We start from the raw sequence: 72,089 nt of genomic DNA, 5'->3' as shown, positions 1-72,089 counted from the left end.
CCCAAGGACAAAAGAACGGAAAAACCAGACCCTTATTAACCTTCCCTCCCATCCCCAGTGTTGTAACTATTAATGAATTTCAGGTCCTCCTGACCAGTATAACCTGTCTCCTGTCCTACCCCATAGAGAAAAGGCATTTACCTTACTCTTCCCCCCACCTGGTATACAAGCCTCATCCAATCAGAAAATGACCAGCAAGACCCCTATCCCACTCCTTGTACCTGTCTATAAAAGTGGACTAAGGACTCCTGTTCAGTGTTGGTTCTCCCTTGAGCTGGCCTGCTGTTCTAACACCATCTCCCAGTCTAATAAAATGCATTTCCCTCTCATTCTGTCTCACGTCTGGAAATTCTTTTCCAACCCATGCACAGACCATGACAGACAGGAGACTGTTAGATCTCACCAAAGAAAGATGCCCCATGTCCAAGGGCAAAGGAGAAGCCTCAGCAAGATGGCAGGAGGCAAAATCATGTTTAGAATCAAACCCCATACCTGCCAGAGATGCTTGGAGGGCTCAAACAAAGCTTGTGTGCACCAGGACCCAGAGACCCCACAGAGACTAGGCCAGGACTATGTTTGTCTCCCGTGGAGGTACTGGTCAGCAGCACCCTGCCACAGGGGCAGGGGCTCTGGGTACAGACCTGGGAATGGCATAAGCCCTCTTGAAGGAGGTCACCATTAATCCCACCACAGAGCTGACAGAACTTACACAGGACTGGAGAAACAGACTCGTGGAGGGTACAAACAAAACCTTGTGTGCACCAGGGCTCAGAAGAAAGGAGCAGTGATCCCACCAGAGATTGACCCAGACTTGCCCAGGAGTGGGTGTCCCGGAGTCTCTGGCAGAGGCATGGATTGGCAGTGGCTGGCTGCAGGTTCAGGGGCACTGAGTGCAGCAGTGTGTGCACAGGGACTTTTCCAAGGAGGTCACCATTATCTTCATTACCTCCACCATAGCTTAGCCTCAGGTCAAACAACAAGGAGGGAACACAGCCCCATTCAACTACAGAAAACTGGATTAAAGATTTACTGATCATGGCCTCACCCATCAGAAAAAGACCCAGTTCTGCCTCAGTCAGTCTGTCCTTTCCAGAAGCTTCCATAAGCCTCTTATCCTTATCCATCAGAGGGCAGACAGAATGAAACCACAATCACAGAAAACTAACCAAACTGATCACATAGACAACAGGTCTAACTCAATGAAACTATGAGCCATACCATGTAGGGCCACCCAAGATGGACGGGTTACAGTGGAGAGTTCTGACAAAACGCGGTCCACTGGAGAAGGGTATGGGAAACCACTTTACTATTCTTGCCTTGAAAATGCCATGAACAGTATGAAAAGGCAAAAAAACAAGACACTGAAAGAGGAACTCCCCAGGTCGGTAGGTACCCAATATGCTACTGGAGATCAGTGGAGAAATAACTCTAGAAAGAATGAAGGGATGGAGCCAAAGCAAAAACAACACCCAATTGTGGATATGACTGGTGACAGAAGCAAGGTCTGATGCTGTAAACAGCAATATTGCATAGGAACCTGGAATGTCACGTCCAGGAATCAAGGCAAATTGGAAGTGGTCAAACAAGAGACGGCAAGAGTGAACGTCAACATTCTAGGAATCGGTGAACTAAAATGGACTGGAATGGGTGAATTTAATTCAGATGACCCTTATATCTACCATTGTGGGAAAGAATCCCATAGAAGAAATGGAGTCGCCATCATAGTCAACAAAAGAGTCTGAAATGCAGTACTTGGATGCAATCTCAAAAACGACAGAATGATCTCTGTTCGTTTCCAAGGCAAACCATTCAGTATCATGGTAATCCAAGTCTATGCCCCAACCAGTAACACTGAAGAAGCTGAAGTTGAACGATTCTATGAAGACCTACAAGACCTTTTAGAACTAACACCCAAAAAAGATGTCCTTTTCATTATAGGGGACTGGAATGCAAAAGTAGGAAGTCAAGAAACACCTGGAGTAACAGGCAAATTTGGCCTTGGAATGCGGAATGAAGCAGGGCAAATGCTAATATAGTTATGCCAAGAGAACACACTGGTCACAGCAAACACCCTCATCCAACAGCTCAAGAGCAGACTCTACACATGGACATCACTAGACAGTCAATACCAAAATCAGATTGATTATATTCTTTGCAGCCAAAGATGGAGAAGCTCTATACAGTCAACAAAAAAAGACCGGGAGCTGACTGTGGCTCAGATCATGACCTCCTTATTGCCAAATTCAGACTTAAATTGAAGAAAGTAGGGAAAACCACTAGACCATTCAGGTACGATCTAAATCAAATCCCTTAGGATTAAACAATGGAAGTGACAAATAGATTCAAGGGATTAGATCTGATAGACAGTTGTGCCTGGAGAAATATGGAAAGAGGTTGGGGACACTGTATGGGAGGCAGTGATCAAGACCATCCCCCAAAAAAAGAAAAGCAGAAAGGCCAAATGGTTCTCTGAGGAGGCCTTGCAAATGGCTGAGAAAAGAAGAGAATCTAAAGGCAGAGGAGAAAAGGAAAAATATACACATTTGAATGCAGGGTTCCAAAGAATAGCAAGGAGAGATAAGAAAGTCTTCCTCAGTGATCAATGCAAAGAAATAGAGGAAAACAATAGAATAGGAAAAGCTAGAGATCTCTTCAAGAAAGTTAGAGATACCAAGGGAACATTTCATGCAAAGGTGGGCTCAATAAAAGACAGAAATGGTATAGACCTAATAGAAGCAGAAGATATTAACAAGAGGTGGCAAGAATGCACAGAACTGTCCAAAAAAAGATCTTCATGACCCAGATAATCACGATGGTGTGATCACTCACCTAGAGCCAGACATCCTGGAATGTGAAGTCAAGTGGGCCTTATAAAGCATCACTACAAACAAAGCTAGTGGAGGTGATGGAATTCCAGTTGAGCTATTTCAAATCCTGAAAGATGATGTTGTGAAAGTGCTGCACTCAATATGCCAGCAAATTTGGAAAACTCAGCAGTGGCCAAGAACTGGAAAAGGTCAGTTTTCATTCCAAACCCAAAGAAAGGAAATGCCAAAAAATGCTCAAACTACCGCACAACTGCGGCACAACTCATCTCACAGGCTAGTAAAGAAACGTTCAAAATTCTCCAAGCCAGACTTCAGCAATACATGAACCACGAACTTCCATATGTTCAAGCTGGATTTAGAAAAGGCAGAGGAACCAGAGATCAAATTGCCAACATCCACTGGATCATCAAAAAAGCAAGCGAGTTCCAGAAAAACATCTATTTCTGCTTTATTGACTATGCCAAAGCCTTTGACTGTGTGGATAACAACAAACTGTGGAAAATTCTGAAAGAGAAGGGAATACCAGATCATCTGACCTGCCTACAGAGAAATCTGTATGCAGTTCAGGAAGCAACAGTTAGAACTGGACATGGAACAACAGACTGGTTCCAAATAGGAAAAGGAGTACGTCAAGATTGTATATTGTCACCCTGCTTATTTAACTTGTTGCAGAGTACATCATGAGAAACGCTGGGCTGGAAGAAGCACAAGCTGGGATCAAGATTGCTGGGAGACATATTAATAACCTCATATGCAGATGACACCACCCTTATGGCAGAAAGTGAGGAAGAACTCAAAAGCCTCTTGATGAAAGTGAAAGAGGAGAGTGAAAAAGTTGTCTTAAAGCTCAACATTCAGAAGATGAAGATTATGGCATCTAGTCCCATCCCTTCATGGGAAATGATGGGGAAACAGTGGAAACAGTGTCAGACTTTATTTTGTGGGTCTCCAAAATCACTGCAGATGGTGATTGCAGCCATGAAATTAGAAGACGCTTACTCCTTGGAAGGAAAGTTATGACCAACCTAGATAGCATATTCAAAAGGAGATATTTAAAAAAAATAAAAATAAAAAGGAGATATTACTTTGCCAACAAAGGTCCATCTAGTCAAAGCTACAGTTTTTCCAGTAGTCATGTATGGATATGACAGTTGGACTGTGAATAAAGCTGAGTGCTGAAGAATTGATGCTTTTGAACTGTGGTGTTGGAGAAGACTGTTGAGAGTCCCTTGGACTGCAAAGAGATCCAACTAGTCCATCCTAAAGGAGATCAGTCCTGGCTGTTCATTTGAAAGACTGATATTGAATGGCTCCCAGACAGCCATTTGGCTTTTATGCATTTCTTTTCCATCGGGATGGTCTTGATCCCTGTCTCTTGTACAATGTCACGAACCTCATTCAATAGTTCATCAGGCACTCTATCTATCAGATCTAGGCCTTAAATCTATTTCTCACTTCCACTGTATAATCATAAGGGATTTGATTTAGGTCATACCTGAATGGTCTAGCGGTTTTCCCTACTTTCTTCAATTTAAGTCTGAATTTGGTTATAAGGAGTTCATGATCTGAGCCACAGTCAGCTCCTGGTCTTCTTTTTGTTGACTGTATAGAGCTTCTCCATCTTTGGCTGCAAAGAATATAATCAATCGTATTTCGGTGTTGACCATCTGGTGATGTCCATGTGTAGAGTCTTCTCTTGTGTTGTTGGAAGAGGGTGTTTGCTATGGCCAGTGCATTTTCTTGGCAAAACTCTTTGCCCTGCTTCATTCTGTATTCCAAGGCCAAATTTACCTATTACTCCAGGTGTTTCTTCACTTCCTACTTTCGCATTCCAGCTCCTTATAATGAAAAAGGCATCTTTTTTGGGTGTTAGTTCTAAAAGGTCTTGTAGGTCTTCATAGAACCGTTCAACTTCAGCTTCTTCAGCGTTATTGGTTGGGGCATAGACTTGGATTACCATGATATTGAATGGTTTGCCTTGAAGACGAACAGAGATCATTCTGTCGTTTTTGAGATTGCATCCAAGTGCTGCATTTCAGACTCTTTTGTTGACTATGATGGCTACTCCATTTCTTCTGAGGGATTCCTGCCCACAGTAGTTGATATAATGGCCCTCTGAGTTAAATTCATCCATTTCAGTCCATTTTAGTTCACTGATTCCTAGAATGTCTACGTTCACTCTTGCCATCTCTTGTTTGACCACTTCCAATTTGCCTTGATTCATGGACGTGACATTCCAGGTTCCTATGCAATATTGCTGTTTACAGCATCAGACCTTGCTTCTATCACCAGTCACATCCACAACTGGGTATTGTTTTTGCTTTGGCTCCATCCCTTCATTCTTTCTAGAGTTATTTCTCCACTGATCTCCAGTAGCATACTGGGCACCTACTGACTTGGGGAGTTCCTCTTTCAGTATCCTATTATTTTGCCTTTTCATACTGTTCATGGGGATCTCAAGGCAAGAATACTGAAGTGGTTTGCCATTCCCTTCTCCAGAGGACCACATTGTGACAGACCTCTCCACCATGACCTGCCTGTCTTCTCGCGGGCATGGCTTAGTTTCATTGAGTTAGACAAGACTGTGGTCCTAGAGTGATTAGATTGACTAGTTTTCTGTGAGTATGGTTTCAGTGTGTCTGCCCTCTGATGCCCTCTTGCAACACCTACCATCTTACTTGGGTTTCTCTTACCAAGCTGGTTTTAGAAAAGGCAGAGGAACCAGAGATCAAATTGCCAACATCCGCTGGATCATGGAAAAAGCAAGAGAGTTCCAGAAAAACATCTATTTCTGCTTTATTGACTATGCCAAAGCCTTTGACTGTGTGGATCAAAATAAACTGTGGAAAATTCTGAAAGAGATGGGAATACCAGACCACCTGACCTGCCTCTTGAGAAATCTGTATGCAGGTCGGGAAGCAACAGTTAGAACTGGACATGGAACAACAGACTGATTCCAAATAGGAAAAGGAGTACGTCAAGGCTGTATATTGTCACCCTGCTTATTTAACTTCTATGCAGAGTACATCATGAGAAATGCTGGGCTGGAAGAAGCACAAGCTGGAATCAAGATTGCCAGGAGAAATATCAATCACCTCAGATATGCAGATGACACCACCCTTAAGGCAGAAAGTGAAGAGGAACTCAAAAGCCTCTTGATGAAAGTGAAAGAGGAGAGTGAAAAAGTTGGCTTAAAGCTCAACATTCAGAAAACTAAGATCATGGCATCTGGTCCCATCACTTCCTGGGAAATAGATGGGGAAACAGTGGAAACAGTGTCAGATTTTATTTTTGGGGGCTCCAAAATCACTGCAGATGGTGATTGCAGCCATGAAATTAAAAGACTCTTACTGCTTGGAAGGAAAGTTATGACCAACCTAGAAAGCATATTGAAAAGCAGAGACATTACTTTGCCAACACTGGTCCATCTAGTCAAGGCTGTGGTTTTTCCAGTAATCATGTATGAATGTGAGAGTTAGACTGTGAATAAGGCTGAGCACCGAAGAATTGATGCTTTTGAACTGTGGTGTTGGAGAAGACTCTTGAGAGTCCCTTGGATTGCAAGGAGATCCAACCAGTCCATTCTAAAGGAGATCAGTCCTGGGATATCTTTGGAAGGAATGATGCTAAAGCTGAAACTCCAGTACTTTGGCCACCTGATGCGAAGAGTTGAGTCATTGGAAAAGACTCTGATGCTGGGAGGGATTGGGGGCAGGAGGAGAAGGGGACGACAGAGGAAGAGATGGCTGGATGGCATCACTGACTCGATGGACGTGAATCTGAGTGAACTCCAGAAGTTGGTGATGGACAGGGAGGCCTGGCGTGCTGTGATTCATGGGGTCACAATGAGTCGGAGACGACTGAGTGACTGCACTGAACTGAACTACCATATTTTAAGTAGAAATCAGGGATACTGCTAGGTTGAAATCAGGAAGGCATTCTACAATCCCTTCCACAAAGGATCATCCAGCCCAAAATGTCAACTCTGAGTTCCTTGGAAGGACTGATGTTGAATTGAAGCTCCAATACTTTGGCCACCTGATGTGAACAGCTGACTCACTGGAAAAGACCCTGATGCTGGGAAAGACTGAGGGCAGAAGGAGAAGGGGACGACAGAGGATGAGGTGGTTGGATGGCATCACCGACTCAATGGACATGTGTTTGGGTGGACTTCAGGAGTTGGTAATGGACAGGGAGGCCTGGCGTGCTGCAGTTCAAGGGGTCACCAAGAATTATTGACTGAACTGAACTGAAAGGATTTCTTTACCATCTGAGACACCAGTGAAATCCCATGGACAGAGGAGCCAAGTCCAGGGGGTCGCTAAGGGCTGTACATGACTGAGCTCAAATGAACCTTGGAGTTAAGGGCCTAGAAGCACACACTGGATACTTCCCACTGCTCCTAGAGTGACAATAAAGAAACTCACCATATCTCTCCAGGCTACCTGTTAGGGCAGTATGTCACCTGTTGGAAACAGAAATATCCCCAGGCTAAATCAAGTCAAAATGGAAGCTTATGATGAGATTGCAAAGGTACTATGGAAAGTGTAATGGGGAAGGGCAAAACCTGACTCCAGGTTGGCTCTACCTCTTACACTTTAACCTTTGTCTTTCCTTGCTTTTGTTATTATAATCACTAAACAGATGCTATCCATAGCTGGAAGCATGCATAATAGCCTGCCTCAGGGAACCTGCCTTTCTCCCTGAATGTTAAAGTGCCTTTGTCCAACTCACAGGGAGACTTTATGACCCTGCCCACCTGTGAATGGCTGCAGAAAAGAAGAAATTAACACACCCCCTCCTCAATAGTGGCCAAGCCAAGAGGTATTTTGTAAGACTTAAGGCCTCCTGATACAAAGAGCCAACTTACTGAAAAAGACCCTGATGCTGGGAAAGATTGAGGGCAGGAGGAGAAGGAGTGACAGAGGATGAGATAGTTGGATGGCATCAGCAACTCAATGGACATGAGTTTTAGTGAAGGACAGGGAAGCCTGACATAGTTCAGTCCATGGGGGAGCAAAGAGTCAGACACAACTGACCAACTGAACAACAATGGCCTTTTTACTTTACTTCCTCACCTCCTCCCCCACTCAATAAATGAAGCTAGCATCCAGACCCTGATAGGATGGTACTTGGTACTCTAGGGTACTAGCCCTCCATCTTCTCCAAGCCCCAGCTTTTCAGATGAAAGTTGCTATTCCTTGCTTCAACACCTCTTCTCTTGATTATTGGCCTGTTGTGAGGCAAGCAGGAGAAGGGAATGGCAACCCACTGCAGTATTCTTGCCTGGAGAATCCCGTGGTCAGAGGAGCCTGGTGGGCTGCTGTCCATAGCGTCACACAGAGTCGAACATGACTGAAGCGACTGAGCATGCATGCATGCATTGGAGAAGGAATGGCAACCCACTCCAGTGTTCTTGCCTGGAGAATCCAAGGGAGAGAGAAGCCTATTGGCCATCTCTACATCCCAGTTTTCTCTCCCAACAAATGACTTTCTTTATAACTATCTTGTGTTTGGTCCAATATACTAGTCTCAGCTCCACTTTGACTCTAACACTCCCCAAGGCCTCTCAGCTTGACTGCCCTTAGTTAATTGGCTTCATCTGACAACAACCCAGTGATTCCCAGAGGGATTAGATTCGTGTAGCCTGGGCCAGTATTCAAGCTGACTTTGGCTACAGCCAGACAACTGCAATTGACTGAGAGAACAGGATTGAGAACTGGCTAAATGAGATCAAGCCTGAGATCCATGAGGAATAAAAAATAATTATTGCTCTTTTAAGCTATTACGTTTGGGTAACTTATTACACAGCAATAACTGGAACATATTTTGGTATCGGAAGAAAGTTGCTGCTATAACAAAAACCTAAACATCATTACAATTCTGCTCCCAACATCTAAAGACCAAACACAGATTTCTTATTATAAATCACAGTATCACAATCGTCGTTGGGTTTGATCAGCAGGCAGAAGCTGGAGGGGCCACAAAGAGCATGTCAGTGATCATCTAAAGTGGCTTTAGAGAGGAAAATGCTAGTGGGAGCTAGAGAAAAGGGGACCCTTACAGGGGTGGAAAGTTTGGAGACACTACTGTCTGTTGTAATTTAGAAAAGTAGGAAACATATTTCATAAACACGATTGTTACCAAGTCCAAGTTTGCTCTGCTCGCCGCAAGACAGGTCAATAACGGAGAGGCGAGGTGGTGAGGCAAGGAACATGACCGTTTGGAAAGCCCAGCAGACTGCGAAAATGGCAGACTAGTGTCTCCAAAAAAAATAAAAAATTTTATTGGGTCTGGATGCTGGTTTATTTTATACAATCTGAGGGGGAGAGGTGGTGAGAAAATAAGGTAAAAAGGTCATTGATCTTGGAAAGTATCTCCTTAATTGGCCAGCATCAGGGAAGGGATGTGTTCATTTCTTTTCTACAGCCATTCACAGGTGCAAAGGTTCCCTGTGGCAGGCCATTTTGTATGCTCACAGCTATAGACAGAGATTATAATAATAAAAGCAAAGGTTAAAGTTAAAAAAACAGATCCAACATGGAGTCAGAATTTGCTATTCCCTCTTACATGATGATCTGACCAACCTGCCTATTGTTATTGTTCAGTTGCTAAGTCATGTCTGACTCTGTGTGACCCCAATACAAAGAAGAGAGAGCAGCTAAAAAAGGAACATTTTTGGCTTTCAGTTAAAATGTAGAGGGCATGTAAAAGAGCCAGAGTTTTCTGGGTTTGAAAATAAAAGTACTTCTCAGTCCTAGCTTCTCCATAGGGCAAAATATTCTCAAATTAAAATGGCTTTCCAGCAAAGGATGAGCATAGTGTCTTTCATTAAGAGCTCAGAAATGTCTAAGAATGCACCTAGTTAACTGTTCCAAACAGATAAAATGCTTCTAAAGAGCCCTTATGCTGTATCTCTCTATCTCTCTTCATAAACAGTAAGAAAAAAAGATTGCTTTATTTTGCTATTACTTAGAAAAATCTCTTAGAAAAAACATGTCTAAGATTCTTAAGGGCAGCCTGAAAAGGCATTCATGGTAGGAAAGAACTTACAGGGGCCGAAGAGTTCTGTGGTCATGGCTTTTTTCCCCATGTAAGGAACTCTGGGAAATCATTTAAAAATCCTATGTTTTAGAATCAGTTTGAAGGGGAAAAAAAGGAGATAACATAACAATATATGTAACAATATATCTTTGAGTTCTGTAGGAATTAAGGTAGCCGCTCAGGTGGAGGATGGTAACCAGATGCTAAGATCCCAGACTGGTCAGAACCTAAGGAATATTGACTTTCCCTGACTCTTGTGACTTCAATCAACCAAAACTTGAGCTCTGTCAACCTCTGCCCCAATTCTCTGCTCAAGCCCCTTCAAGAATATGCATGTACTCTAAGCTTAAAACTTCCCCAGTTTTGCTTTGGGGAAGATCCCTGGTGTTCTCCTTGCTGCTGCAAGTAATAAATCTTTCTTTCTTCCGCTCTTTGATTTGGGCATGTCATTGGGCTTCCACACTCATATGAAGTAAACCCAGATTTCAGATAACAGGCAGAGCTGCAAAGAAACATTGAATAGCAATGGCACCCCACTCCAGTACTCTTGCCTGAAAAATCCCATGGATGGAGGAGCCTGGTACGCTGCAGTCCATGGGGTTGCTAAGAGTCGGACACAACTGAGTGAATTCACTTTCACTTTTCACTTTCATGCATTGGAGAAGGAAGTGGCAACCCACTCCAGTGTTCTTGCCTGGAGAATCCCAGGGACGGCAGAGCCTGGTGGGCTGCTGTCTATGGGGTCACACAGAGTCGGACACGACTGAAGTGACTTAGCAGCAGCAGCAGACCCTGATCAAGGAAGGAACCCACAATACATTTACTGCAGTGTTCAGATGCCTAGCCCACAGTTGGATATTGGATATGGAAGACAGGTGGATTATCTTTTTAATCCACAGATACTCAGATCGAGAAGACTCATTCTTTAAGAAGACTCATTCTTAAATAGCTCTAACTAAGAAAGCACAGTCAATGCATCTCAGTCATACCTGGAACTAAGGCCAAAGATAAAATCCTGGACTTCAAGCCTGAACCTGAATAGCATGAAATATTTGTGAGAATCTCGGGATGGAATGACCACATGGTCAGAAGCAGATTGTGGCAGTTTTAAATATGACTTTCAAACCTTTGACATTCCTGGAATTCCCTCCTCCTCCTCAGTTTTGGCTTGATCAATTGAAAATAGCAGAAGTGGCCCTGGGTCAGTTTTCAGCCCAGATCTTAAGAAATGAACAGCTTCTACTTGTTTCTGTTTCCTTTTAGATCTCACACATTAGATTTTGAGGAAGCCCCAGGCCAAAGGGAGAAGTCAAGTGTATCTTCCAGCAGGTAACCCATGTAAGATCTCAGTCAGCATCAAGGGCTAGACAGGAGAGTAAGAAGGCTTGAAGATGATTCCAGCCCAGCTGATATCCAATCATAACAAGATGACAGAAAATGAGAGAGACACAAGTAGCTAAGCCCAGTTAGGACCCCAAAATACATGAGGTACAAACTGAATGAGTGTTTTTAAGCCACTAAGCTTGGAGTGATTTGTTACACAGCAAAGATATCAAACAAGTCAATCCTAAAGGAAATCAACCCTAAATATCCATTGGAAGGACTGATGCTGAAGCTGAAGCTCTAATACTTTGGCCACCTGATGCAAATAGGTGATTCACTGGAAAAGACCCTGATGCTGGGAAAGATCGAGGGAAGGAGGAAAAGGGGGCAACAGAGGATGAGATGGTTGGATGGCATCACTGCCTCAATGGACATGAGTTTGAGTACACTCCAGGAGATAGTGAAGGACAGGGGAGTCTGGTGTGCTGCAGTTCACGGAGTCACAAAGAGTCAGACACAACTTAGCAAGTTAACAACAGTAACAATCTATAACCAGAACAAATAATTTCAGTAGTTTATATAATATCAAATTGCTTGAATGTGTGACAATGAGCATAAATAACTTTAAAAATAATAAGAAGTCACTAAAAACTAAATTAAAATTTACTAAAATGATACAACACTTTGGAATCAGAAAGAATTAGGTTCAAATCTTGGTTGGCAGGCTTCCCTGGTGGCTTGTTGGTAAAGAATTTGCCAGCCAATGCAGGAGACACAGGCTTGATCCCCGATCCGAGATCCCACATGCCGTGGAGCAACTAAGCCCATGCGCCTCAATTACTGAGCCTATGCTCAGAGCCCAGGAGCTGCAACTGATGAGCCCAGCTGCTTCAACTAGGGCAGCCTGTGTGCCTTACAGCCACACGCCGCAGAGCCCATGCTCCACAACGAGAGACTAGGGCAAGAGGTAGATGGGCCCCCCAGGGTAAAGTGATTAGAGATTCATTCCCTGTGGATGAAACTCCAAGGGGAGAACAGCAGGACAATTAACGAGAGGAGGCTGGGCCATGCCCGGACCACATATTTTTCATTCCTGAAGTCAGGAACACCTCACTGACCACACGTGTGCAGAAAAGCACCCTGGATGCCAAAAGGGAGCTATTATGTTCTACCTAGACTCCTTTTCAGTAAAATCCATCTTGGCTAAGAGATGCATGCACACACATCGGAGGATCCTGAGATACACCAAATACGGACTGTGAACTAGGCAAATCAAAATGATTGGCCAAAGGAAAACCGGAAGAAATACCCCATAAAAGTAATTGAGACTGCCATGAGGGTGTGACTCAGTGACTCCCTCTTTCTCTCCCTGAGTCTGCCCATGTGTCTATCTACACTTACTGTACCTTTTTCCTCTTAATAAATACTTACTTCACTACTTTTCGTCTTTGTGGAAATTCTTTTCTGCAAAGGCGAGGGCCAGGGCCCTTCTCACTGACCACTGGTCTAGTGGCTAGGATCTGGTGCTTTCACCACCGTGACCCAGCCCAATCTCTGGCTGGGAACCCGAGCCCCGCTCCCAGCTGTTGCAGGCTGGAGCCATCTGCGATCAAAACCACCACAATGAGAAGCACCCACAACACAGCAAGTAGAGAACAGTTCACACAGCAACTAAGACCCAGCACAGCCAAAAATAAATCAGTAAATAAAATTACTTCAAAAAAAATCTTAGTTGACATCCTGTTAGATGTATAACATTAGATAAGTTACTTAGCCTCTATGATTTCCAGTTTCTTTCTCATTAAAATAGTTTAAAACAAGAACACCTATTGTCTAAGGTTGTTGTGAAGTTTAAAATCAGAGAATAAAGGTAAATCCCTTAGCCCAGTATCTGGTACATAGTTGCTCAATACACAGCTATTTACAGTAGGCAGGTAGCTAGGTATGAACAGAGAAATGGGGGCAGAGGCCAGGCTGCAGGAAAGCACATATCTTGTAAGTGGGAGGGGGAGGTCCTTAAGCAAACAAAGGAAAGCAGAAACTTTTAAACTGACAGGAAACCATACATTTTGTGTGATAAGGCAAGAGAAGGGGATGACAGAGGATGAGATGGTTGGATGGCATCACTGACTCAATGGATATGAGTTTGAGCAAACTCTGGGAGATAGTGAAGGACAGGGAAGCCTGGAGTGCTGCAGTCCATGGGGTTGCAGAGATGATGGACAGGACTGGGGGACTGAACAACAACAACAAAGGGTGTTAAGAGTAGCAGAGAGAGAAAGGTAGGGGAAGGTGGGGATGTCCTGCATCCAAACGCAACCTTTTGCTCACTGTGCCCTTACTACCATAAGATTATCCTTACAGGCTAACAATGAAAACAGTAACAGACTTTATTTTCTCGGGCTCCAAAATCACTGCAGATGGTGACTGCAGCCATGAAATTAAAAGACGCTTACTCCTTGGAAGAAAAGCTATGACCAACCTAGATAGCATATTATAAAGAAGAGACATTATTTTGCCAACAAAGGTCCATCTAGTCAAAGGTATGGTGTTTCCAGTAGTCATGTATGGATGTGAGAGGTGGACTATAAAGAAAGCTGAGCCCCGAAGAATTGATGCTTTTGAATTGTGGTGTTGGAGAAGACTCTTAAGAGTCCCTTGGACTGCAAAGGAGATCAAACCAGTCAATCCTAAAGGAAATCAGTCCTGAGTATTCATTGGAAGGACTGATGCTGAAGCTGAAACTCCAATACTTTGGCCACCTGATGCAAATAACTGACTCATTAGAAAAGACCCAGATGCTGGGAAAGATTGAAGGTGGGAGGAGAAGCGGACAACAGAGGATGAGATAGTTGGATGACATCACTGACTCGACTGACATGAGTTTGTGCAAGCTCTGGGAGATGGTGAAGGACGGGGAGGCCTGGCGTGCAGCAGACCATGGGGTTGCAGAGAGTAGAACACGACTGGGAAACTAAACAACAACAAGCCTTACAGGTAAGAAATGCCCATCATGCACCAAGGCCACGGCACGTCTGATTTAAGCTAAATAAGGACAAAAGTCCCTCTTCCCCTTAGACAAATGGAGCTGGGATGAAAATCAAGGATGATGACCCTCAAACTCCTCCTTCCCCAGGAATATTCTGCCTCTTCATTTGTATGCCCCTCATAACCAGTTTGCAAAAGAAACAGGATGGCAGCTCCTCACATGCCTGCCCACTCTACCTCTGAGAGTGTTTTCTTTGCTTAAATAAGCTCTCACTTTACTTTCTCTTTTTTTTTTTTCCACTTTACTTTCTTAACCTCTCTGCACCGTCTCTGAATTCCTCTCCACAAAGAAAGAATCTTACATTCACTGGGAATATCACCATTGTTACCAACACGATGGATAGATAGGCCTCTGGTAATTGTCAACTACAAACTGGCACTTGCCAAGAGCATTGCCAATGGCTGGACAACAAGGGATTTGCCATTTGCCTCTGTGGAGACTGAACCCTGTGCTTCTGCAGCTGTTGACCTTCAGCACCCCTGAGGGAGTTCAGGGTGGAGTGAGACACTCTGTGACCCAGGGAATATGGTGGGACAGGTCTTAGATAGCTGGATATTTTTAGGGAAAAGATTTTATGATCCCAATCCCTGCATCTCCTCATATCTAGAAAAGCACTAAGGGATGAAGGGATTCTTCATGGTGACATCAGATCCTCATGACTAGGAGAAAACCTCTTGTAACATAGATGCTTGATTGCATTGACATTCCCCTTCACCAAAACCTTATATATTGACTTCCCCCCACTACCTTTTCAGAGCAGTCCCTCAGAACTTTCTCAGGTGCTGCCTCCTGGGCTGCAGCCCTCATTTTGCCCCAAATAAAACTTAACAATTCTCAAGTTGTGCATCTTTTTTAGTTGACATAATGAACAGACTTTCTCTCATATAAGAGCTCTAAGAATTCTTTCAAGTGGGCTGGCCAAGTGCCAATTTGCCTTGTGCAACACTGGTTGGAAGACTCTGGAAATACACAGTCCAAACAGGGCTTAGGCATTTGTTTGAGTCCAGGTGGAACTCATTCCTGAACAGTTACTACTGGAAATAGACATACTTTCTGTACTTGAGCATTGGTGGGTATGAAAGTAAACAGGTGAAAAGCGAGCAAGGTAAAGGAGACAGACTTCCATACCACAGACAAGATCAACACTGTACAAATGGGGTCAGTTTCTGAAGAGCAGATGGAGGATCTAGTGTGATTTTACATTAGCTACTCAGTTCAGCTGTTACTGAGTCCAACCTCACTCTGCTTGCTTCACGACAGGCCAATAAATCAGAAACGAGGTGCTGAGGAGATGAATCCAGCTAACCAAGAAGATGGTAGACTAATGTCTCAAAGTAACCATCTTATGGGGTCTGGATGCCAGGTTCTTTTATTGATCAGAGATGCAGGGAGGTAAGGAAATAAAGTGAAAACCCATTAATCTTGCAAATATCTCAGAATGGCAGGCCTCAGGCAGCGTATAGTGCTAGTCACTCAGTTGTACTCGACTCTCTGAGACCCCATGGACTGCAGCATGCCAGGCTCCTCTGTCCATGCAATTTTCCAGAAAAGAATACTGGAGTGGGTTGCCACTCCCTTCTCCAGGAGATCTTGCTGACCCAGGGATCAAAACCAGGTCTCCCACATTGCAGGCAGATTCTTTACCATCTGAGCCACCAGGGGAGCTTCAGGCAGGGGGTGTGTTAATTTCTCCTTTCCTGCTGTATACAGTGGACAGAGTTCTGAACAAAGGCACTTTAGCTTAACAGTCAGGCCAAAGGCCTGGATCCTCTGAGGTGTACCATTATGTATGATTAAATTAGAAAAGCAAGTCAAAGAAACAGTTCCAGCAGGGAGTCATAATTGGCTCTTTCCTGAAACAAGCTAGTAGAACTTCAATTAAATATTGAATTTTCACAAAGTCCTAAAGTTTATGTCACAGAACATCCAAAGCAAGAGGCAGTGGGGCTCATAACATAAGGAAGCTTACGATCCAGTTAGATGTTAATTTAGTCAATCTTAACATTTCTTCTCTCATTTCACTTCCAGAATGTGTTCCCTTGCTGTTTCCTTTGTCTCAAGTCCCACCTAAGCTGTTACCTTTACCTCTGCCCAAGTAGAGTTTATAAAATATGATTCTAATCCTGACACTCCCAAGCTTTTAAATCTCTGGTGGGTGCCCATTTTTTGAACAAAGTCCAAACTCTTTAACATGGTCGGAAAAAAACTTTACAGTCTGGTCTTCAAACCCTCCAATGGTATCACATTGCTTTGAGTATGTGTTTGTGTGTTCAGTTGCTAAGTAGAGTCAGACTCTTTTTGGCCCCACGGACTGTAGCCTGCCAGGCTCCTCTGTCCATAGGATTTCCAAGGCAAGAATACTGGAGTGAGTTGTCATGCCCCTCTTCAGGTGAACTTTCCAACCCAGATATCAAACTCACATCTTCTGTGTCTCCTGTACTGCGGGTGGATTCTTTACTGCTGAGCCACTGGGGAAGCCCTTGCTTCTACAATGGAATCCAAATTCTTTCCTGCATCCTGCTAAGCTGCTAAGTCACTTCAGTCGGGTCCAACTCTCTGCGACCCCAGAGACGGCAGCCCACCAGGCTTCCCTGTCCCTGCGATTCTCCAGGCAAGAACACTGGAGTGGGTTGCCATTTCCTTCTCCAATGCATGAAAGTGAAAAGTGAAAGTGAAGTCACTCAGTCGTGTCCGACTTTTAGTGACCCCATGGACTGCAGCCCACCAGGCTCCTCCGCCCATGGGATTTTCCAGGCAAGAGTACTAGAGTGGATTGCCATTGCTTTCTCCATCCCTGCATCCTACCAGGTCCCAAATGAACTGGATCCTCTCTGACCTCACCTTTCCCCATTCTTTCTCCCCTCCCTCATTCAATTCTAGACATACTGACCATCTTCTTTCCCTAACATGCCTCAGAGCCTTTGCACTGGCTCTCATCTCTGCTTAGAGAACTTTTTCTTGAGTTCTTGCATAGCTGATTCCTTCTTAAACCTTCCGAACCATGCAATCTGTTATACACACATCAAAGAGTCAGCTGACTTTCTTAACTGTGTTGCACAGGAGACATTTCTGACTCTACTCCAGAGAAGACAATTCTGACTCCATGCTGGAAACTGTTTCTTGAACTTGCTTTTTATCGCTTTTGTTACTATAATCCTACATAATGGCTTGCCTCAAAGGACCTTGCCTCTTTGCCTGACTGTAAACTGAAGTGCTTTGTGCACGTCATAGAGAGACAATCTGACCCTACCCACCTGTGTGCAGCTACAACAAAAAGAAGAGATTAACACATCCCTTCCAATAGCTAGACTTCCCTGGTGGCTCAGACGGTAAGTCTGCCTACAACGTGGGAGACCTGGGTTTGATCCCTAGGTCATGAAGATCCTCTGGAGAAGGAAATGGCAACCCACTCCAGTATTCTTACCTGGAAAATCCCATGGACAGAGAAGCCTGGTAGACTACAGTCCATGGGGTTGCAAAGACTGAGCGACTAAACTTTCTTAAACTTTTTCAAATAGCTAACCCTTCTTAGAGATGTTTTGCAAGACTAAAGACCCTTTTTACTTTACTTCTTCACTGTCTCTCCCTCTCTATTCTGCCTTGTCACTTTGGTTCCGCATTGCTTTTCTCTCTCAGACTCTGTAACAGAAACTAGCATCCAGACCCCAACAAGATGGTTACTCTGAGATATTAGTCTGCCATCTTCTTGGTCAGCAGGCTTTCTGAATAAAGTCATATTCTTTGTCTCAATAGATCACCTCTCAGATTCACTGGCTTGTGGTGCAGCGAGCAGAGGGAAATTGGACTCAGTAACAACAGCACTTACTATAAGCTGTAATTATCTCACTTCTTTATCTGCAGGCCCCATTAATGCAGGAATCCTATCAGCCAGGGTCACTGCATTATCCTCAACTCAGGGAATAGTGCTTAGCATAGAGTATGTGCTCAAAAATTTTGCTGGGCATGAATGAATTTACATTTTCCAGACTTGGAATTCAGACAGCTTAGGAGATTCACTTAAGCAGCAGTGAGCCAGGTCTGATTTTGAAATCCAGGATCTAGACTAGTGCTGCTCAAAGCAGCAGGTCAACAAACAACTTGTTACTGGTATAAGCCTAAGGCAGTGACAGATTGTGCGCAAATGGGGAACAATACAATGCTACCTTCATCAAGCATGTGCGTGATTGTTTAGTCGCTCAGTCATGTCTGACTTTTTGCAACTCCATGCACTGTAGCCTGCCAGGCTCCTCTGTCCATGGGATTCTTCAGGCAAGAATACCGGAGCGGTTTGCCATTTCCTCCTCCAGAGGATCTTCTCGACCTAGGGATGGAACCCACATCTCCTGCGTCTCCTGCATTGCAGGCAGATTCTCTGCCATGGAGTCATCAGGGAAGCATGTCGAGCATGTCTTGCTATGAAAAAAATATCCACTGAACCAGAAACAGTGTGCCTAGCAGTGTAGCTGATGTATATTCTGCAGTAAGCTCCTATCACATTGGGAGTTCATCACAGACAGGTGGGACTGGCACCCACTTGTGCCCCACACTTAGATCAGCATTAGTCTTGTGACCGCCATTAGTCTGAACTCCTTACTCCTCATGTCTTAGCCAATAACTTCCTATTAAGCACCTGGTTTATTCCTTGCTCCCGCTTCCTCTCATCTGTGGGCTTGTGCATAGGAAGTGCCTGATCATTTGCATTGCTGATGAAAAGAATATTGAGAAGTTTTTTTCTTTCTTTCTTTTTTAAATCCTGCTTTTCAAAGATAGCAAATAAACCTTTTTTTTTTATTTTAATAATTCCCCAGTTTGGGAATTTTCACAAGGCTCCAGTCTTCAGAAAGCTATTCTTGCTGGCTAGCTGGCTAAGTTCTCAGTCAGAGCTCTGATTTCTGAAGCAGAACTGTGCAAACTATTCTTATTATACACACTGGCCTCACAGCCTAAGGCAGTGACAGCTTTAAAAATTTTGTGATGCTGGGGCGTGTCCTCAAGTGCTCTTAATCTCTCATTATACTGGTGCAGAGCTCCCTAACCAGAGCCTGCCCCTCCTCTAGATCACCATGGACTTTCTACCCATGCTTTCTCTTCTAAAACACACACACACAGACACACACACACACACTCCATGCCAAGGTAGCTTGCCAGTAAGAAAGATTTGCTCATTCAAATATTCAGTGAGAGCTTCCTCTGTGTGAGGAACCATCTTGAGTTAAGGATTAAAAGATACAGTTCTTGCCCTCTGGGATCTTTCTGAGCTGAGTGAGGAAGTCAGATGAAATATGATGCAATGCTATGAACAAAAGTCCTAAAGTTTTCTAAGATAGCCAAACAGGCACCCTAGTCTAGTCTGCTTGTGTTCACCAGTAAGAGCAATGTCACTGCTAAGCCACTTCAGTCGTTTCCAACTCTTGGCCACCCTACAGACTATAGCTTACCAGGCTCCCCTATCCATGAGATTCTCCAGGCTTGAATACCAGAGTGGGTTGCCATGCCCTCCTCCAGGGGATCTTCCTGACCCAGGGATCAAACCCGAGTCTCTTATGTCTTTTGCTTTAGTGGGCAGATTCTTTACCACTAGACCACCTGGGAAGCCAGAAGAGACATTTAAACAAAGACTTAACTATCAGCATGAATGCTCTGTCCTTCTAATTGTCACCAACAAAGCTCTCATGTGTCAAACACTTTAGATGTAAGAAGTCACTTCATTTTCACAAAGGCTGAAGAACCATTTATTTTGGGGCTTTCCTTCCAGCTTGCAGGATCTTAGTTCCCTGACCAGGGATTGAACCTGCACCTTTGACAGTAAAAGGGCAGCAGAGTCCTAACCCAGAGATTTGAGAGTCATTTTTATTCTCATTTTACAGATAAGGAAACCAAGACATAGAGAGGAAAAATTGCCACTCCAAAGTTTCACAACCAATTAGAGATCAGGACCTAGCCCTGTTGGATTGTGATACCTAGATTTTAACCATTGGACTCTGCTCTAATTTTGAAAAAGCTTTGATGAATACCTCTGCGTAGGTGTCCCAGGCCTGGAAGACACCCATCTGTAATTAGAGTTGGCCCTGATTAAACATGGTGTTAGGAAATACATGATGGCTCCCAGGCCATATGCTCTTCTCCCTCATAAAGTACAATGATTCACTCCTACTAAATTGCCTTTGTTGCCAATAATTCTTGGTTGCTGGAAGTTTCTAGAAGAATGAGAGTTCCTAGGTTGCATCTGAAGGACTTAAACCCAAACTCATCTAGTCTAATTATTTGTGAGCCAACTTTCTGGATCAGACTCCATGCTAGGCTTGTGGATACTAAGCAGAATAAGCTACAACCCAAGCCCTTGAAGAGTTCATCAGGTATTAAATAGACAGGAGAGTAAATGGATCACTATATTATTATGCAATGAGTAGTGAAGACTGAAGCCTGTACAGGGACTGCAAGTAGCAAAGAGGAAGTCTTTCCAAAGGAGGGGATTTCTGGGTTGGGTTTTAAAGTATAAATAGGTAGTCAACAGGAACTCAAGAAGAGAGGCTATACATGCAGAGCGTGGGGCAGCAGCATGTCCTTGGTTTGCTACAAGCAGTTTTGTCTTATCAGAGTATATAGTGAGGGTTGCCCAGATGAAAGAGATACAGCTAAAGAGGTTCCCAGTATCACGATGTGTCTTATGTCCTAGAATGGGATTTTATCCAGAGGAATGCACCGTGGGACAGGCAGGGTTCTAAGCCCCGAAAATAAAACTGTCTGGTGTGCTTTGAAGAAAACTCATTCTGGCAGAGGGTTGCGCAGATGAAAGAGATACACCTAAAGAGGTTCCCAGCATCACGATGTGTCTTATGTCCTAGAATGGGATTTTATCCAGAGGAATGCACCATGGGACAGGCAGGGTTCTAAGCCCCCAAAATAAAACTGTCTGGTGTGCTTCGGAGAAAACTCATTCTGGCATCTCTAAGGAGGGTAGATGGGATAAAGCCAGCCAAGAGGCAGGAAGGACCTTTAAGGGTATAAATGTGAGATGAAGAGGCTGGTGCTCAGGTGAGAGCAGTGAGGTTAGACAGCAAGGAACAGATACGAGGACAACAGCAGAAGGATGGGGTGACTGGCTGACGCGGACTTGCAGGGGAGAGAGGAGTCCAGGATGACTCCCAACTCTCTGTGTTGGGCGAGTGGGTGGAAGCTGGCACCACCGACTGAGGCAGGGCCTTTAGGAAAGGGAGCAGGCAAGAAAGGAGGTCGTAGGAGGATGAAGAGCTCCTATCTGAACTTGTTGAGGTTAATGAGCCAGAGGGTGGGGATCAGCAGGCTGAGCGGAGCTCCAGAGAAAGGCACTTCCCTGTTCCCACAAGGAAATACCCAGGAGGACCTGTCCCTGGGCAGGGCAGGAGTATGTGACACCCTAGCTGGGGAAGCCTCTAAAATGCAACCAATCAACTACTGAAACAAGTTGACACCTATGACAAAGCCTGCATTACATCTCCCATCTGAGAAGAGGATGATCCTGGAGGATCAATAAGGCCAAGGCAGAACTCCTAATTTTTCATCCAATTACTCCTCATGACCCCTTTCTTTGCAAGTGACACTACCATACACTGCAGAGCTCAAGCCCAAACCCTAAAACTTACCCTTCAAGCCTCCCTTTTCCTTCTCCCCATCCACTTCATCTAATTTATCCTCAACTACCACTCTGTCTCAAACAGCCCATCATTCTCGATCCCTCACGCTGCATTAGCATCTTCATAGCGTCTACACTATCTAAAGTGAAAGTCACTCAGTCACGTCCAGCTCTACACAGTCCACGGATTTCTCCAGGCCAGAATCCTGGAGTGGGTAGCCATCTCTTTCTCCAAGGTATCTTCCCAAACCAGGGGTCAAATCCAGGTCTCCCACATTCCAGGCGGATTCTTTACCATCTGAGCCACCAGAGAAGCCCAAGAGTACTGGAGTGGGTTGGCTTATCCCTTCTTCAGCAGATTTTCCTGACCCAGGGATCAAACCAGAGTCTCCTACATTGCAGGTGGATTCTTTACAAGCTGAGTTAGCAGGGAAGATCCATACTATTTAAATATACTTTCAAAGTTATATTCTCGAACTTACTGCTATATAGCAGCCTCCTTGTTTACTGTCTATGTCCCCCAGTAGAGCATAAGCTCCAGGACAGTGGGGGCTTTGTCCTGATCTTCACTGTATCCCTCACCGCTAGAACTGTGCCTGGCATATTGTAGGAGCTCCATAAGCAATGGTTAAATGAAGTTCTTGATTGGAGCACTTCTCTCCCTCGTTGCTGCCGCCACACTGATTCAAGCTCATCTGCCCCCACAGCTCCCAGAGCGCTCTGGGAGCTCCCCACTCCACTACAGACTTGGTAACTGATTCCATGTAGGGCCAGGGGATGTAGTGGAGAAACTTGAGGTGATCAGTCTTTACAAGTCATGGCACGTCTCCAATCCACCCATTTTTCACAAAGCAGCCAGAGTAGCCTTCTATAATCATAGGTCATGTCACTCCCCTGCTTAAAATCCTCCAGTGGTCCTCAAGGCCCAGCAGACCCACGTCTCCAACTCCACTTCTGATCACTTTACTTTTTGCTCTCTACTCCCCACATTCTGCTTCTGTCTCTCCAACCAAAACTACCTTCAGTAGCATCCACAACTCTGTCCTCCCGAGCAATTTACAGGAATTTCAGCTCATATGCCATCTCCTCAGAGAAGCCTTCTCTGACCATCCAAAGTATTCTCCTGCAACCCCAGGCACCCTCCAGCACATCATCCTGGTTATTTCCTTCACATCACTTATCACAGCATATTCCTGTTTACTGATTTAACTTATTGTTTCTCTCTCTCTTACCACCCCCTCAGCCAGCATGTACTGCAGTATTCAGAACATAGTCAAAACTCAACTAATATTTGTTGGACAGAACTGTTTCCACTATCATGATGGTGATTATGGTGATGCCGATGACGCTCACACAAATGACGCTCCGCATGGTGAGACGCTGGTTTGATTCTGTAGATTCAAGGACTGACTGGAGCTTGCTCTTAACCATCTAATTAGAGACAGAATCCATTGTTACAAGCTTGGACTAGGCTTTGAAGCTAGAATGTGTGTGCATTTGTGTGTGTGTGTGTGTTTTCTTCATACCAGGAGACCCCATAATCATCACTAGTACCACCTACCACCTGTCTCCATGGAGACACACTCATTAAAGCAGGATGAGGGTGTGTCAGGTCTCCTCTATCACGCTGCATCATGGGGTGGATTGTTTTCGGGAGACAATACATATTGAGACAGGAAGTGCTCAGGTCAAGAACTTCTCTTGGGGGCTTCCCTGGTGGTCCAGTGGTTAAGAATCCGCCTTGTAATGTAGCAGACACCGGTTCAATCCCTGGTCTGGGAATATCCTACGTGCTGCAGGGCAACTGAGCCCTTGTCCCACAGTTACTGAGCCCAGGCTCTGGAGCCCAGGAGCCACAACTACTGAAACCCATGAGCGCTACAGCGTGTGCTCTGCAACAGGAGAAGCCACCACAAGGAGAAGCCTGTGAAACACAGGTAGAGAGTAGCCCCTGCTCGCCACAACTACAGAGAGCCCGCGCACAGCAACAAAGACCCAGCACAGCCAAATTAAATAAACAAATATTAAAAAAAAAAAAAGAACTTCTCTTGGACCCTTTAGATTTTCCTCACAGCTCCTGCACTTACTCTGCCAGGATGGGTGCTGAGGACATGCTAGGGAAAAGAGAAAATGCAGGGAACCCAACAGCCGGAGGGGGGGATTGGGGCCGACAGCCGAAGCGGCTGCAGAAGACTCTGGCCAGAAATTGAAGCGACATGACCCGTCAGTTTCATTAACACTGGAGAAAACCTAAAAGAAAAACGTAGTGGAACTCATCTCCTATAACTCCTAAAAAAAGGGCATATGTTAATGAACTTTAATTCAGAGATGGAAGAAATCTCAAACAATTGTTTCATTTTACTGATGAGTAACTTGAACCCAGAGAGGAGAAAGGACTTTCCCAGGGTCATACAGAAATTCCAAGGCTGATCTAAGACTAGAATTCTACTCGTATTTGAAAGTCAGTGTTTTTCTCACACGTGACATCACAAATATAAGTCTAATGTTAAAGCTAAATTAAACTAAGCCATCCATGTATGGCCACAGAAACTAGCAAAAGCCTGTATCCAAATTCCTATGACTCTTATTTCCAGCTCGCTTTCCTTCTGGTCCATCGGCAGCCTATCACAAGGCAAAGACTTCCAAGCTGATGCCGCCAAATAAGGCACAAACCAAGGAAAGATGTCTGTTGGTAGACAACAGAGTATGCACACTAGACTTAAGCAGACAGTGAATCATATTAGATAGTGAACACTCCTTGGAACCATGTCAAACCAGAAATCACAGCTCTCACTAAAAAAAAAAAAAAAAGGGAAAACAGGACTACTCAAGCATAAGAGAATTCTGTATAGAATGGGGTAACCTCAGGGGTGTGTGTATGTGATAGGGGGTGGGGGAGGTTAAAGTCTACTACTCAAGGTTCTAAGTTACCAGGTTACATATCTGAGAGCTCAGAAAATGTATCTACTAAAAATACACATAAAAATAAATTTCTAAATAATAAACGTGGAAACAGGGATCAAAATAACAAAAAATAAGGAAGTGCAAAGCACCAATCAGACCTGGAATCCAATTCTAAGTAATCGCCTTGGACAAAGAGTCTAGATATTTAACCTTTCTCCTTTATCTTTACAATAAGCATAATGATGGCAATAAAAACACAGTCATCCTTTGCTGATCACTTCCTATTGGACAGATAATGAGGAAAGCATTTTAATGCGTTCTTCCATCTCAGTCCTCATTATTCCCAATGAGAATCGAAGAGATGAAGTAATTTGCCCAAATTTATAATCAATTTGTAGAACCAAGAAGTGAACAAGTTTGAACGTGGCACCCCACTCCAGTACTCTTGCCTGGAAAATCCCATGGACGGAGGAGCCTGGTGGGCTGCCGTCCATGGGGTCGCTAAGAGTCGGACACGGCTGAGCGACTTCAATTTCACTTTTCACTTTCATGCACTGGAGAAGGAAATGGCAACCCACTTCAGTGTTCTTGCCTGGAGAATCCCAGGGACGGGGGAGCCTGGTGGGCTGCCGTCTATGGGGTCGCACAGGGTCGGACACAACTGAAGTGACTTAGCAGCTTAGCAGCAGCATTCCCAATGAGAATCGAAGAGATGAAGTAATTTGCCCAAATTTATAATCAATTTGTAGAACCAAGAAGTGAACAAGTTTGAATTTTTAATCATTGTATTTCAAAGGGTGATAAGGATTAAACTTAAGTTAAAATTTAAGTAAGAAAAGAAACTTGTAAAGTGCTAGCTCTTCGTATGTGCTCCCTAAATGATGGTTTGTGTCCCTCCAGGTCTTATTCACAATCCTTGTCATAATCTCCACAAAGAAGGTGCAGTAAGGCTCAGTCCTCCATTGCCAACTCTCAAACCAGTTACTGCCACAGTCACTAAATTCCTGATCAGCTAATTGGGGGAGGGGAGGCCAGGAGAAGACCTTCCCCCCCAAGCTGTCCCCCCCCATTCCAGAGGACTCAGAACCTAGAAGGCACAGGGGAAGGAGTGCAAACAAGGGCCCTTTTTTCTCTGGGAGTTAGTCTTCCCTTTGGAAGAAGGGAGCTGAGGGGACATGGAAGCACAGCAAAGGGCGCCTTCTCCGCAAGTGACAACTTCTCAGATCCCGTCTCTTCTTCAAAATGAGTGATAAATAATTGCACACACTTCACAAAGATACTGAATTAAAATAATTCCCCAAAAGTGCTTAGCAGAGTGCGCATGACTGTTGGTAGAATGGTTACTGATGTAAATGGGACTTATTAATGTTAAGGCCATTACTATTACTATCATCATCATCCCAACTCCAGCATTCGAAGTGTCTATTAAGCCAGCGGATTTCTTCGTGAATGACTTTAATTTACAAATGTATTCACCGGCATTTTTAAAGAGCGACTCCAGAGCCCTGTACTTATAGCGTTTTCTCTGGCACACTGACCGCATTTTCTGCCTCCAGGGGAAATCTGCAACTTGCAGGACTGCCATGACAGCACGAGCAAAGAGTTCCTTCTCCTCCTCTATCCACTGCGGGGCGAGGCTGGCGAGTCGGACTTCCGAAGCCCGCCCACATCAGTCTCCATTGGTTGCCTCGTCGCTGGCGTGATTAAAGCCCCGCCCCCTTCCCTCTGGGACCACTCTGAGGCCACCTCCGGAAGCGCAGGGGCCTCGGAAGAGGGCCCGCGATGCATCCTGGGTTCTGTAGTACATCTGCAGGACTGTAGCCTGAGAGTGGGCCCTCGCCACACGGGAAACTACAATCCCCAGCAGCCGGGCGAAGAGCAGAGAGAGGTGGGGGCTCGCATCACGTGGGAGTTGGGCCTGGGCGGGCTGGTTCTCGGTGCGGCGGCGGCGGCGGCGGCGGCGGCGGCGGCTCAGAGGACCGGGGCCTTTTGTTTGGAGCGGCGGCAGGGCCCCGGATCGGCGAGGCCGGCGGCCTGCCCCTGCTTGCTCGGTCCCGGCCGCCCCTCGCGGGGGTGGGGGGCCGCCCCTTGGGCCGGGCCTAGCTTTAGGCGCCGCCGCCCCGCCCTTGGCCCGCCCAGCCCGGCCCGAGGGGAGGAACCGGCCCGGCCTCCCCGCGCGGCCCAGAGCCATCTCTGGAGTCGCAGCTACTGCCCTCCGCGCGCCGGACCAGAGGCTACCCCTCGCCCCTCAGGCAGACGCCATGAAGATCAAGGATGCCAAGAAACCCTGTAAGATGGGGTTTGGGTTCGTCGGGTTGGGAGAGCACGTCAGGCCGCGTCTGGAAAGCCCTTGGCCGGGCGGCCTGCTTCGAAACGGGTTGCTCCCGCCGGCACCGCGCGCGGGATGGGGGCGGAGGGATGTTTTCAGCACCCGGTTCCAGGCTCTCTTCCCATCCCCCTAAGCTCAGCTGGCTAGAGCTTGCCGCCCCCCTGGCCTTTTCTCGCACTTCCTCCTGAGATCTGGGAGGTGCAAGCGGGAATTCTTGTTTCGGGGTTTGGCAGGCAAGATTAGAGCTACCAGTCGGCGCTCCCAGCTTCCTCTGAAGTAAAGCTGCAAACTGGTGGTCACGGCTGTCAAATTGCGCGGGGACAATTATAACTTTTTTTTTTTTTAATCTCTGAGTTTTTTTGCTTGTGTCCTTTGAAATCCACGGTTCCCGGGAGTTGTCACTGTTGTTATAATTAGAGCTTTTAAACACACGTGCGTGTAACCTACCGGTGGGTGATTACCGTAGTGTGCTTTTATTTAGAATGACAAATAGTTCATGGTTGTTAAAAGAGCAAAACTACCAGTATTCCCGCCACTCAGAGCAGACCTCTAAGAATGTTTTGGTGACTACTCAGAGATTTTTTAAGACTATAGAGCATGTACTTAAAATTTTTTTCCCCCATATTTAAAGAGTAGGTCGCTTTTATTTGCTTCGTTTTATTTTTAGACTATTTAAAACTTCTATAAATGCCTTATTTAATCACTCAGCGATTGTCATACTTGAAATCCATTCTTCAGGGCCACTAAGAATACGAGATGCATGCTTCTGTCTTAGAATTGTATTGGAATTTTGCCATTTTACAGTGTCGTGTGATTCTCCTAACAGTTCTAGGAAATCTCTTGCTGTAAAAACGGAGCACGATCTTGCCTTTTACCGCCCCTCCGGTTTTTGAAAACCTCCGTGGAGAGTCAACATTCCAAAGCACTCTGAAATCTGCTTATTGTCATTTAAATGTGAGATAATTTAGTTTTAATTTAATGCTGAGGAAATTGAACTTACAGGGCAACGGAGTAACTTTTCCGAGGCTACATCGACCTACTATATGATAAATGAGGTTGGATGCCCTCGGGCTCCTGACTCATAGTCCTGCGGTTTTTTTTTTTTTTTTTTTTCTTTTTTTGCACCTGTAGGGCATAGTCTGCATACTTAAGGAAGCACAAACCTTTCTGATCTGGTAGTTTCTGCCAACTAAAACACGTTTGTTTTTTTTTAAATGTTTATTTGGCTGTTCTGGGTCTTTAATTGCAGCTGGGTCTCAAGTTTCCCAACCAGGGGTTGAACCTGGCCTGCTGCATTGTGTGAGTGCAGAGTCTTAGCCACTGAGCCGCCAGGGAAGTCCCCTAAAACAGTTTTTAAACAATGATTTTTTTAAAAGAATGGTAGATAAAGAGTTCTCCTTCATCAGTGTATAAAATAGTGATGTGAAGGCTTTAATGACAGTAATATAGAAACACTTCTAATTTAACATTTGCTAAATCAAATGAATCTTAAACAGATACTGTAAAGTAGAACAGTTGGACATCTTCCTTCAACACATAGGTTTTCTCAGCTTGTTTTAGAATTTCCATTTAGGAAAGTGGGTTTAACCATGACAAGCATATATTCTGACCCTGTGGTATTTTATTTTTGCCACAACAACGGTTTGATTACTTAGATTGGGCAAACTTGTAATCAGGTGTGGATACCATCTCTGTCAAAGGTGTTTCATATTTAGCAAAGATGATAATTTAGGGTTTATAAAATAAACAAGTTGAGGACTAATACCTATTTTTATGTGTTTTTTTTTAAATTTTATTTTTTAACTTTTTGTAGTGGGGTATAACCCACTGACAAAGTTGTGGTAGTTTCTGGTGTACAGCAGAGCAGCTCAGCCATTCTGCCCCAAACCCACCTCCCATCTAGGCTTCCGCATAACATTGAGCAGAATTCCATGCCCTATACAGTAGATCCTTGTTGGTTATCCATTTTAAATATAGCAGTGTGTATGTGTCCATCCCAAACTCCCTAGGAATCCCTCTCCCTCTTCCCTGGCAACCATAAGTCACCTAGTTTTTTAGAAGTAATTTACTTCTTACTACGTTGTGGTACATTGTGAGACCACTAATTATGCTGAAAAAGTCAGTTAATATGATTTAGAAGCCTGAAATAACATTTCCAGTTTCTAATATGCGGAAGATGACTTTACTGTCTGCTCAGTTCTTTACAATAAAAATAAAGAACATCTTGTGTTTGTGCGGTGGCAAAGAAAGTATTTCAACTATGAACTGTTGTGGATAAATACATACATACATATATATATATCTGGAAAGTATCATTTCTTTTCTTTGTTTTTTGGCCCAAGCTGCGCAGCATGTGGGGTTTTAGTTCCCAGACCAGAGATGGAACCCTTGCCCCCTGCATTGGGAGCTCCGAGTCTTAGGCACTGGACTGCCAGGGAAATCCCTGGACAGTATTTCTGATGTTTCAAACCACTCAGGTTAGCTAAAGAAATATTTATTTTGTTTTGTTTTTGAGTTCTTGTGTAGGGCTTCTTTCTTTGATTATAACTTTAGTGAGCACCTGGTATGTAAGGCACTGTGTCCATGCGCTGCGTTTATTCCTTAGAGGGGCACTAATAACGCATAGTGTGTGTCTCATACCAGTTAAGCAAGTGACTTTGGTGTAGCACACTTTCTTAACAGTTAGATAAGTGTTAGAAAACGTTGGGGTTTTTTTGATACATCACTAATAATATACCAGCTTATAAACCACATGCATGTATTTAAGCAGAAAAGAAGAAAAGGAATTCATCCTCTAGATTGTATAACTAAAGGATGAGCATTTGAAATTGTGTATTAATTTAACTCCAGGGGAAGGATGAAGTGAAACATTAATGAAAATCTTTTGCTAAAACCAAAACGTTGGCAATATTTGCTTTACCTTTACTTGTGCTCTTTACTTAAATCATAGGTAATAAACATCTCAGCAGTGGTGGTCCTCTGTGTCTCAGCTCACATGACTTTTCTAAGTTAGGGGTCAGCCTTTGTTTTGGTTACCTGTGTGGCATGCACCATGATTAACAAGGTGATAATAAAAGTTTCATATATAAAGGAATTCCCAAGCTGTCCAGTGGTTAAGATTCTGGGCTTTCACTGTGGTGGGCCCAGGTTCTGTCCTGGTTGGGGAACTTAAGAGCCCACCTGCTGCAGGACAACTAAGCCCACAGCCCGCAGTGAAGACCCAGTACAGTACGTCCTCCCTGCGTGCCCCCCCCCTGTTTATATACATATTATAATGTGGTGCAGTGTAGGTTTGTATGCATGCTTTGCTGATCCAAGCAGTCAGATACCTGAAGGTTCTGTCAAGACCAGAGGGAAGTATGTAGCATATGTGTACTGTTTGCTTCTGTGTAATTTGGCCTATTTATAAACTGAGTCACTACTTAGGAAGAATTACTTCAAATAGATGGTAAGGTGCAGTTGAAGGTGATAGTTTCTGATATCTCTTGAGATTTAAGTAATTTATCAAAACGGGGGATATCTTTTGAAGATTATCTGAGGAATTATAATACTGAAGCTGTGAAAATGGTTTATTTTCTTAGTCTGTTTTAAAACAGCACTTTTATTTGGAATGATTCTTGGGAAGAGTGAAATGCCTTTTATTCAAGAACTTGAGCCATGTCTGGAATTTACTAGTGCACGTATCCAGTTTAGAATTTTGTTCCTTAAAATAATCCACTAATGTTTTGAACATTTTCAGCTTTTGCCTTCTCTTTCTGCTAAAGAACAATTAAATCTAGTTTGGCATAGTATCCCTTTGGGCTAAAATCTGCATGTGGCCAGTCGCAATTAAATAGCTCTTTAATGCTTCTCCCCTACCCTTACCGACGCTTAACGAAAGACCAAACTTTATTTAGTTAGTTTTGGCCACACCAAGCAGCTTTTTGCTTTGCTTGGTTCCCCAACCAGGAATTGAACCCTGGCCAAGGCAGTGAAAGCTGGTCCTAACCAGTAGGCCACTAGGAAACTCCTGCACAGCGTGTTGGAAATAAACAGTCTGCCCTTGTGGCTAGAATATCTTCTCTTTAATTATCTGAAAAGACATTCAGTTTTCTTCTTCGGCATACATAATCTGCCTGGTAGGTAGCACTCTGCTTAAGGTGGTTCTGGATATTTTTGTTAGTTACGAGGGACTGATAGAGCAGTTCTCTTGGGCTTAGGTCAGAAATAGAGTAGAAACTCCTGTTTTTTGGAGGGTCACATAAACAGATCTTGAGAGATTCTAGGAAATGCTCAAAGACTGGAGAAGGTGATGTTTGCCATCATCAGAGGAGTTATTTATATTTATAGATCGTGTATTTTGGTTCTTTTTTTTTTCCCACCTTGACAGTGGAGAGTTTTATTCCCGAAAGAATGAGAAATGCTTAGGCTATATGTAGCAAGTAGGATGCTTTTGCACTGTAACCTACTTTTAACCTGTCCCTAGGCTAGAAGCAGCAAAGCTATTGATAGAGAGATTTTCCTGGTTTCTTTAGAAAGTGATATTTTTCTTACCTCTTGGAACTATCAGTAGGCCTGTGGTTGTACTTAACTTTGTAGTTTTTTTGCAAGTAAATAAAGTTTAATTCCGTGGCCATTCTCCCTCTCACTTTGGTTAGTGACAAGAGTAACCAGCTTAAATATTTGCTTTAATGGCACTGGCAATTAGATCACTTACTAGAATGAAAGGAGTGGATCATAAATTTTCTGCATTCTGATTGCCTCCTCCATACTTTTTGAATGGTGATTGCTTCTCTGGCAAAAGGAAATAAATTCTAGAACTCTGCTGAACTGAAGGGATCTCTGTGCAGAAAAGCAGGGAGCTATCATGTTCTAGTTTGTATGTTATGGTTACTAAAACGTCATGCTCTGCATTATAGCGTCTCCAGTTACCCCTCCTTTAAGAGCTGACTCTATTTTTTTTTACTTATTTAAGATGGCCTCCATTGCTAGCCACCTGACAAAACTGAGAAAATTTAGTTTCTTCAGCATCTGAGTTGTTTATACAAATCTATAGGTGACAAAAGCATAGTGCCTGTATAGAGAAATGTATAGAACCCTTTCTCATTGAATTGATGTTCCCAGTTTCTAATGGTACACTCATATCAAGCAAATATGAATGCTTAAGAAACAAAGTAGAATTTTAGAGGGAACTACTTATCCTTGAGAACCTATACATAATGAACTGTTAAATACCTGCTGTTAGGCATTTTGTAATCTATGTATCTTAACTATGAAATTAGTTTTCATTCACTGTCATACTGATTAAGATCCCAGAGAAGACAAAGAGACCTTAAGGAAATTAAGGTTTTGACAGGTTGATGGTTTTTCCAGTGTCATACATACAGCCCAGTTAGTAAGAGTACCAAGTCCCAAGTCCAGACGATGCTACCTACCCACGTGTGCCTGTCTCCAGGTAGGTTTACCTTCAACGTTATCAACAGCTAATTTTCATTAACCAGAGGCCCTTAAAGAAGCCTATTTTAAGTTTAATGAGCAAAGAAAAAAGGTTCTTTGCTCTTAGGTTACTTGACATGATTCTAGACCAATTTTATTACATTAAAATCTTTTTAGAAACATTTTCAAAAGGTGATGACATATTACTGTAGTAAGACAAAATTGGTCCTATTTTTTGTCTTAATCTCCTGGAGCACATGATAAGTATATAATAAATGAAAAGAGATGCCTACCTGTGACAGGTGTGTGATGTATGGTTTTTGCCATACATCAGCATGGATTATCCATAGGTATACATATGTCCACTCCCTCTTGAGCCTCTCTCCCACCCCTCTAGGTGTCACGGAGCAAGAATTAAATGGTCCTTGGGATCCAGGAACCCTAGGTTTCAGGGTTTTTAGAAAATGCGCAGAGTAATACTTTGAAGGGAAAATGGTGAGTTGTACATGGAAGATGTGTCTTACCTCATAAGTTGACTGAGTGGATGGTTCACAGTCAATAAAGTTTCTGGCTAATTAACTAGTTCCTAATTTGTATTTCCAAAATCAAGATATATATTTTTATTTTTTATCCACAGCTTTCCCGTGGTTTGGCATGGACATCGGGGGAACTCTGGTAAAGCTATCATATTTTGAACCTATTGATATCACAGCAGAGGAAGAACAAGAAGAAGTTGAGAGCTTAAAAAGTATCCGGAAATATTTGACTTCTAATGTAGCGTATGGATCCACTGGTATTCGGGATGTACACCTGGAACTGAAAGATTTAACACTTTTTGGCCGGAGAGGGAACTTGCACTTTATCAGATTTCCAACCCAGGACCTGCCTACTTTTATCCAAATGGGAAGAGATAAAAACTTCTCAACATTACACACGGTGCTATGTGCTACAGGAGGTGGTGCTTACAAGTTTGAAAAAGATTTTCGCACAGTAGGTATTTCACTCAGAGGCAAAAATTGATACCCGCTCTCTTCAGTTTTTAAAATATGAGGCTTGGTTTCTGTCTGGTATGTTCCTTGGACTGGTTCTCTGTGCTGATACAGAGGAAATAGATATTCTTGACTTGCCTTTTTTTTTTTTTTTGTTAGGATATTTGTTTTACAATGTTGTGTTGGTTTTTGCCATACATTAGCATGGATTACCCATAGGTATACATATGTCCACTCCCTCTTGAGCCTCCCTCCCAGCCCTCTAGGTTGTCACAGAGCACCAGGTTGAGCTCCGTGTGTCGTACAGCAAATTCCCACTGTCTGTCTATTTCACATTGGCATGGTAAAGAATCCACCTTCCGGTGGAGGTGACGCAAGAGACACGGGTTCGATCCCTGGGTTGGGAAGATCCCCTGGAGTAGGAAATGGCAACCCACTCTAGTATTCTTGCCTGGAAAATCCCAGGGACAGGAACCTGGCAGCCTGTGGTCCATAGAGCTGCAAAGAGTCAGACGCGACAGCACACGCACAGTGCACATGTTTCACTGGAGCTCGCTCAGTTTTTCCCACCCTCTCCTTCCCCAGCTGTGTACACAAGTCTGTTCTCTATCTGTGTCTGTATAGCTACCCTGCAGATAGATACATCAGTACCATTTTTCTCGATTCCATATATATGCATTAGTACATGATATTTGTCTTTCTCTTTTTGACTTAGTTCACTCTGTAAAACAGGCTCTAGGTTAATCTGCCTCACTCAGTTCAGTTCAGTTGCTCAGTCGTGTCCAACTCTTTGCGACCCCATGAACTGCAGCACGCCAGGCCTCCCTGTCCATCACCAACTTCCATGTCCATTGAGTCGGTGATGCCATCCAACCATATCCTCCTCTCTCATCCCCTTCTCCTCCTGCCCTCAATCTTTCCCAGCATCAGGGTCTTCTCCAATGAGTCAGCTCTTCACATCAAGTGGCCAAAGTATTAGAGTTTCAGCTTCAACATCAGTCCTTACAACGAACACCCAGGACTCATCTCCTTTAGAATGGACTGGTTGGATCTCCTTGCAGTCCAAGGGACTTTCAAGAGTCTTCTCCAACACCACAGTTCAAAAGCATCAATTCTTCAGCGCTCAGCTTTCTTGATAGTCCAACTCACATCCTTACATGACCACTGGAAAAACCATAGCCTTGACTAGGTGGACCTTTGTTGACAAAGTAATGTGTCAGCTTTTCAATATGCTGTTTAGGTTGGTCATAACTTTCCTTCCAAGGAGTAAGCGTCTTTTAATTTCATGGCTGTAGTCACCATCTGCAGTGATTTTGGAGCCCAGAAAAATAAAGTTAGCCACTGTTTCCCAGGAAGTGATGGGACCAGATGCCATGATCTTCGTTTTCTGAGTGTTGAGCTTTAAGCCAACTTTTTCACTCTCCTCTTTCACTTTCATCAAGAGGCTCTTTAGTTCCTCTTCACCTTCTGCCATAAGGGTGGTGTCATCTGCATATCTGAGGTTATTGATATTTCTCCTGGCAATCTTGATTCCAGCTTGTGCTGATCAAATTCGTTCCTTTTTGTGGCTGAGTAATATTCCATTGTAAATATGTACAACTTATTTATCCATTCATCTACATGACTTTTGATTGGAGCATTTAAAACCTTCATACAGGCCAGATTTGGGCCTGTTATACATAATATTTGGTAAAATCTGGTAAGCTTAGGAACTGCTACAAAGTTACAGTAGACATAGACTCCAGTGAATTTGGTAGTGTGCAAAGCCAGATATAAATGGAGCTTGAAATATTTTCATATTATTATTCTGTGTTTGCATGGTTTTTTGAGTATTAATCTAGTCATCTCTCCTAAAGACACCCATCTTCCCAGACTCCAACTGAAGTCTGTATGTTTTGATTAATAGGCACCTGAATGAAGTTCCTGTTACCCCTTTTTTTCTTGTGTTTTATATCATCAACCCCACCACATTCCAGTCTTGAAGTTGGGGGGTGGGGTGGTGTCATTTGGATGTGGCAAGAGGATTATGCAAGCATTGATTTCTGTGCTAGTGGTTTGCCAAACTTCCAGTCCTTCCCATTAGAACAAAGATTAAAAAGTTGATACTTAGATTTACTGAAATTTGTTTTTCTTGAAAATATGCATACTGCTGCTGCTGCTAAGTCGCTTCAGTTGTGTCCGACTCTATGCTACCCCATAGACGGCAGCCCACCAGGTTCCGCCGTCCCTGGGATTCTCCAGGCAAGAACACTGGAGTGGGTTGCCATTTCCTTCTCCAGTGTATGAAAGTGAAAAGTGAAAGAAGACCATTTAAATACGCCTGTGAATTTCTCAAATTCATGTAAGAAAAATCTATTAATAGAGCATAAGTGATCACTTATGTGGCTCACAGAAGTGAATACCTTGTAGTTTGGGGGAGCTTAAAAGTCTATACATTTTTACTAAAAATTTTTATGAGTAGTACTGATTTGTATTCAGTTTATTGAGTAATCTGACCATAAATTTCATGAATTTGAAACCAGTTTGTTTGGATGTGTGATACTTAATGGTTGCCAGTATTCTTGCCAAAAGGAGTGTCCTTGAAGCCACCTCTTGTCAAGCCATTGGAAATACTGGTATCCAAATTACAGAGTTCTAATTTTTCTTAAAAGAAATATTAGTATTTTCTAGTGATGAGGTTTTATAATATTTGTTTTTGTTGGTGTTCAGTCATTTACTAAGCTATTATTTGAGCATCTAGTATTTGTTAGGTTATTGTGCTAGACACTGAGAACTCAGCTAGGAATAAGACACAGACTAGGCTGTCAAAGAGTTCAGTTTTCTGGACCACATGGTTAAGTGAATTACAAATAGAAGTACAGTGCATCATAATTAATACTATTGCTATGAAAAGAGATGCCATGGAAACTCAAGGAGGATACCTGATAAGTATCCTCAGGAGTGATACCTGATAAGTCCTTAAAGAATGGGAAAGCATTATCAAAGCTGAGATCTTCTATAACAAATATAATCTACTCTTTACTAATCAAAAGTGAATTTAATAATTTCACATTAGTACCAAAACTATAATATAGAGATAGGAAATTAAGGTATAACTGATTAATTTTGTATGTTGGTAAGTAGAAGTAGGTAGATTCTCTGGTAGGGTCACACGAGAGAGCATAATGAAGTAGTTAGATTTAGATGCTTGTGTGGACATAGATTCGGGCTTTCCAGGTGGCTCAGTGGTAGAGAATCCTGCCAGTGCAGGAGACGCAGAAGACACAGGTTTGATCCCTGGTTTGGGAAGATCCCTTGGAGAAGGTAATGGCAACCCACTCCAGTATTCTCACCTGGAAGATCCCCTGGATAGAGGAAGCTGGTGGGCTGTAGTCCTTGCCATTACAAAGAGTCGGACAGGACTGAGCAACTGAGCACCCACTTATGCCTGTACATAGATCTTAATTTCTAAAGCCACACATGCTAGATGGATACAGCATGTTTTATTGGAGAATCAAATATGTAAGTGGTGTTGCTATTGGGATATACTCTCCAAGATGCTAGACAACCCAAGATAAAGTTCCAAACAAAAGTGCAACGCTTCTTAGTTTATATGACGGTTGCATTCCTTGCAAATTTAGGATGTATTTAAAACGGTGTAAAAAATACCGTGTATTTACACACATAGATAGATAAAACACTGGTTTACATAGGCTCAGGTTATCAAAAACATTTTCCTACTACTGTCTAAACAAAAACATGTCAGAATGTTCAAAGATAATGCAGAAAAAGGGTTAATTCTTTGTTTTGCACAACTGTCCGCCCACTCCAGATATCTGGTACCCCACCCAAGTCCCTGCCCACTAAATGTTAGTTTGATTCTTCCCTCCTCCCCATCTTGGTGAAAACTAAAATGTCCCGACAGATTTCCAGAATGCCTCTAGAAGTATACCACGCCTGAGAACGACTGGACTAAATGAAGCCCCTGAGAGATTTTGGGGCTTCAAAATCTCTTCGAAAAGAAAACAAATAAAAACGCTGGGGTTGTAGCTGGTTTTGAAGTTCTGTGAAGTACATGAAAATTATATAGTTAAGTATTTTGAGTGCTATCCTTTGTTCACTTTATAAAACTTCTTTTGGGGTTTGTTTACAGATTGGAAACCTCCACCTGCACAAACTGGATGAACTTGACTGCCTTGTGAAGGGCTTGCTGTATATAGATTCTGTCAGTTTCAATGGACAAGCAGAGTGCTATTATTTTGCTAATGCCTCAGAACCTGAGAGGTGCCAAAAGATGCCTTTTAACCTGGATGATCCCTATCCGCTCCTGGTAGTGAACATTGGTTCGGGAGTCAGTATTTTAGCAGTCCATTCCAAAGACAACTATAAACGAGTAACCGGAACAAGGTGGTAGCATTTTTGTTCTTAGAGCAGCATTCATATTGTTTTATTCTTAGAAACTGTGAAATCTATCTCTGTCTATCTATCTATACATATGGTAGCTTCATCAGAAAAAATGTATTGTGCAGTAGCTAGAAATGTAGATACGTAAGTAAATGCTACAGTGTTGCAGATAGTGCTGTTTTATAAGGCATGTGTGTAGACTTAAACTAAAATCATGAAATGTTTGCATTTGGTTAGTGTCAGTTGTCATTAAAATTTCCATAATGAAGCGTGAATTTTTATCTGGAATGATTCCAATAATACTTTTATTTTCCAAAACATTTTTCTCATTTTTATATAGATATATTTAAGCCTAAGTTTTACCACATGCTTATTTGATTCATAGTTAAAGTACAGAGTGTTTGGGGTTTCCCTGGTGGCTCAGTGGTAAAGAATCCAGCTGCTAATGCAGGAACCATGGGCTTGATCCCTGATCTGGGGAAATCGCAGATACTGCTGAGCACCTAAGCCCCTGCACCACGTTATTGACCCTGTGCTCTAGAGCTTGGGAGCCGCAGTTACTGAAGCCCGCGCACCAGAGCCCATGCTCTGCGTCAAGAGCAGCCACCACAGTGAGGAGCCTGTGCACCGCAGCTGGAGAGTAGACCCCGCTGTCCCCGCTGTGGTGTTGCCCACGCAGCAGCAAAGACCCAGTGTAGCCAGAAAGAATAGTTGTTTCTCTTTTTTTAAGTTGAAGTATTTAGCAGCCTTGTAATTAATTCAATAGGATGAATTTAACATGAGCTCTTACCTGGTGGCTCAGATAGTAAAGAATCCGCCTGCAGTGCAATTTGGAAGAACCAGTTCAGTCCCTGGGTTGGGAAAATCCCCTAGAGAAGGGAACGGCTACCCACTTCAGTATTCTTTCTTGGAGAATTCCATGGACAGAGAATCCTGGCAGGCTACAGTCCACAGGGTCACAGAGTCGAACATGACTGAGCAACTTTCACTTTCTTTTCTGTAATACCTGAAATACAGATGTGAAATGAGATTTTTAAATTTACCTTATGATTCTAGTATGTACTTTATCAGCTTTTAAGGAAACTTGAGGAAGATAGATTTTAGGATTCTTAAATTAGGTTGTTTTATGGCAGTGAGGGTGTGGGAGTGGAGAATACTTTATTTTTTGGCCTCGGTATAACGTGAAATCTTAGCTCCTAGACCAGGAAACAAACCCACGGCCCCTGCTTTGGCAGCACAGAGTCATACCCACTGGACTGCCAGGGAAGTCCCCAGGAAAACTTTCAGCAATATAGTACACCTATTTGAATGGTACTTAAATTTAATTAGTATTCTATTTCTATGGTGACTGAAAATCTATCTCCACTGTAACTCTATGCCAGAGAATTACAGGGAAGTATTACCTACTTAAGTCAATTCAAAAAGATAGAAATTCAGTCTGTTAACTAGATTCCAACAGTGATTCAGGAGTACAACCTGTTAGAAATTGAGCTGAGATTAAAGGAGCAAAGGTTTTTATTTTAAGGATTAGAGAAATGTGATTTCATTTTATGAGCATATTCAAAGAGTATTAGAACCAAGTTAATTTCTGTCTTTAAATGATCTCATTGTATTCATTTCAGAGTCATATAAATGTTTGTGTATTGACTTAGAGTTACAATTTTCCTCTTAATTTGTGTGGTGCTAACCTTTTTTTAAACGCTCCTTTTTCATGCACACAGAGACGTGCATTTTCAGCAGTTACAGTGTGCGGCACCAGGTGAAGACATGAGACACAGAAGGTGTCCATATCGTGTCGTTTCCACAACAGGATTTTTTTCCTTTGGTTTACTCTTTGATCTGATAAGTTTGGTTTTGCTTTGCATTTTTCTTAGGTTTAGTAAATGTTTTCTATTCATGTGTTTAATTGAATAAGTGAGTGCTCCATCCTTTTACATTGGTGAAAGAATACAGTGTGTAAACGCAACTTACCACATTTTGTTTGTTTTCTTTAGCCTTGGAGGGGGTACCTTTCTGGGTTTATGTAGCTTGTTGACTGGCTGTGAAAGTTTTGAAGAGGCTCTTGAAATGGCATCGAAAGGTGACAGCACACAAGCTGACAAACTCGTCCGTGATATTTACGGGGGAGATTATGAAAGATTTGGTCTGCCTGGTTGGGCTGTAGCATCTAGGTAAGTTTAACATTTACACTGTGATTAAGCTTGCTTACTTAGTTTTTAGAAAGCAGTGTATCACGAAGTTGTAAGGGGCCTTCCTTTTACCCAGTTCAGTTATAAGTTTTGAACATCTGTGTGATTTCAAAATTAAATTTACATTACGAAGTCTTCCCTCAGTGTACTGTAGGAAACTTTTACTCATTCTTGAGTATATTTCCAGTGTTTCTCTTTGCAAATACAAATATATATCCTTATCCTCCTCTTATAAAAGGTAACTTTGAAGATAACATTAAAATACCATTATATAGCATTTTAGAGCATACCATATACAGTTCGGTCCCCTTACCGTGGTTCTGTACCTACACAATCAGCCACCCTCAGATTGAAAATATGTCCCGAAAGTGGCAAAGGCAAAATTTGAATTTACTGCGCCCAGGCAGCTATTTATATAGTGCTTATATTGTGTTACGTAATATGGAGATGATGTAAAGTATATATATAGGTTATATGGAAATACTACATCATTTTGTACAAGGGACCTGAGCATCTATTGATGTTGGTGTCCAGGGAGGGTCCTGGAGCCAGTCCTTCATGGATAAGAGGGGTGGTTGTATCGTCTGTGACAGTAGTAGCTCCTAGTCTGTTTGCCTGCTCCCTTTCCTCTCTCTTTCTCCTTCTTTTTCTGCCTCCATCTTCCTCTTTGTTCTCCCTTTTCTGCGTCCCCTCCTTCCTTCTCTCTCTTTTTTATGAATAGCTTCATGGTATTCAATTGTGTGACGATCAGTTTGATGTATGTTTGGGTTGTTCCCAGTGTTTGCTGTGTGCAGTTCATTGGGTCATTAAGTAACTGTACATGTATTCCTTATTTTGCACATGTGTAGACTTACCTGTAGGCTATAGTTCCCAAATGTATGAGACGTTGCTTGTTAATCAGCAGATTTGATTTTGTTTTTCATTTCTCTACAGTTTTGGGAATATGATATATAAGGAGAAGCGAGACTCTGTTAGCAAAGAAGACCTAGCAAGAGCTACTTTAGTTACTATCACCAATAACATTGGTTCTATAGCACGAATGTGTGCTGTTAATGAGGTAAATTTTTTTAATTACGTGAAAAATGTGAGCTGGAGTTTTCTGTACATGTAGCAGGATTCTTAAGGAGGCCTCTAGGATTTAGATCTCTTAATCCATTAAATCCCAAGGTACACCAGTATATATGTTACCTACCCAACTGTGATACTTCATTTAAACAAAGTAGCAGATCATTCAAGTCAGAAATTAGAACAAAGAGATATTTACATTTATCCAGAAACCTTTTCAGAAATATAAGGCCTAAGTATCTTGAAATTGTAGAACAGAGATTCCCCCTAAACAGTAAAACATTTTGAAGCAACTGAATATTGAAAGTGTGGGTTTTCTTGTTTTCTTCCTGTTAACGTTGCGTTTGACTAGTGGCGCACTTGGAGGTTTTCTTGCTGCCCTCGGCTTCTTTACAGTGCTGCCTTGTTGCATATGGATCAAGCAGCATTGTACAGGGCTATGAAGGCACTGAGGCTTGCTCTTCACATGACATTTGAGTGGTGGGTTCTTACAAAAAGCATGTACTGCTGGAGTTACCTCATAGTTGGGTTATTTTTATTTAAAGAAGATTGTACAATTCTGTCTTCATGTAGTAGGTGTATATGCCCATTTAGTTTTTGTAAATATCAAATATGTTGTAAATGAGTTGGAAATTGTACTTTATGAAGGAATTCTTCATTTGTTCACTCTTTCGTTTATTCATTGAATAAATATTTGCAGAGTATCATTTGCCAGGTATTGTTCTGGGCACTTGAGGTAAATTAGTGAAGAAAACAAAAATCCCTGACTTTGTGAAGCTTACAGCTGTTCTAGTGATAACAGTAAATAAGTAAATTGCTTAGTATTAGGTAGGAAATGTTATTTTTTAAAAAGGGAAAATTAGGGACTTTCCTGGCAGATTTTGCAGGCAGTGTGGTTTCAATCCCTGGCCAGGGAACTGAGATCCTACATGCCAGGTGCAGCAAAAAAAAAAGAAAGAAAATTAAACAGGTTAAAGAGAATTATGAGTAGACCGAAGACTGGCAGGGGACAAATTACTAAGTAATTAGGTAGTTAAAGGAAGCCTTTGTTGAAAATGTGACTCTTAGGCAAAGATTTGAAGAAGGTGAGAGAATCGTGGGTGTAGATCTTTGGGGATAGGGAGGCTCCAGGAGAGAGGACAACTATGCAAAGGCTTGAATTAATCCTCTGAATTATTCTAAATTTAAAATCAGAATTCTGTCTTTTAAGTTTCTTTATAACAGTGTAGTAAGTTAGTTGAGGGAGCTACTAGCAGGTGTTTTAACCTAGAGTTGGGAAATATTTCACTTTGGGGGGCTAACAGTAATCCGGGACCTTTTTTATTAGCTCTTACAGGTCCATTTTCACTGACGAATTAACAGTAATTAAGGCCATACACCACAAGACACCAAGTCACAGGTTCATGAAATAGTGTGTTTAGTTGCTCTGTTACATCCAACTCTTGTGACCCCATCGCCTATAGCCCACCAGGCTCCTTTGTCCATGGGATTTTCAGGCAAGAATATTGGAGTGGGTTGCCATTTCTGACCCAGGGCTTAAACCCTCATCTCTTGCATTACAGGCAGATTCTTTTACCACTGAGCCATTTACCACTTTATCACTGAGTTCAGTTCAGTTGCTCAGTTGTATCTGATTCTTTGTGACCCTGTGGACAGTGGCATACCATACCTCCTGTCCATCACCGACTCCTGGAGTTTATTCAAACTCATCTCCATTGAGTTGGTGATGCCATCCAATCATCTCATCCTCTGTTGTCCCCATCTCCTCCTGCCCTCAATCTTTCCCAGCATCAGGGTCTTTTCCAATGAGTCAGTTCTTTGTATCAGGTAGCCAAAGTATTGGAGTTTCAGCTTCAACATTAGTCCTTCTAATGAACACTGAGGACTGAGCTCCTTTAGGATGGACTAGTTGGATCTCCTTGCAGTTCAAGGGACTCTTAAGAGTCTTCTCCAAAATCACAGTTTAAAAACATCAATTCTTTGGCACTCAGCTTTCTGTATAGCACAACTCTCACGTTCATACATGACCGCCGGAAAAACCATAGCCTTGACAAGACAGACCTTTGTTGGCAAAGTAATGTCTCTGCTTTTTAATATGCTGTCTAGGTTGGTCATAACTCTCCTTCCAAGGAATAAGTGTCTTAATTTCATGGCTGCAATCACCATCTGCAGTGATTTTGGAGCCCCCCAAAATAATGTCTGACACTGTTTCCCCATCTATTTTCCATTAAGTGATGGGACCAGATGCCATGATCTTTGTTTTCTGAATGTTGAGCTTTAAGCCAACTTTTTCACTCTCCTCTTTCAACTTTCATCAAGAGGCTCTTTAGTTCTTCTTCACTTTCTGCCATAAGGGTGGTGTCATCTGCATATCTGAGGTGATTAATATTTCTCCCAGCCATCTTGATTCCACCTTGTGCTTCTTCAGCCCAGCATTTTTCATGATGTACTCTGCAAACAAGTTAAATAAGCAGGGTGACAATATCCAGCCTTGACATGCTCCTTTGCCTGTTTGGAACCAGTCTGTGGTTCCATGTCCAGTTCTAACTGTTGCTTCCTGGCCTGCATACAGGTCTCAAGAAGCAGGTCAGGTGGTCAGGTATTCCCATCTCTTTCAGAATTTTCCACAGTTTATTGTCATCCATATACTCAAAGGCTTTGGCATAATCAATAAAGCAGAAATAGATATTTTTCTGGAACTCGCTTGCTTTTTCCATGATCCAGCAGATGTTTGCAATTTGATCTCTGGTTCTTTTGCCTTTTCTAAATCCAGCTTGAACATCTGGAAGTTCATGGTTCACGTATTGCTAAAGCCTGGCTTGGAGAATTTTGAGCATTGCTATACTAGCATGTGAGATGAGTGCTATTGTGTGGTAGTTTGAGCATTCTTTGACATTGCCTTTCTTTGGGATTGGAATGAAGACTGACCTTTTCCAGACCTGTGGCCACTGCTGAGTTTTCCAGATTTGCTGGCATATTGAGTGCAGCACTTTCACAGCATCATCTTCTAGAATTTGAAATAGTGCAACTGGAATTCTATCCTCTCCACTAAGTTTGTTAGTAGAGACGCTTCCTAAGGCCCAGTTGACTTCACATTCCAGGATGTCTGGCTCTAAGTGAGTGATCACACCATTGTGATTATCTGGGTCACAAAGATCTTTTTTGTACAGTTCTGTGTATTCTTGCCACCTCTTAATATCTTATGCTTCTGTTAGGTCCATACCATTTCTGTCCTTTATTGAGCCCATCTTTGCATGAAATATTCCGTTAGTATCTCTAATTGTTTTGAAGAGATCTCTAGTCTTGCCTATTCTGTTGTTTTCCTCTGATCAGTTCTTTGCACTGATCGCTGAGGAAGGCTTTCTTACCTCCTTGCTATTCTTTGGAACTCTGCATTCAAATAGGTGTATCTTCCCTCTTGTCTTTTGCTTTTCCCTTCCCTTCTTTTCACAGCTGTTTGTAAGGCCTCCTCAGGCAGCCATTTTGCTGTTTTGCATTTCTTTTTCTTGGGGAGGGTCTTGATCCCTGTCTCCTGTACAATGTCATGAACCTCCATCCATAGTTCATCAGGCACTCTGTCTATCAGATCTAGTCCTTACATCTATTTCTCACTTCCACAGTATAATCGTAAGGGATTTGATGTAGGTCATACCTGAATGGTCTAGCGGTTCTCCCTGCTTTCTTCAATTTAAGTCTGAATTGGGCAAGAAGGAGCTCATGATCTGAGCCACAGTCAGCTCCCGGTCTTGATTTTGCTGACTGTATAGAGACTGTATTGAGCCGTTGGGGAAGCCAATTAAGGGCATAGTTTACACTATTCACAAATTCAGTATGCAAAAATGTGTACTCTCAACATGTTACTGTGAGAGTAGATGCAGATGTTCTGGAAATTCAAACATTGCTTTCTCCATCAGTGATTTTCTAATCTTAGAGGTACCTAAGGAACCAAATTAATGAGTAGAATCTTAGACAGTGACATGATAGGTTAGGCTGGGCACAGAGAATGCTGGAACCCTGGGGATTGGATGGCTATGCCAGTATTCCAGTCAGTGTTATCTCCAGTGCTATAGATAAAGTTCTCATATCATTGCTGAGCATAAACTGCAACATGCTGACCAAGTTTACAGCTTTTTTAAAAAATTAAACACCTCTGAAATACTTTCTTTGGTTTGTCTCCTTTTATCTCATCAGTAATGTTTCTCCAAATTACTTTCTTTGCTAAATGTATTATTTATAGCCATTTTCAAAAACAAGTCTGTCTCTATATCATTCAGCTAGAGACTTTCTAAAGCATTTCTGTTTTGATTAGGCTTTAGTTTTTAGAGCAGGTTTAGGTTCACAGCAAAACCGAGTGGAAAGTACAGAGTTCGCATTCAGCCTTGACCCCGCAGATGCGCAGCCTCCCCTGCTATCAGTGTCCAGCACCAGTTTGGTACGTTTGTTGCAGTTGGTGAACCTGCATTGATACTCACTGAGAGTCCACAGTTCACTTTTGAGCTCACTCTTAGTGTACATTCTGTAAATTTTGACAAGTGTAGTGACTTCTTCTGAAATAATTTTTTAAGTGTTCAGAATTATGAAGGCATATACCAGGAATGTAGAAGGCACTAATAAATGGTAGTAATTGTTTATATTTGTAAATATAGCTCTCCTCTGTATTGTATTGTAAAATCTACCTGATAATCCTTTTTTCAAGTTATTTTCCTTCTTCTTTTCTTTTAGAAAATAAACAGAGTTGTCTTTGTTGGAAACTTTTTGCGTGTCAATACTCTCTCAATGAAACTTCTGGCATATGCACTGGACTATTGGTCGAAAGGTCAGCTGAAAGCGCTATTTCTGGAGCATGAGGTATGCTATGAAAAATCAAGTTTTGTAAATTTTAATAGCATGCTTTTGTATACAGGTTTCATATATTGTTCCTTGCCTGGTACTTTTAAAGTAAAGTATAAAAATGTGACTTACCTGGATAGTGTATGGTTCCCACACTTCAGCTGCGTTAGAGGGTGGGGGTCACTGAAACCCACCCTTTAGGATGAGAGTCTCACAGTTCTGACCAAGAGAGAACAGTGTCAGATCTGTGAGCTCATTAAATTCTGGGGCTGCTTTTGTACTTAGTGGATTTGTTAAATTGTTTTGTTTTTTCTCCCTGAGAGAACAAATGTTAAATATGAACAATAAAATATATATATAATTTAGTAATGAAAATCTCCTTATTCCTCCCACCACAACCTCACCCCTACCTCCGGAGGTAACCTCAACCACTGTTAACATTTTTGGAGTTCATGCTTCAGGTTTTTTTTTTTTCTTTCACTACATCCAGTTAATTTCTGACCTGACCAAATACCAGTTCACAAAATGTTTTGAATTATGTAAACTTACCTTGAATTAGTTTGTTTCTGATCAGTTAGATACTTTATTAATCATCTTCTTAATACAGATTCTGAGTATCTGTTCTGCTCTCATGAGCTTCCATGTGTCATTGCCATACTCTTGCTATACAGGTCAGAACGGGCACTCTTGTGCGGGTCCACCTGGCATGCCATGTGCTGTCGGAGTGGCAAGCAGAGCCCAAGGAACTTTCTTAGGAAAAGCTAGGAGAGCACAGAATTGCAGTAATAGTCCAGGAAGCTTTAGTATCTAGAAGTCACTGTGTATGTGTTTCAAAGGTCTATGTCTTGAGAATACAGGCTTTAAGAAAAAATTTTTTTTCAATAGCTGATAACAGATTGGTAGCTTTCTTTTTTTTTTTTTCTTCAAGTGTATAAACCTTTGTTAGAAAGTTAGGGAATTCCCTGGTGGTTCAGTGGTTAGGCTTCTGAGCTTCCATTGCTACAGGCATGGGTTTGATCCTGATCAAGGAACTGGGATTCCACAAGCTGTGTGGAGCAGCAGCCAATAAATAAGCTTTAAGAAAAATAAGTTGTCTGTTCTTCTATCCCATAAGCATCCATCCAGCTGCCTGTCAGCTGTTAAGATGTTTGATTACGATCATAAATGCCCTTGAAATCTTCAGGATAACAGAACATACACCTTTGCTTAAAACCCCTTGTTCCTTGCATTGTAGCCACTACCTTTCTTCACACTCCAAGGAAGCCATCCTTTCTGAATTGATGTTCTTTAGTAGATTATACCAAACATGTGTTTTTAATAATGGTTAATAGTACATGCTAATTTAAAGCTGCACTACATGAATAATTGTTTTTAAATTATACAGGGATATTTTGGAGCGGTCGGTGCACTTCTTGGTCTGCCAAATTTCAGCTAAAGTATCAGGTTTATCTCTGCTAATGTCATTCAAGAGGAACTGAAAACCAGAGGCATTATTACTGAGTTATTTTTCACTGGGAACCAAAGGATAAAAGAGTAGCACTCTTCCTGTTGATTTTTAAATGTCAGAATGGTAAGCTGCTAAATGTTGCCATGTTAAAAAGAGAGCTCCAGTAACATGAAATATTTCTAATTGGATTGCTTTTTTTTCTGTATATAGACAGTGTTAAATCCTTAAATGCAATACAGCCTCTGATGATTGAGCTTCCTCTCAAAAAGACTTTCTATTTATTTTATGTAGCCAGCATTGCAGTACTGTATGTTCAAACATGAATCTTAAAGTCTCAGAGATGTTTCACTCATGAAAATAATTGATTCTGAATATTTGTTACAAGTGTGTTCTGTGTGTGTTTTGGTTACTAATACATGGATAGTAACATACCCTGTGTGGAAACTTATTGAAATGGCAATTAAAGATGATCGTTTTTATGTGATTTTAGAAATGTTAAGGAAATAATTAATTATTCATTATTATTTTCCAAACATATCTTCTCCCAAAAAGCGTGTTTATGTAATCTACCCCCAGAAGTATAACCTCTTTCAAATGCCATGATTTAATTGAAATACTGTTGTTAAACATCACCCGGAAGTTCAGAGTGAACCCTAGGAAATCACCACATAATTGGGGATACTGCATTTTTTGTATTTTGATTATCAGTACATTTACATGTTTATCAGTACATTTAAAAATTTTTTTTAATTGGTGGCCTAATTACTTACTTGAAAACCTGTTCCTTGAGGTCCCAGGATGCTTCAAATGGGGTGTAGTTTATGTGTATTGATAGGGTTCTGTGCTCTTTCTACACCACATCTATCTTAGGCCCAGAGTTAGCCATTTCTGTTTAATTATGTCTGAAGCATCAAAGCTACAGACTGTCTTCTTTTATGAGCAGCAACAAAATCATTTATTCTAAATGGATGTTATGGAAATCTAAAGGACAGTGGTTTTGAAACTGTGGGAATCTGAGGCAGTATTGCAGAATTATGAAAGGATCATTGTATATTCTGGTAATAAAAACATTATAGTTCCAAAATTTGTATATCCGTTTGCCTTGGAATTCTGTATTTTGAAGCCATTTAAAAATAATGTTATAAATTTTTGCAGATGTGTACTTTTGCAGTAACATTTTGGAGATCCAATAATAGTTCAACGAAGTTTTTTGAGACTGTTAATGATGATTTTAGGTAGTTGAAAGACTTGGGGAAATTGGGAAAAAATAATTCACTTCCTTAAATTACATCTGGATGTAATCTGGATGTATTTTGAAAATCTGGATGTACTTTGAAGAGCTTAAAACTTGTTTACAGAAAGGAAGAAGTGTTATAGTATGTTTTTACAGTACAGTTTTCTCCATAAAGAACAATTGTCAGTTGACTCTCAAGAGCTGCTTGATAAAGATATTTCTCAAGTTTTGTGCTCAAATACTTAAAATTCAGTTTTTCTTTCTCTGTGGACATGAACATATGAATAATACTAACGTTCAGAGGGGAAAGCATGTGAAGGTCATTTTTTAGAATTTAGAATATTTAGAACTTTGAATTCATTTCAGTCAGTGGTCATTTTGAAAATCTACAATGATTAAACATTTTCTACTTAAATGTTTCCATTTTGTGACTAGATATTTCAGCCAAAAGCTATCTGTTTATTTTAGAATTTTGTGATTTGGGCATTTGTACAAAAGATTTTGCTTTTAAATGATAGCTTTAAGTTTTACACTTTTGACAAACTGTATGTTAGCAGTTACAGGTTTGGGGCTGTCTTTAAAAAGGAAGTGAAATGGTAAAAGTATATAAAATTTAATTTGATCAATACTTTGGTTAATTTGGGACTATGATTCATACTTCTTGTCTTGAACCTGAAGCTCTGCCTGCTAAAATTCATATAAAGTGAACGATTTGGCTTTTCTCTTGTACAGTCTAGAATGACTGGAATAACTAATAAGTATTTCTAATAAGAACATGAGTTGTGATGAAGGCTGCCAAGGTTCCAGTTTTTTATTACAATCCCAAGAAAATGCTTGTAAGCATACAGTGGTAGATAGGTTTGGTTCTAATCCCAGTCAGCTTAATGCCTCAGAGCTCCTAAGCACTTGAACAGTGCTAATGGAAATCAACATGAGAAACCAATGTCTAGCAGACACATTTAAAAAATAAAAAGAAACAGATGAAATTCTTTTAAATTACATGTTTTAGTTTGATGCAGTGTATGTTACCATTTCAACATGTAATACATTTAAAAAGTTATCTTGAGTTTTTTAAAGGCTTGTTGCTACTTAGTCTTCAAAGCCAGCATATACTTCATGCTTGGAGCTCAACTCAGTTCAGCCTGTTTCAGGTTTTCAGGAGCCACCTTTGAGTAGTGCTTACTGTACCAGTGTAGTTTCTGGAACTAGCTCTTAAAACTATGAAGATGGGAACCTAATTTTTAAAAAACAAAAAGAGGGAAAAGAAGTACCTTGTTTGGCCTAGTTTATTTTACTCAGGCTGTATTTCTGACCATTCCAAAAATTATCTTACATTGTATCCTGCCATCTTATATAGTGTGTATCATTCTTCTAATGATACTGATAAAATTACCCAAGACACATGCTGACCATCCTCATCAGTCTGTCAAAATGTGTATTTCCTTCACTGAAGTAAATGTGATGATTCCAGTGTCTTAAACTCCCCCTTTCCCCTGCCACCCGCCACATCTTGTCTAACTGAACTTTGAGAAGCCAATTCTAAAGAACTAAAAACAGACTCTTTTAATTCATTGAGTTCCATACACACAAAGAGAATCATATTCATAAGTTTTGTATTTGATTTTCATTTTTAAGCCCCGGCAGTAATATTTTCAAATGTGGGAGCACTGTCAGTTTGTTTTGGGGCTGGGTAGAGAGCACAAGGTCTTGAACCTTCCACCACCACTACCACCAACCCTTCCCACAGAAGATTACTTTTTAACTAGACTTGGAGAATTAATGGCCTTCGCTTCTACACCCTAACTTCTCCCAAGACAGCATACTTGTAGACCTCCTTGTTTCTGCACATGGGTGTCCTCTACTCAGCTGCTGTAGTTTAAATAGGTGGACTGTTAGTTTAGATAAAGTTAGTGCCATCGCCAGTGATATATGTGGTGTCTTGACAGTCCTTCTGGAGGTTCAGATTGTTTGCCAAATGCTAGACTTTATAAAGACTCCTGAGTTTTTTACCTTTGTGTGCAGATGTGTTTGTTGTACTTTAACTACCAGTTCCTAAAAGACCATTTCTGTAAGAAAAATTATGTAGCTTAAAGGGAAGAGGTTTCTTCTGTGTTCAGCGGTACTCTTGCCTTCTAAGAGCAGTCCACCACATCTTGCCTTGATTTCTAAGATTACATCCTTGGGTGGAAAGCTTAGTGAGGCAGCAGTTTCCAAATGTCCTTTATAACCACTCTGCTGATTATATGCCAAGTTTTTATATCTTGATTATTTTTTTCTGTTGAGCACTTTATGCTTTTTAGTCTGTTGCATTTGAGAGTGGTTTAGAAATTTTTTCTCTTCTAAAAGCCATGTAAAAACCTATAAAGGATAATCACTAGAAAAATGAGTATGTGTTATTTTGTATTTAACTTATTTGTTTTATGGTATGTATAAGCAAAATATTAGAAATGTACTGCATTTTTGTAATAATACTTTTGACCTTAATTTTAACATGATTTGTCATGAAATGTCTCTAATGTCCTATTTCCCAATAAGGTTGATTAAGGTGTTTTATTCTAATATGGAAGGAATTCAGCCAACTTTGTTTCTGTCATGAGATAATAATCTCAGAAAGTAATGTGCTTTATCTATATTACTGCCTGCTTTCAGTATTTGAGACAGTTGCTTTATATTTCTACTGAGCCTAGTAAAGGATTAGCAAAGGCTTCAAAAAATGAGTAATTTTTTAAAAGATATTTTAATAACCTATTGAAAATAATGGTTCCATGAAAAGTAAACCACCCCATCTTTTCAGACATATAATTTTTTAAAAATTTATTTTAATTGGAGGCTAATTACTTTACAATATTATGGTAGTTTTGCCATACACTGACATGAATCCACCATGGCTGTACATGTGTTCCCATCCTGAACCCCCCTCCCACCTCCCTCCCCATCCCATCCCTCGGGGTCATCCCAGTGCACCATCCCTGAGCAACCTGTCTCATGCATCGAACCTGGACTGGCCATCTATTTCACGTATGGTAATATACATGTTTAAATGCTGTTCTCTCAAATCATCCCACCCTCACCTTCTCCCACAGAGTCCAAAAGTCTGTTCTTTACACCTCTGTCTCTTTTGCTGTCTCGCATATAGGGTCATCGTTACCATCCTTCTAAATTGCATATATATGTGTTAATACACTGTATTCGTGTTTTTCTGGCTTACTTCACTCTTGTATAATCAGCTCCAGTTTCATCCACCTCATTAGAACTGATTCAAATGTGTTATTTTTAATGGCTGAGTAATACTCCATTGTGTATATGTACCACAGCTTTCTTATCCGTTCATCTGCTGATGGACATCTAAGTTGCTCCCATGCCCTGGCTGTTATGCTGTGATGAATATTGGGGTACACGTCAGACACATAAAAATTTTCAGTGATTTCCACTTCCAAAAAGTTTAAATGCGTTATCTGTCTTGTGTCTTCAGTGGGTGTGGGATCATAACTTGGCATTGTGTTAGAAATAGCACCCAGGCACTGATGTAACTTCTTTGAATGTTATTTTATTTGTGAAATGAGGGTTTGATATGTTAACACTGGGGAATGACTGGATGATCATCAGGATCCTGAGAAAGACAGATAGTTGCTCCATTCATGGAAGCATTTGAGATGACAGCATTTGAGATTGTTCAGCTATGTTTTATAAAGTTCATTTATTTGTATCTTAAGAGATACTAACTTTTGGATTCTCACCAATAGAATGGTATTAGCTCTGTTATTGCCTGTAATGGCCAAGTAATAGATACACCTTAAAGTACTATCAAGGGTTTATATATATATAAATGTGTGTGTATGTGTGTGCTTTAATCTGTAAAGCTATCTGGGATTTTATTGTGCTATAACTTCAAAATTATATGGGCATTATTAGAACTTTTACATTGTACAAAAAGAAACATACCACTACATGGATGTTTGAATGTTAGATATGTTTGGGATTTTCTTCAGTAATCCTTTTCTTTAGTGTCGACCCCCTGGACTATAGCCCACTAGGCTCCTCTCTGTCCATGGGATTCATACTGGAATGGGCTGTTATTCCCTTTTCCAGAGGACCTTCCCAACCCAGGGATCAAACCCAAGTCTCTTGCATTGTAGGCAGATTCTTTACCATCTGAGCCACCAGAATTTTGATGTTTGTGAGTGGATGCAGATGTAGGATAAACCCCTCCTAGAATTATTTATTGCTTTTGTCAAACACAATTCATAGTGGGATTTATAAAATACAATGTTAATTATCTGTGAGTTGAAATATCATGGATTATAGTTATCTACATCAAATATGATTACCGAGAATAATCAGACTGGACATGTATCTGACATTTCCAGCTTAATAAATGTAGCAGTGAGTTGATTTTGGGACTTCAGGTACTACAGTCGGTACTGAATGGTGTGTTTGAGAGGAAGTCAATTTTTTTTTTCCTTAAGAAAAACCCCTAAGTCTTAACATTCTGGCTCGTTCTGTAGTCAAGAGATTATCTCTCTTTTTACATTTCCAGTCTTTTTTTTTTTTTTTGCTGTAGCTGCCAGTAATTTTGTGTTTAAAAAACTAATGAGGAGTATATTTTTCAAAGGCATGAATAAAGTTAAAATTCAAGATTTCGAATTGTATAAATATGCAACTAAGTTATCTTTCATACATTGCAGTGCTTACAGTTTTCGGTACCTTTCAGAGAAAACATTTCAGTTTTGTATAATTTGTGGAATGTACATCAATAATGCAGATCGTCTGAGATTATTTTAGCTATACACCGTATCTGAATCATGGATCTCATACCTAGCAAAGTAGGTAGTCAGCACAGGTTTTAAGCCATTTTGAAATCTGCTACTTTTTTCTGAGGTGCCCTTTTTAGTTTACATTTAGAAACAAAAGATAACTATATAGACCTAACATCATATTCTGGTCTCCTTGTCCCAAATATAATTAATGGAATATGGATGTAAGTCAGGTTAAGATGTTTTGTCATTTTTAAAAAATAGATTGTGTGCTCTGACTTTTTATTTGAACTAAAGTGAGATGATATAGTGATTTGAGTTTAACTGAAGTTGAATGGCACTTATCTTAATTCTGTCCACTTAACAGAGTGAAATCATACCTAGAATATGTTTAATTTTACTTATACAAGCCATTTCCATTTCACTTGCCTTATTCTGTCTACTGCATTGTTCTCCCCAAGTCTAACCTGTTATGTTGAAATTATTCTAACACTGAACCTGTGATGTAAAAATGTATGATGTGCTACAAATTTTATTCATAATAAACTAAGTTATAGCCTATTGTAACCTATAAAACATTTCTTGTAAATCATCTAATTTATTTTTTCATTTATGTACAGTTTATGTAAATTTTAAAAATATTTGTTGTGATCTGTTCTATAAACATTCCCTTTTTCTTTTCCTTAAGTTTTATCTGCATGAAGGAAACTTGGGTTTTGCTTGTTGTATTAATTGGCCATTAAGCTAACTTAAGTACTCTACCTTCTTTTCAGTAGTTTAACTTTTTCTAGTTTTGTTCATATTCTAAATAAATGTTAAAATCATGCTTTTTGTTTCCTACTTTGCAAATAAATTCTCTAAGTTATTTACCATGTTATCTTTTTGTTTCTTTATTTTAGGTATTTTACTCCCACATTTCTACTTCAATTAAATACAGGGTTTTAACTGAAATCAACTACAAAGGTCATCTGTAGTTGAAGGCTACATACATAGTTTTAAGTGTTTCATTCAAAATAAATTTATTCCAGGAGGGAAAGAAAGGCCTTATGTTGGCTTTTATATGTATAGCTGTATACGTTTTGAAAGGAAGACATCTCTTTTCTGTGGACATGTTCTTTAAAGGCTTGTATTGTGTATTGAATATGGTTAATTTTTCTGCACCTAAAAGTCTTGATAATGTAAAAGCTTTATAAACTTTTAAAATACTGCTGTGCTTCTGGTTACGGGAGTTTTAAAGTTTTGTTTTCTAAAATAAACTTAGAAAACCTGACTCCTGTATTTTAACAATTTTAATAAAGAGTCCTGATCCCCTGTGTTTTCAGATTTCCTAGGCACCTCTTCAGGTTTTCAGGACAACTGTTTAATACCTCAAAAAATTTATTTCAGTGAATTTGTAACTACTTCTACTGATTTTTGTTTAGTTTTTGACCTCTTTTTTGTAATCAAATTTATTGAAGTATGGTTTTAAGTACAATATGTGTGTGTGTATATAAATGTTTATTTATTTGGCTGTACCAGCATGTGGGATCTTTAGTTACAACATGTGGGATCTGGTTCCCTGACCAGGGATTACAACTGGGCCTCCCCCATTTAGAACACAGAGTCTTCCCTGGACCTCCAGGGAAGTTCCTGAAGTACAGTCATGCTTCACTTTGTGCACTTAGGTGAATATGATAAGTTATATACTCATGTAACCACCCCTCCAAGATATTTCCATCATTCCAAAAAGTTCTCTTGGCCTCTGTTCTAGGCAGTCCCTTTCCCACCCATCGCCTGCCAACCACTGATCTGCTTTGCTGCTAGATTCAGCCTATTTTCTCTACAGCTGTCATGTAAGTGGGCTTGTACCGTATGTACCGTTATTTTCATTTCCCAGTCCTCCCTTCCTCCCACCTCTAAAGGCTTTCTAGAGCTACTACAGGCAGACCTCAGAGATATTTTCAGTTCTTTCCAGGCAACTGCAAGACAGCAATTACATGAATTGTGTTTCCCCAGTGCAGTGTGCGATAGCATTATGTAAAAAAAATGTGAATACCTTAATTTTAGAATACTTTATTGCTGAAAAATGCTAGCCATCATCATCTGCGTCTTTACTGAGTCAATCTGCTGGTGGAGGGCCTTGCTGCGATGTTGATGGCTGCTGACTGATCAGTGTGGTGTGTGCTGAAGGTTGGGCTGGCTGTGGCAATTTCTTAAAATAAGACTACAGTGAAGTTTGGTAGCACTCTGAAAAGTGAAAGTTGCTCAGTTGAATCCGACTCTGCAATTCCATGTGCATGGAATTCTCCAGGCCAGAATACTGGAGTATTCTGAAGGAAGTAGCCTTTCCCTTCTCCAGGGGATCTTCCCGACCCAGTGATCGAATCCAGGTCTCCCACATTGCAGGCGGATTTTTTACCAGATGAGCCACAAGGGAAGCCCAGGAGTACTGGAGTGGGTAGCCTGTCTCTTCTCCAGCGGATCTTCCTGACACAGGAATCAAACCAGAATCTCCTACTGTGCAGGTGGATTCTTTACCAACTGAAGTATCAGGGAAGCCTACTTTGAAACTTCTTTTAAAGTTGGAATCAGTCTTATCAAGCCCCGCCACTGCTTTATCAACTAAGTTTAGGTAATAATTCTGAATGCTTTGTTGTGGTTTGAATAATCTTCACCAGGAATAGATTCCATCTAAGGAAATCACTTTTTCCTCATCCATAAGAAGCAACTCTGCATTAACATTTTAGTGATTTAGTCCCATCTTCAGGGTCCACTTCTGTTTCTCTTGCTTCCACACGTCGTGTTTATACACATTGGCAGTTGCTTCCTCCCCCACCCCACCCCCCTTGAAGTTTTGAACCACTCAAAGTCATCCATGAGGATTGGAATCAACTTCCAAACTCCTGTTAAGGTAGATATTTTGAGCCTTTGCCATGAATCACAAATGTTCCAAATGGGTTTTAGAAAAAAATAACACTAATAACCACTCACACTCATGTCAACATATCCTATTCCCTCTCCTGACTCTTAATGAAATCTATAGTTCAGCCAATTCTGGACACTTAAGAAAACTCATTACTGTGTTTTCATGGGTTTCTTCCATAATGCTACTTTAATCTGAAATCTTCCCAGTGCTGTGAAGACTATCTTGCATCTTAGATACAGCTTAATAAAGCTGATTTTTTTTTAAAAAAAGCAGTCTAAAACCAAAATTCAGATTAGAGATGTCCTAGAATGTTTCATACACCAAGAGCCGAGTTTGGGCATAGAGAATCCAAGAGCTAGGAGGACTTTCAGACTTGGTTTAAGCTCACGATTTTATGGGGATGAATAAAGCGCAGAGAGAAGGCAATGGCACCTCACTCCAGTACTCTTGCCTGGAAAATCCCATGGGCAGAGGATCCTGGTAGGCTGTAGTCCATGGCGTCCCTAAGAGTCGGACATGACTGAGTGACTTCACTTTCACTTTGCACTTTTCATGCGCTGGAGAAGGAAATGGCAACCCACTCGAGTGTTCTTACCTGGAGAATCCCAGGGACAGAGGAGCCTAGTGGGCTGCCGTCTATGGGGTCGCACAGAGTCAGACATGACTGAAGCGACTTAGCAGCAGTAGCAAAGCCCAGAGAAGTCAAATTGTCCTATGTCACATACAGGTAACTGGCAGAACCAAAACTTAACTCTCATCCCATTACAGTGCCCTTTTTTTTTTTTTTTAATCCTCTTTCTGTTGGGCAAGGAGCAGAATTTTATACAAATAAAAATTTTAAATAATTGGGTTATAATATCCAAACAAGAAAGAGAAACCAAAATAGAAAATCTATTTAAGTACACTAGAAAAATCACAGATAAAATACAAATATCTCCATGAACAAATATAAGCAGACTAAGTTTGCCAATTAAAGGAAATTGATTGGGTTTGAAACCAAAACAATAGCGAGAATTCCTTGGCAGACCCCAGTGGTTAGGGCTGTGCACTTCACTGCAGGGTGTGTGGTTTGACCATTGGTCAGGGAACTAAAATCCTGTAAGTTATGGGGTGCTGCAAAAAAAAAAAAAAAACACACCAAAAACTAAATTTTGTAAAAGATGTTAGTAAAAGTATCTGGACAGTTTGAAATCAAAAGGGTAAAAAAAAAAAGGTGAAAGTGAAGTTGCTTAGTCGTGTCCGACTCTGCGACCCCATGGACTGTAGCCTATCAGGCTCCTCCGTCCATGGGATTTTCCAGGCGAGACTGCTGGAGTGAATTGCCGTTTCCTTCTCCAGAGGATCTTCCCGACCCAGGAATAGAACCTGGGTCTCCCGCATAGCAGGCAGACGCTTTACTGTCTGAGAAAGAAAGCTTCAGTCATTTCAATTCAGGTGCTCAGTCATATCTGACTTGTGACCGCATGGACTGCAGCACTCCAGACTACCCAGTCCTTCAATTCCTGCTTGTGGAAACTCATGTCCATCGAGTCGGTGATGCCATCCAACCATCTCATCCTCTGTCATCGCCTTCTCCTCCCGCCTTCAATCTTTCCCAGCATCAGGGTCTTTTCCAGTGAGTCAGTTCTTCACATCAGGCAGCCAAAGTATTGGAGCTTCAGCTACAGTGGAAGCTCATTGGAAGGTCATCAGACCTTCCAATGAATATTCAGGACTGATTTCCTTTACAATTGACTGGTTTGATCTTGCATTCTCAAGAGTCTTCTCCAACACCACAGTTCAAAAGCATCAATTTTTGAGCGCTCAGCCATCTTTATGGTCCAACTCACATCCATACATGATTGCTGGAAAAACCATAGCTTTGACTGGTCTGTCCTTTGTTGGCAAAGTAATGTCTCTGCTTTTTAATATGCTGTCTAGTTTTGTCATAGTTTTTCTTCCAAGAAGCAAGCGTCTTAATTTCATGCGTGCAGTCACCGTTTGCAGTGATTTTGGAGCCCAAGAAAGTAAATAGATGGCAAGTAGATGGGAAGTGACACGACCAGATGCCATGATCTTCGTTTTTTGAATGTTGAGTTTTAATCCAGATTTTTCTTTGTCCTCTTTCACTATCATCAAGAGGCTCTTTAGTTTCTCATTGCTTTCTGCCGTAAGGGTGGTGTCATCTGTATATCTGAGGTTATTGATATTTCTCCTGGCAATCTTGATTCCAGCTTGTGCTTCATTCAGCCTGGCATTTCACATGATGTATTCTGCATGTAAGTAAAATAGGCAAGGTGACAATATACACCCTTGATGTACTCCTTTCCCAATTTGGAGCCAGTCCATGTTCCATGTCCAGTTCTAACTGTCGCTTCTTGACCTGCATACAGATTTCTTAGGAGGCAGGTCAGGTAGTCTGGATTTTCCACAGTCTGTTGTGATCCATACAGTCAAAGGCTTTAGCGTAGTCAATGAAGCAGAAGTAGATGTTTTTCTGGAATTCTCTTGCTTTTTACATGATCCAATAGATGTTTGCAGTTTGATCTCTGGTTCCTCTGCCTTTTCTAAATCCAGCTTGAACATCTGGAAGTTCTTGGTTCAGCTTATGTAGTTATAAAAGTCATCAGAGGGGGTGAGTTCATTATGTAATCATAAAGTGAACCAAGAAGACAATCACAGTTTAAAATATACATGCAAGTAATTAAATGGCTAAATAAATAGAAGATAAATGTAAAAGTGATGAAACTTTCAGACATGAGACTGTCATCATGGTGGGAGATTTCAACACCTCTCTCAAGTACTGCTTGTTGAAGAAAACAAAATCAGCGAAATATAGGCTTGAACACCAGGGTGAAGCTGAATTCTGCACCCAGCAATGAGAGTGCACATTATTCTCAAGCACACATGGAACATGTACAAAAGTTGATCATGTATAGGTTATAGCATTAGTCAATAAATTTCATCAGATGGTCAATACTGAAAGAAGATTGATTATATTCTTTGCAGCCAAGGATAGAGAAGCTCTATACAACCAGCAAAAACAAGACTGGGAGCTGCCTGTGGCTCAGATCATGAACTCCTTATTGAAAATTCAGACTTTAGTTGAAGAAAGTAGGGAAAACCATTGGACAATTAAGGTATGACCTAAATCAAATTCGTTATGATTATACAATGAAAGTGACAAATAGATTCAAGGGATTAGATCTGATTGAGTGCCAGAAGAACTATGGATGGAGATTCATAACATTGTATAGGAGGTGGTGATCAGAACCATCCCCAAGGAAAAGAAATGCAAAAAGGCAAATGGTTGAGGAGGACTTACAAATAGCTGAGAAAAGAGAAGCGAAAGGCAGGGGAGAAAAGAAAAGATATACCATCTGAATACACAGTTCCAATGAATAGCAAGGAGAGATAAGAAAGGCTTCTTAAGTGAACAGTGCAAAGACTTAGAGGAAAATAATAGAATGAGAGAGACTGGAGATCTGTTCAAGAAAATCAGAGATAACCAGGGGAACATTTCATGTAAAGATGCGCACAATGAAGAACAGAAGTGGTATGGACCTAACAGAAACAGAAGATATTAAGAAGTGGCAAGAGTGCACAGAAGAACTGTACAGGAAAAGTCTTTTTTTTTGTTTTTTTTTAAGGTCCCAGGCTTTTTTATTTAAGAACAAAGTGATGAGTGATGTGAGGATTTGCCGGGCTCTAGCCCCGGTGGATCCAGGGTGATTCGAAGGTGGGGACGGAGTCGGCGTCTTTGGAAAAATACATATTTAATCACAGATATAGAGAGATTAGAAATGGATAGTGTAGTAGGAAGATTAGTGGAGAAAAGGCTGAATAACTTGGATTACGTGGAATAGCATCCATGCTCCAGATGGGAATTTAGCCAGAAAAACGGGGGCAAGAAAGAAGCGACATGGGGGAATCAGTCTTTCTGGAAACTGATCCGATTTCTTTATTTTTGGGTTTGCTTATATACCTTTTGTTACACATAGGGATGAATACAGAGTCACGTGGGGGTCAGCAGTCCTGACCTTTATCAAAATCAGGTGCTTCACATAAAGGTAAAAAAAAGGTCTTAGGGATATTACATCATCTTCTGGCCATGAGTGAGACCTGCTGACATTTTATGATCCTTTCTTTCTGATAAGCAAAAAACTTATTTCTTCCAAGGGTGTTTTTTCTTAAACCAGGCACCACCCTCCAAATAAAGTTACATTCCTATAGGGTGAGGGTGTAGTGAGTTACAATCAAGAAAGGAATTTATTTAACGAAAGGTTAACATGATTAGTCTTAAAGGTTAATACTTATTTCTCCTATATGCTTAAAGGTTAATACTTATTTCTTCCTATATGCTAGTTATATTCATTATAAGAGTAGGGAACATGGAGATTTAGCAGCAAACATCAGCCCACCAACTGAAAATCCTTTCACCAATGTTCCCCTTAAGATCTATTTGGTCTTAAGATAGTGATAAAGTCACATTTTTACATAACAAGGACACAGTGATTTATAACAAAGTACAGTGATCTATTACAAAAAAGAAAATCCATTAACTCAAAAAGTCTAGTATTGCTAACATCAAAAACTACTATATTTCCTTTGCTATATTCTAAATACATTGATTAATATATTCCCAGGTGCCTAAGGATATGGAGGCCTGTCGGCAGTCATTGACTCAACAAGAAGAAAAAGTCCTATGCTAATTAAGATTCTCAAAATACTCCAAAACTCTCTGTGCTGTTTACGGTTGAGAGGTAGTAAACAATCATGTGCCTAGCGGCAGCAGTATGGATAATCCTGTCACACAAGCTAGTCTGTTAGCAGAGAGGTTTGACCTGAGACATCCTTGTCCCACCCAGAGCAGGGAATTAGCAGCAATTATTGACACAACAAATGAAAAACCCTTCACCAATATAATTCCTAACCAACCCATTATACTAATAATTTCTAATTCCCCCAAAGAATTTGCCTTTAGTAAGTCTAAAACATCTCATGTCTCTCAGATTGAGAGGCTATAAACAATCACATGTGGCTGTACGAACCTATACAGGTGGGCTAGATAACCTTCAGAGGAGTCCGTAAGCTGAAACACTCTTGTCACGCCCAAGAATTTTTATTGCCTTGGAGCTGCACGTTTACTCCTTCTCCGAGACAAACGGTTATGGGGGAGAGCCCCCCATAAAGTCAGAGGTGTAGGTGAGAGCATAAAACAGACTCTGGTTTTGGGGTTAGATGCTTGGGAACAGGGGGTTTCCTGAGGCTTGATCACGCCTTTGCGTATGCCAAGCCTCCTTCCTCATGACCTTTGCCATGGGCGGAGTTCCTCACGCTGGCCCCCGGCAAGGACTAAAGTCAAGAGCATCATTGAACTTCACCTTCCCTCCAACCAGTTTCCCCAAACTCCCTGCCCCTCGGAGTTGCTCTCCACCCCGGCTCCCGCCTCGCCCTCGGGCTGAGGGTTCTCCAGGCCGCCTGAGGGCACCGGCCCCACTCCAACCTGCGGTGCATAGTAGGCCATCTCTCTGCACAAGTCATAGGGCGGGGGGCACGGGGGAAGCCCCCACACCTCGGCGCCGGGCACCAACCCCTGTACTATCTCCGACCCACCAGGAGGCCCTTGGAAGCTCATCCAGGTCCGAGGATCAACCCAGCCCGGCTCTGGCCCTCCCAGCCCATCGCCTCCATCCCCCGGCGGCGGCGAGAAGGCGAAGTCAGAAGCGAGGTGTCCCGCCATGGGGAAGGAAGGCACCCCGAAGCGGGGGCCTAGAAAAACGAGGGATCTCCTAGAGACTCACAAGAAAAGTCTTAATGACCCCGATAATCACTCACCTAGAGCCAGACATCCAGGAGTGTGAAGGAAGTCAAGTGGGCCTTAGGAAGCTTTACTATGAAGAAAGCTAGTGGAGGTGATGGAATTCCAGCTGAGCTATTTCAAATCCTAAAAGAGGATGCTGTTTAACTGCTGCACTCAATATGTCAACAAATTTAGAAAACTCAGCAGTGGACATAGGACTGGGAAGAGTCAGTTTTCATTCCAGTCCCAAAGAAGGGCAATGCCAAAGAATGATCCTCCCAGAGCAGGGATCAAACTCTAGTCCCCTGCATTGGCAGGCGGATTCTTATCCACTGCACCACCAGGGAAGTTGGTTGCTTGTTGTTTAGTCATCCAGTTGTGTCCAACTCTTTTGCAACCCCATGGATTGGGATTTTCCAGGCAAGAATACTGGAGTGAGTTGCCATTTCTCTTCTCCAGGGGATCTTCCCAACCCAGGGATCAAACCCGAGTCTCCTGCACTGCAGGTGGACTCTTTACCCTTGAGCCACCCGGAAGTCCCACAGGGAAGGCCCTCCTCTCGATGCTTACTGTTTCTTAATTGGCCTTACTATAATAAACATTTTAAAATGAGGAACTCGGTGCCATGAAAAAATAAAGCGGGATCTATAAGTTTTGGATTTGCACTTGGTCACTGGATTCGATAATATTTTTCTAAGCAGCATGTTTGTTTTTTTCTTAATAACTATTTCCATAAAAATAGCTAAAGTCATTTTCTGAGAAGGAAGCACCTTAGATGCAAATAATTTTCTAGTCCTGAGCTTGCTCTGTTGGTTAAAATAGTGATATTTAGGATCAGTAGCCATGCTTTTTATGACCACAAGAACTTTTTAATTACTGTTATTCAGTCCCAAATACACAGACTGTTAACTCTATATTTCCTGATAAAGCATGTTACAAAGTAATACAAGATAAGTGAACAAACCACTGCCTCTATCATCTGTCTATCTACCTGTTAACCAAAGTCCATAATTTATTCAGATTTGCTTAGTTTTTAACCTAATATCCTTTTTCTGTTCCAGGATCTCACATTACATTTAGTTGCCATGTCTCCTTAGGCTCATCTTACTGTGACAGTTTCTCATTTTCCCATGTTTTTTGATGGCCTTGACAGTTTTAACGAGTACTCATCAGCTATACGACAGGATACCCCACTACTAAACCTCATCTGCTATTTTTCTCATGATTAGACTGGGTTAGGGGTTTATGAAAGGAAGATCACACAGGTGAAGTGCCATTTTCATCACATCATATCAAGCATACATAGAATCAGCATACTTTATGGCTGTTGATATCAGCCTTGATCACCTGACCGAAGTAGCATTTCTCAGGTTTTCTCTTCGCTGGAAAGTGACTCTCCTCTGACCCTTTTCATTCTTTGGAAGGAAGTCACCATGCACAACTCACTTTTTCACCATTTACTTTTGGCAAAGTTTAATGTGCATGCTTTTCTGACTATAGATTAGTAGGAGACTTCTGTTTCAGTTTCAGTAAGATCCCCTGGAGAAGGAAATGGCAATGCACTCCAGCACTCTTGCCTGGAAAATCCCATGGATGGAGAAGCCTGATAGGCTACAGTCCATGGGGTTGCAAAGAGTCAGACACGACTGAATGACTTCACTTTCACTTTCACTTTCAAGATTTTGTGTGGAACATTATAACTGAATACTAGAGTGGATTTAGAGAAAGTTTCCATGGGTAGAGTTATCTCTTGTGTTGTTGGAAGAGGATGTTTGCTATGACCAGTGCGTTCTCTTGGCAAAACTCTGTTAGCATGTGCCCTGCTTCATTTTGTACTCTTAAAGCCAAACTTGCCTATTACTCACCAGCTATCTGTTGACTTCCTACTTTTGTATTCCAATCCCTTATGAGGAAAAGGACATCTTTTTTTGGTGTTAGTTCTAAAAGGTCTTGTAGATCTTCAAAGAACCATTCAACTTCAGCTTCTTTGGCATTATTGGTTGGGGCATAGACTGGGATTACTGTGACACTCAATGGTTTGCATTGGAAACAAACCAAGATCATTCAGTCATTTTTGACATTGCACCCCAGTTCTGCATTTCAGACTCTTGTTGACAAATGGGAGCTACTCCATTTCTTCTAAGGTCAGTTTTTACTTTAATCCCAAAGAAGGGCAATGCCAAAGAATGTTCAAACTACCACACAATTGCACTCATTTTACATGCTAGCAAGAGAATGCTCAAAATCCTTCAACAGCATGTGAATGGAGAACTTCCAAATGTACAAACTGGATTTTGAAAAGGCAAAGGGGCCACAGATCACATTGCCAACATCAATTGGATCATAGAAAAAGCAAGAGAATTCCAGAAAAACATCTATTTCATTGACTATGCTGAAGCTTTTGACTATATGGATCACAACAAACTGTGGAAAATTCTTAAAGAGATGGAAATGCCAGACTACGTTAGCTGCCTCCTGAGAAACCTATATGCAAATCAAGAGGCAACAGTTAGATCCAGACATGGAACAATGGGCTGTTTTAAAATTGGGAAAGGAGTACATCAAGGCTGTATATTGTCACCCTCCTTCTTTAACTTATATGCAGAGTATATCATGAGAAATGCCAGGCTGGATGAAGCACAAGCTGGAATCAAGATTTTCTGGGAGAATATCAACAACCGCAGATATGCAGATGACACCACCCTTATGACAGAAAGCAAAAAGGAACTAAAGAGCCTCTTGATGAAAGTGAAAGAGGAGAGTGAAAAAGCTGGCTTAAAACTCAGCATTCAAAAAACTAAGGTCATGGCATCTGGTTCCATCACCCCACGGCAAATAGAGGAAAAAAATGGAAACAGTGGCAGAGTTTATTTTCTTGGGCTCCAAAATCACTGCAGATGATGACTGCAGCTATGAAATTAAGAGACGCTTGCTCCTTGGAAGAAAAGCTATGACAAACCTATACAGCGTATTAAAAAGCAGAGGCATTACTTTGTCAAGCTTCCATGGTGGCTCAGACAGTAAAGAGTCTGCCTGCGATGCAGGAGACCTGGGTGTGATTCCTGCGTCGGGAAGGTGCCCTGGAGAAGGTATTGGCAACCCACTCCAGTGTTCTTGCCATGGATGCAGGAGCCTGGCAGGCTACAGTCCAGTGGTCACAAAGAGTCAGACACAATTGAGCAACTAACACTTACTTTGCAGACAAAGGTCCGTATGATCAGAGTTATAGTTTTTCCAGTAGTTACGTACAGATGTGAGAGCTGGACCATAAAGAAGGATGAGCACTGAAGAGATGATGCTTTCTAACCGTGGTGCTGGAGAAGGCTGTTGAGAGTCCCTCAGATACCAAGGGAGTCCTGAATATTCTTGGAAGGTCTGATGCTGAAGCTGAAGCTCCAATACTTTGGCTACCTGATGCAAAGAACTGACTCATTGGAAAAGACCCTGATGCTGGGAAAGATTGAAGGCAGGAGGAAAAGGGGATGACAGAGGATGAGATGGTTGGATGGCATCACTGACTCAATGGACATGAGTTTGATCAAGCTCTGGGAGTTGGTGATGGACAGGGAAGCCTGGCGTGCTGCAGCCCGTGGTGTCACGAAATTGGACACGACTGGGTGACTGAACAGTAACAGCAACTGGGAGGATCATGCATGATGCAGTCCAGCTAAGCCCTTGCGCCACAACTACTGAGCCCGTGTCCTGCAACTGCTAAAGCCCTCGTGCCTAGAGCCTTGCTCTGCAACAAGAAAGAGAAGCCATGCACCACAGTGAAGAGAAGCTCCCACCACAGCTGGAGAAGCCCACGCACAGCAATGAAGACCCAGCACAGCCAAAAACAAACAGAACAAAACAGAAGCAGGCAGTCTGCCTCTGGTTCAAGATGGTGGAGCAGGAGGGCATCCTCACCTCCTCCAAGAACACCAAAATCGCAACTAGCTGTGGAACAACCATTGACAAGAGAGTGGTGGAACCCACCAAAGAAAGATACCCCACGTCTAAAGACGAAGAAGAAGCCGCAGCAAGATGGTAGGTAACTTATAAGTAAATTAAAATTATTTATAGTTTTTGATAAATAACAATTAAGAGCTTAGCTTTTTATGAAAGAAAACATGAACTCTGATAACTTTTTTCTGTATATCATACAGAAAATACATATATCATACACAGGTAACCAGAAGTTGAATATATGGTATATTTAAATAAAATCAACAGACAAAAAATTGGGATGAAATATATTACAGCATTAATTGTGGCTGTCTTTGAATGATGGATATATTGTTGGGCTTATGTTCTTAGCATCTAGAATGATGACAGCAACATTTTTAGTATTAAATAGGTTTTTACTTCAACATGGTTATATAAGATCTCTGAATCACCCAAAATATATTTCAAGTGAGGTGATACAACAGCATTTCCCCCTCATTATTTTTCTCTAAACCTTTTTTTCCTTCAGAAGCATAGTGTGCTTGTGTCTTTGCCACCCCATGGACTGTAGCCCACCAGGCTTCTCTGTCCATGGGAATTTTCAGGCAAGAGTACTGGACTGGGTTGCCATGCCCTTCTCCAGGTGATCTCCTGGACCCAGGAATCAAACCAGGGTCTCCTGCATTGCAGGCAGACTCTTTACCAGCTGAGCTACCAGGGAAGCCCCTGGTAAGCAAATTACTCTATTCTTATTCCTGTTTTAGTTTTCCAGTTAAGTATATTTTACATAAATTTCACCTCACTAGTACTATTTTTTAGGGTCACATTGAATTCTAATTCAATTCCCCAGGTTATTAGACATCCTGTCTAATTTTGTTTTCACAATTTTTCATCCAAGTACCTAATAATCACAGGTAGTATCCATTGTAATAATCCCAATTCAAAACCATAATTAACAATAAATAAGCAATGCAGTCAGTAAATTCAAATCTGAATAGGGTTTCCTTATGAATCTGTTGTTCATTCGCTCAGTCATGCCCAACTGTTTGCGACCCCATGACTGCAGCACTTCAGGCAGCTCATGTCCATCAGTGATACCATCCCATCATCTCATCCTCTGTTGCCCCCTTCTCCTGTCCTCAATCTTTCCCAGCATCAGGGTCTTTTCCAATAAGTAGGCTCTTTGCATCAGGTTATCAAAGTATTGGAGCTTCAGCATCAGTCCTTCCAATGAATATTGAGGGTTGATTTCCTTTATGATTGATTGGTTTGATCTTGCAGTCCAAAGGACTCTCAGGAGTCTTCTCCAGCACCACAGTTTGAAAGTATCAATTCTTCGGTGCTCATCCTTCTTTATGGTCCAACTCTCACATCCGTATATGACTACAGGAAAAATCATAACTTTGACTACACAGACCTTTGTTGACAAAGTATTGTGTCTGCTTTTTAATACACTGTCTAAGTTTGTTATAGCTTTTATTCCAAGGAGCAAGTGTCTTTTAATTTCATGGCTACAGTCACCATCTGCAGTGATTTTGGAGCCCAAGAAAATAAAGTCTGTCACCATTTCCATTTTTTCTCCATCTATTTGCCATGGGGTGATGGAACCAGATGCCATGATCTTAGTTTTCTGAATGTTGAATTTTAAGTCAGCTTTTTCACTCTCCTCTTTCACCTTCATCAAGAGGCTCTTCAGTTCCTCTTCACTTTCTGCCATTAGGGTGGTGTCATCTGCGTATCTGAGGTTGTTGATATTCTCCCAGCAATCTTGATTTTCATTTGTGAATGAATCTTGATTCATCCAGTGAGGCATTTTGCATGATGTACTAAGTGACCTCTAAATAGCTAATGAACCAAAGGGTAAAGTCCTTAAAGCCTAGGAATTTAAAAAAGAAAAAAAAAAAAGCAAAGAAATAATTTTCTCTCTTTATACTTAATACAGTTTTCATCTTTTGAAAGCAGCAAATTCAGATAAACCACTTCTTTATTTTTCCGCGAGGGATGCAGGATTTTCATTTCCCAACCAAGGACTGAAACTGTGCCTCCTGTAGTGGTAGCGTGGAGTCTAAACCACTGGACCGCCAGGGAAGTCCCTATGATTTCCTTAAAATCTATTTATTTGGCTGCACTGGATCTTTGTTGGGCACACAGGAGCTTCGATCTTTATTGCAGTGTGTGGGATCCAAAAAATGCCACTATAGATACAATGCTTCCCTTGAATATACCTGTACCCTAATTTTAAAAGGCTATAGGCACATTTGGGTGTATTTACTAGAGGTGGTAATGTCCTCTTTTTAATTATGGTGTGTTCAAAAGACACTACTGGAAAAGCTAAATTTAGTCACAAGTGACATCAATATATGTGGAATACAATGACTGGTTAAAATTGCCACTCTCTTTTCTTCCTCAGAGAATTACCTCTTTTAAAAAACTGACTTTAAATATGTTAGAATATTAGATAGCATTTTACTGTTGACAGAAATATATAATAAGAAAATCAACAAAAAATGATAGTGCTATAAAAATAATTGTGTAAATACTATATTCATTTGATATATAAAACTTTAGGTGATTAGTTTTATTAAAGTTTGTAATTTAAAATTCTTAGAATAAGAAAATATGCTTCTTTTGATTAGATATCATAATTGATACCAGCCCAGAGTTATGACCAAAGATGTCCAAAAAATCTCTGCATCTTGATACATGTAAATTTACTTCATTTTACTTTATATATTATTAGTTTTCATAAATATAGCCCAATTTATCTATTCTTCACTGATAGCTTAGGTTTTATTTCCCAAACTATTTCAAAGTTGCCAAGAATATTATATATCATACAGTCTACTTTTACTCATGTGCAAGAATTTCTATAGTGTCTAAAGTAAATTTGCTGGTCTAGAAGCATATTTTCTTTCTTTCTTATAAGTTTTTTCCTATGAAATATGTCCAACATCCTAACAAACATCGTATGATATCTATGCATCATTTAAAAAACAACACTTAGTGTCATACCAGTATATCTACTGACTTGCTTAAAATAAGGGTTGAGTTATAAAAGAAGTAATTTAAAAATAATTTTTAAAATTAATAATAATGAAAGCATTTCCTATGAATATCTATGATCTCCATCCATAGTATGTAAAGGGAAATTTATAGCTTTTAGTATGTTTTTTTAGGAAACAAGATTTAAAAATAAACACAATAAGGATTCAACTCAAGAAATTGAAAAAGCACAACAAATCACTAAGAAGTGGGGGATAGGCTCAAAATAAGGACGTGGAGATGAAATAATAAGGCCATCCCATAAGGAGATGGAGTAAGGACAAGGACATGAGATGGAATAAAGAAAATAGTGAAGATTAACAAACCCAAATCCAGTTTTTGGAAAAGACTAATATGGTAGATCAAGAAAAAAAAGATATAAATAAGGATATTTCCTCAGAAAAGTCTGAGAATCACTAAATGGTACATTTCTTTTAAATAAAGATTCTTTAAAATAGAATACAAATATTAGCACCTACTTCCTCAGAATGAAGCTTCATAACAGACTGGTGCCAACTAAAATGCTGTACAGTATGCCTTCCTGTTCAGAGAAGACAGTTAAATATGATTAGTGGTTCATGGTTTCCCCGAGAAAACTGTAATTGTTAGAAGAGAACACTCAACTGATTGTGACATTTCTATGATGAATCTTTGTGTGAGGCCTTTACTTGTGTTAAGACATATTTTTAAAGTTACTTTCTACATTGATCAGCCTTATGGAAAAATATTTTAAAAATAATAATGATGATTGTTTGATGACAATAAATTCACTTCTCTACTTCACTTTGATCTGGTACACCTTTCTCCTTTATATACAATCATCTTTCTTTTTTACTTTCAAAATATCCATGATCCCAACTTCCAGACATCTTCTGCTGCTGCTGCTGCTAAGTCGCTTCAGTCGTATCCGACTCTGTGTGACCCCATAGACGGCAGCCCACCAGGCTCCCCCATCCCTGGGATTCTCCAGGCAAGAACACTGGAGTGGGCTGCCATTTCCTTCTCCAATGCATGAAAGTGAAAAGTGAAAGTGAAGTCGCTCAGTCGTGTCCGACTCTTAGCGACACCATGGACTGCAGCCTACCATGCTCCTCCGCCCATGGGATTTTCCAGGCAAGAGTACTGGAGTGGGGTGCCATTGCTTTCTCCACCAGACATCTTCTATATTTAGATTATTTGCGATTGTTCTCTTCCTTTTTGGCCATGCTTGCTTCTGGTTTGATTCTAATGCTCTCATCTAATCTGTTCCTACTTCTCAGAAAGCAGTAAGGCCTTAGCAGAGACAGCCAGAGAATCTTTGAGCATTGGTCCTTGGTCCAAAAGAAAATTACTATCTCTACTTTGTAAAGGAGAAATTGGGAACCAGATGAGTTAGGATACAGAATCATTTCCTTCTTTGTGCAATACTTCTTTCATTCTATCATCTTTATTTTTTATATATAAAACTTCTAATAGTTTTCTTATTAGATTAAAAGTACCCCCAAAGCATAGACATGGGAAAAGGGCATGAATATATCCATAATTACAGAATCCTTGCACAACCAACCTAAATACTCTGATGAATCTCTGTCTAGATCCAATTCAGAGCGATTAGAGAAATAAAGGTAAAAAAGCAAGAAATTAAAGCACTTTAGAATAATTTTATCCATGATATAGGTAAGAGTTTCTTAAACAAAACAGCCACAATTAAAAGGGAAAGGGTTAATATATTGGACTACATTGAAATTAAGAATTTCAGTTCAGCAAAAGAAATGCAGAAAAGTAAAAAAGCCAAACTACAGACAGAGTGGGAGAGAATATTTGCAACTCATAATCATCACAGTGCTCAGAATACATGAAGGACTCCTACAAATCAATAACTTGAAGCAAAAGAGAGGCACTTCCTGAAAACCAAATGCAAATGCTGATTGCAGCCATGAAATTAAAAGACGCTTATTTCTTGGAAGAAAAGTTATGACCAACCTAGATAGCATATGGAAAAGCAGAGACATTACTTTGCCAACAAAGGTCCATCTAGTCAAGGCTATGGTTTTTCCAGTGGTCATGTATGGCTGTGAGAGTCGGACTGTGAAGAAAGCTGAGCACCAAAGAATTGATGCTTTTGAACTGTGGTGTTGGAGAAGACTCTTGAGATTCCCTTAGACTGCAAGGAGATCCAACCAGTCCATTCTGAAGGAGGTCAGCCCTGGGATTTCTTTGGAGGGAATGATGCTGAAGCTCAAACTCCAGTACTTTGGCCGCCTCATGCAGAGTTGACTCATTGGCAAAGACTCTGATGCTGGGAGGGATTAGGGGCAGGAGGAGAAGGGGACAACAGAGGATGAGATGGCTGGATGGCATCACTGACTCAATGGATGTGAATCTGAGTCAGAACTCTGGGAGTTGGTGATGGACAGGGAGGCCTGGCGTGCTGTGATTCATGGGGTTGCAAAGAGTCGGACACGACTGAGCCACTGAACTGAACTGAACTGAACAAACAAAAAGTTAACTAAACTCAGTAATCAGGAAATACAAATTGAAACCACTGCGAGGTACTATTACATGACCATCGAATTAAAAAGTCTGACAATACTAAATTTAAGTGAGACTATACGGCAATAGAAATGCTCTTAAGAGTGATGAATGGCACAGAAACTGGTATGGCCACACTATGGAAAATAGTATGATATATGACCAAATGGGTGATTACATAGATTTTTTAATTTTTAATCATTTGTTTAATTGTACATATTAGTTTTATGTGCTTTTCTATATTTGTCATATCTCACAATTTTTTAAATAGTTAAAAGGTAGTAAATAAGCTCTTTGATCTGAATGGAAACCAAATTTTAAAAAATAATGTTTGGCTCATGGAATATATTTTAAAGGGGAAGCAAGGTGCTTGTTTTTACTAAAATATTACTATTACTATTGTCAAGAACTTTAAAAGATCTGTGGAACTGCTATGGCTTGATGAGGAAAACTTTACTCCATGGAATTTACCAGGCCGGAATACTAGAGTGGGTAGCCTTTCCCTTCTCCAGGGGATCTTCCTGACC

General features: G+C 41.2%; 1 protein-coding gene across 2 annotated transcripts; it reads left to right on the top strand.

Moving 5' to 3' along the window:
* Nucleotides 1–26,996: 26,996 nt before the first annotated feature.
* On the top strand, nucleotides 26,997–47,469 carry LOC138072346 (pantothenate kinase 3). 2 transcript variants are annotated; one of them, XM_068963449.1, is made up of 7 exons: nucleotides 26,997–27,049; nucleotides 33,142–33,494; nucleotides 37,626–37,879; nucleotides 39,871–40,047; nucleotides 40,999–41,122; nucleotides 45,853–45,978; nucleotides 47,345–47,469. In XM_068963449.1, the coding sequence occupies exons 1-7, from the start codon at nucleotides 27,022–27,024 to the stop codon at nucleotides 47,393–47,395; spliced, it is 1,113 nt and encodes a 370-aa protein (XP_068819550.1). In that variant the 5' UTR covers nucleotides 26,997–27,021; the 3' UTR covers nucleotides 47,396–47,469. The 2 variants fall into 2 exon arrangements, with proteins under 2 accessions (XP_068819550.1, XP_068819551.1); XM_068963450.1 differs by lacking the exon at nucleotides 39,871–40,047.
* The last annotated feature ends 24,620 nt before the right edge of the window (nucleotides 47,470–72,089 follow it).

The sequence above is a fragment of the Capricornis sumatraensis genome, unplaced genomic scaffold (genome assembly GCF_032405125.1).
Source record: "Capricornis sumatraensis isolate serow.1 unplaced genomic scaffold, serow.2 scaffold7, whole genome shotgun sequence".
NCBI classification, from domain to species: domain Eukaryota; kingdom Metazoa; phylum Chordata; class Mammalia; order Artiodactyla; family Bovidae; genus Capricornis; species Capricornis sumatraensis.
Note: the sequence above shows the minus strand (reverse complement) of the source record. Positions and strands in the feature narration are given on the sequence as shown.

Coding starts and splice junctions, on each gene's coding strand:
- LOC138072346 (XM_068963449.1), top strand. CDS start 27,022: ATGAAGATCAAGGATGCCAAGAAACCCT. Junction 27,050..33,141: donor CAAGGATGCCAAGAAACCCT/GTAAGATGGGGT, acceptor TTTTATCCACAG/CTTTCCCGTGGTTTGGCATG. Junction 33,495..37,625: donor TTGAAAAAGATTTTCGCACA/GTAGGTATTTCA, acceptor GTTTGTTTACAG/ATTGGAAACCTCCACCTGCA.